We start from the raw sequence: 72089 nt of genomic DNA, 5'->3' as shown, positions 1-72089 counted from the left end.
ATCACATTTGAATTACTTCTAAATATTTAATTTTTGCTTCTTATATTTGTTAAAAGAGCTAAATTATATGCAGTATGTATTAAAATGCTAAACTCTCTACAACGCTATACTCAAAAAACAAAAACAAAAAATGCTGGGTTGCCTTTTTTTTAAATTACATTTTTAAACCCAATAGTATATAGGGTTTTTCCATATTTGCCCCAAATATGGGTTGAAAAAAACCCAGCCTTGTTTAGAGAGTATACTGTAAAATATGATTGAAAATAAAGGAATTATCATGCAAACCAGTGATTGTGTGGAGTATTTAAAAGAGTTTAGAGGGCTTATGTTAATACATAAACATTAATTTATGTATGAAGTAAAAATAGCTAGTATTATAGTAAAAAAATAACCAACCCATTAAGCTGGGTTAAATAAACAACCCAATTTTCTGGATAAAATTAACCCAAAATGTGTTTTGTCCTATATTTAAATATATTTATTTATATTTTACCTAGCACATTTTTCATTTACAAACAGCCAGTTGTATATATATGTTTGTATTAAAAAACATATATTTGTTTTATAACACAAATATTTTCATTTTTGTTATATTTTTGAAAGAAGTCGCTTATGTTCACTATTTATTTGATCAAAAATACAGTAAAAAAAATAATATTGTGAAATATTATTACAATTTAAATAGCTGTTTTCCATTTTAATACATTTAAAAATGTAAATTATTTGTGTGGTGAAAAAGCTGAACTTTCAGCATCATTACTCCAGTCTTCAGTGTCACATGATCCTTCAGAAATCAATCGGATATGCTGATTTGATACTCAAGAAACATTTTTTATTATTCTAAATGTTGAAAACTGTTACTGCTTAATGTTTATTTATTTATTTATTTATTTTGTGGAAAATGCAATATTAAAAATATCTTTTTTTTGTAACAATGTTAAAGTCTTTGCTGTCACTTTTGATCAATTTAATGTTTCGTTGCTGTAGAAAGTATTGATTTCTCTCAAATAAAACATGCATAAAAACAACAACAGTGACTGCATTAGTAAAAAAATATTATTAGTAAAATATTAAAAATGCATCTAGTAAGGATTACTGTAGTTGCCACAGCTATTAGTGTTTCAAAAAGAAGAAACACAATATCTTAAAAATAATTTGTAACCAGTTTTCCATTAAAAATATATATGGCTCATTAAAAAAAACGACATCGAAAAAGCTCTTGAGATTGGCTCAAAAAAATCCTATGGAGCTGATAGCCTCTCTCAAATTATTCTCAGTTGTCATTTGTGACTATTGAACCTGCTATATCTTTTTATGCCTCTCTCCATCTCGTTGTTGTTTATGGCATCCTAAACTGAGACAGGAAACTGTTTTTGTGAACAGGATGCCCCCTAAACACCACACTCAAGTTATCAGCAAATAACTTTAACACTTTGCCTTCCCGTAGCCAAACACAACCACCGCACACACTTCCCTTCACACGGGCCTTTCCTTTGCAGAAAAATAGAGCATAGGTAGGAAAAGCCTTCATGCGTGTAGACATAATTAACACAAACTCTATTGGTTCAGGTCCTGAATCACTTTTGGATTAGGTAAAAATAGAACGCAAACAACGACACTGAGGTCAGCTAGACTATATCATCATCACGTACGGTTGTGATGACTGATGCTACATCCCGCTTTGTCTTTGAACACAGACAGAAGGAAGTGTCTTGCAAAAAGAACTTAGTAGGAAGCCGGTGTAAACGTGCGGTAATGCCTAATTTTATTGCCACTAGGAAATAATGGTGCTCCTCTTTCACCTTTTGCCAGTTTTAGACAGCGGTTTTACAGCATGAAGCGTTTTTTCCACAAAAGGAAGGGCTTTGATTCCAGTAAAAAAGGCCACTTACTCAGACTATCATTAAGAGCAAAGGATATGCACACACACTCACTCACTCACTATTTATCTCTCTGATGGCTTTTTTCTTTTTCCCTCTTTCTCACACACACACACACAGACACAAACACACACTATTCATTGGTTTCCCCCTAAGGTAAAATTAACGAAATAAGAGGTGAATGGGAAAGAACTGATGAAATTCAATCTGAGAAGACAAGACCACCCACTTTCCTTTCACCATCGTCCACATTCACCCACCGTATCAGGTCATTCACACTTTTTTCCTCAGGAGGCATGAATTAGCAAACACGCAGATCCACACACACATACACGCACAAACAGCCTAAGGAGGGGGTGACGACAGGATGTTGTTTGAGCGCCATATCCTGTTTTTTTCCCATTTCCCAACAAGCAACGACACTGCAGGTGCAACGTGTTCACCCCACCGCTTTTGCCCCCCCTCCTTTTTTCCCTCTTCCGAACTCATCTCCCTCCGCATGTGAACGCTCTTTATCAACAAAACACATACATCTTCTGCTATTTCTAGCACAAACAAACACCGAATCTGTACACAAGGCCTTCATATGCACATGACAGTGACCATGAGTAGCCCTTGTTCCAGGAATATTTTTCACCAAACATTTTGTCAATGTCTGCGTTGTTACTGTGTTGTTACTGTACTAATAAAAAGTAATACAAATTAATAATTTAATTTAACTGAAATAAACGGTAACTCTTTACAATAAGGGTGCACTAATATGCATTAATTCATGCTTAATTAATGCACAGATAATCTTGAGTTAATGTGTTACTAAAGCCCCTTTCACACTGCGATTCCGGCAAATACACGGATAATGCGACCCGGCATTTGTTCCCGGGCCGCTAGATTTGGTCCATTCTCACTGCCAGCAAAATACCGTAATATGTGCGCTTTCACACACAACGCTTAACGGTCCCGAGTCGAGTTGACACGTGACATCCTGATGTGACGTATAATGGCGAGCGATCTCAGCTTCAGCGCGGATAGTAAGGAGCTCCGTGGTCTCGACTTGTGTCCAGTTTGTGCACATTTCTGCTTGTTTAATTTTAGTTTCTTTTCTATACGAACACTCTCTGCGTTCAAAACCCCGACTAGCTCTTCTGGCACTGCAGGGTTGTATTATTGAAAAAACAAGCTCTAGGAGTCGCACGATAACTATGTACACGTTGCGGCATTAGTTTCGGCTTTTGTTCACACAGCGCTCGTCCCGGGTCGAATCCCGCAATATTACTAGGTCCCCGACCCGGGTCGAATTCGGTAATCAATGCCGGGACGTGGTTGCTTTCACACAGAAGGCGACCCGGCAATGTTCCGGGAATATTGCGGGTCCGACGTGCAGGGTGAAAGGGGCTTTAGCACAGCGCTCGTGGCTCGATGAGTCGAGACTGTTTTCCAAGATGGCGCCTGTCCGTGAATGCGTAATGTACTATGTTTATAAAGTATCTTCTTATTAAACTGTTTGTACACTTACAAAGTTCTCAATGCTTCGGTTTGCATGTGAGGACCCTCATTATGCTACCGGGTTAGTGTGAGGCTATTTTTAGCATTGTTAGTGGTATTAACTAGCGATTTAATTTCATTACCCTGTGCCCCATAGACTAGTGTTATAAGCTAATCTGTTTTTAAAGATAAAACTCTTTACATTCGATTTCCATGAAAACGCATCCCAGAGAACGATCTACTCTGTAACCATCTGTTAATTACCCTAGGTTCATTTCTCACCGGAGTTGTCCTTTAATTGTGAACTAACCCATTTATTAATGATTACTGCATCAGCAACTAATGAACATTCAACATGATTAATAGAATACGTAATTATTAAATAGTTATTAGTTAAATTTGTCATATAGTTATTAGTTAATGATTATGTTATTAGTCTACAGTAAACTCAGTGAACAAAGCCACTATGCAATGATTATGTTCTTATCATCGAGCAGCTGCCAGACTCTGATTGTGTTATTGCTTGGCAAACATTAAAGCTATGTCAAGGAGTTTTCGTTTTAAAACGCTCTCTGTCCACACTAACGTTTTCTAAAATTTTCTCATTCACACTGAAACGTCAGTACACAACAAATTCAACTTACTGCGCATGCATAAAACCTCATAAAAGCTCACTAAGATGATACAGACATCATGGGAGGATCATTTTATTTAGCAAAGCATCTCACCATCACTGACACAGGTCGCACTCTGTCCATTTGTTCTAAAACACAACTTCACTCGTGTTTTGCTGCAGGACACCAAATGCAAGTACATTTTATGCCATTCTTGCAGGACTGTGATATGAAGTGTGCCAAGTAACATATTTTAGCAACTGTGTGAAAGTGAATAGCACATAACTCATGGCACAATCACAGTATAAACGTTGGTACAATATGCTTCACATGACTAAACACGTGTCATCGTTTTCAAATACCTCCATCTTCACAGTCCACACTATATGATGCAAAGACAGCATTTTTAAATTCATCCGCTTTGAAGAGCATTTTAAAAAAGCTACGTTTTAGTTGATTTAAAATGCCATCTCAGTGAGGATGGAAGGCCAAACCAGTGAGAAAAAGATTTTCAAATGAAAACTTATTAATGTGGACATGGTCTAAAAGACATCAAACTGTCCAACTAAAGAAAACACTCATCCCCATGATGGTGACATAAAAAAGAATAATAATAAATTCAACACAAAATTAAAAAATTAAAAAAAAGATAAAAACTCAATCAGCTGAACAAAAGATCTTAAATTGGGAGAAGTGACATTACTCAGTTAATTGAGTTAAGTGAACTACTTTGTTTAAAAGTTGAGTAAACTCAAGCAAGTTGCCTAACAATTTTAAGTTATGTCAACTTTTCTCTTTTTTTTACGGTATGTCATTTAAACTTGTACAACCTTCTATTGTTTTTTGTTGTTGTTGTTTTTAATTTTATTATACCATTTAGCACATTAGTTTTGCCAGCCCTTAAACTAAAATAACTAAATAAAAAGAAACGACTGAAAATCTGGACGGGGAAAAAATCTAACACTAAATTAACAAAGTGAAAACGTAAAATAAATTAAATGAAATGAAAGATAAACCCAAAATTAAAAATAGAACTAAAAAGACACAAAATCAAACCTTCTTCAGAAAATTCTACACCAGTTGTGAGATAAATCGCTTTGCAAACTTGGGGGGAAAAAAGATAAAAGTCTTTGTACCTAAATTATTTTACAAAGGAATGAACTACCAGTACTCATGGCGTGAATAAACATAATTTCACATTAAAACCTTTTTTTTTTTAGTCAATTACAAAATATTCAGAATTATATAAGTATTTTGAGTGCAATGCTTCTCAAAATAGAGTGATTGCTGCCGAGTTCCAGTTAAGTTCTTTACAATTATTTGCTATTAAAAAAATCATCCCTTAAACTCACAGCTCATGGTAGGTTTATTATAAAAGGTTCATGCATTATTGCTATAAATACATTTCTCTTTGGGGAAAATGAATGGGATGTTTAAATTCAGAGCCTGTTGCACTTATAGGTTGTACATGCTTCTACGTATGTCTAATATGTAAATTAGTCATGCAAGTTTTTCCATGACTGGCTGTTACCTTATGTAAGGACCTTATGTCATATATCTTTTGTGCAAATATTAAGAATAGCCGCTGAGTTTTTCTTTAACAATGTCCCATAAGCATAAGTCTCATAAGCCCCCTGGCCTCTCTCAACATGCTTTTCTGTTTGAGCGGTCTGGCATGAGAACCGGACAGTTTGATATAAAGGTCTGCTGAGACCTTGTGTCTCGGGTCGACGGGTCTTTTGTACTGCAATCAATTTACAGTGTCTTGCCTGAAAAGCAGCAACGGATGTAAAATGTGCATAAAAAAACGTCTTTTACTGGAGGCCCACTTTTAAAAATGTATATATAAATTTAAATTCAGCATGAACAGAGTCCCACAAAGCACCCTACTCTGGATTACGTAAACACATAAATATCTGAAAAAGTATGAGTTCAGCTCAGGTAGATGGCTTTAATGAACGCAAAAAAACTTAAAGAAGACCACCTCCCCCAACTTCCTCAAGAAAATGAGGGGAGGAAAAAAGCGAGAGAGAGAGCTGCACTTCATTACAAATCATTCTCCCGTTTTTAAGTGCAATCATAACAGTTTCCATGACATCATCAGCTGTCAGTATGGGAAGCCGGTCCTTTATATTGTGAAACCCAAACCAGGGCACAGAGAGGAAACCAGCCCCCTCACGCAACGAGAAGTCCCACTGAGAAACACACTCACAATGATGAATGTTACACATGTGTGTAAAGGTGTGAGTGTGTGCACAAAGCCGTGGAATAGCATTAATAATATGAAAATTCAAACACGGCCACTCACAGGTCACCATATACATTGCAACAACCGGCTATTAAACCTGGGGAGACCAAAATTTCCTGTCACTATAAAAATATATCGCACAAAATAGTTCTTTTTACAGGAAATTCAACACCAATATATATATATATATATATATATATATATATATATATATATATATATATATATATATATATATATATATATATATACAACTTTGTATATATGTAGTAATGTCTATATTTCCAAACATCAGTGACTTTAATACTTAAAAAATTTGACTTTTTATAAAATTTGAAGAAACATTTGGAACTTCATAAGCCAAAATGTAAGATTAATCATGACAAATAAATCATAAGTATTATATTAGTGCTTTGTATAGTCAGATAAGCCATAAAATAGCATATATAATACGCACATTATTTGTATATTAATACAACAAATAGTTTTTTTCTCTCCAACTGTAACCTACTGTACCATGTCCACTGCACTGTAAAACATCATATTTTGTTTCTTGTTTGCATTTGATTTTTTAAGTTATGTTTTTGTTTTTTAAAGCTGCTGTACGTAACTTTTTTTGTGTTCAAGATTTACAAAAATTATATAATGAGAATGTACCATATGAATCCATTTTCCAAACCGTGTTTTTGTCTTATCCTGAATCATTATGGTATAATGAAAGTGTTTATATTGAGACTATTTCAGGCCAGACTGGTAGGTACCACTGCGGAGGTGCACGGTCCTTGCATGACTTGTCATAGACATAAACAGAGAGAAGTAGCTCCGGCTGCAATGTTCGCTAGAGCACAAAAAGTTACGGACTGCAGCTTTAATTATTATTATTATTATTTTGTCAATTCAAATACATTGGAGAAATCAATTGGATAAACACAGTAATGCACAAAACATGGCGTATTGTGTCAAAACTAAAGCCTGACTTCTGCGACACAAGTATGTGAAACCATGCATTTATTGCTGCTTTCTGAAATGTGTCGAATGCAATTCATACCACAAATTACGCATTGTTGAAAAAGGGAACTACCGCAGACACTTGTGTAAGAATTCTGTCAAAATTATACCACAATATAAGCAGAATCTAATCTACACAGTATACATCACACCGCCCAGTCCTAATATTGAACTTTTTACAATTATTTTCAATTTTTTGTTGCCATAGATAGTTACGAGTGCCATAAAGCATTTTTCTGCAGCCTTGTTTCTTGAAGTATTTTTCCCATTATTCTTTCATATAAGAAGTCTTAATCAAAAAGTCATGAAACAAACTGGTGGCTCACAACATTACACATTACAATCAACTTTGTTGCCCTCCCCAAGTTGTTTTCACAAAGTTGGGGGCATGAAATGTTCAAAAATATCTTGGTATGTTGAAGCATTAAGAGTTTCCTTTCACTTGAAGGGGCCAAGCCCAACCCCTGAAAATGCCATGTAATACGTGGTATGACAGTACCTTATCCCTTAAATGTCCATCCAATTTGAATTTGCCACTCGCTAGCAATAGCTTTTTTTGCGGAAGCTTTGCATTTTTTTAAAAAAAAAGGCAAGAATTTGTGTCTAATTATTTACTTACGTGGCAAGTATACAGTGGCGCCACCAGGGGGTGGCCAGGGGTGGCCACGGCCACCCCTGGCAAACCCCTGGCCACCCCACTGGCCACCCCGCTGGCCATGGCGTAGGTTTAGGGGGGGACGCTAGGTACTAGTCCAATCAATATTTAGAATAAGCAAAATGACGCGTCCCGTATCAAACCAACACGGACGCGATGCACAAGATTGCGTTTTAGCGGCGCTTTGCTGCCATAGCGACGGAGTCTCGAGAACATGCGCTGGAAAATTGCGCGTTTTTTTAAAAACATGTCGAGCTCGCGTCCACAGTTTGAACGCAAGAGGATTTCCAGATATAGGGTTGAATAGAAAAAAAGGTATCATGAGTGGGTCTGTCCAGTAACTTAAGATGAACCTAAGACAAACTGCACCCTTTGCAGAGAAGCATTTCAGTGTCTCAGACTGTCTGACTTAAAGCATGCAATGACAGACACATCCGTGAACTAAAGGTAGGCCTATTGTTTTTTTAATGGATAATATAATATAATATTCCATACATTATCAGAGCTTGGCAGACTTATTTTTCTAGACATTAGAACGGTTAATTAGATTATAGCCTATTAATGTTATCAATTTATCATTTAGCAGTTTGATATTTAAAAAAATATTTAGATTAAAATGGGACAAATAATTACATAATAATATAGTCATAATAGTAAATTAATAAAGAGGATTAAGCATTTTTGAATTTCAGAATTGTTAGTAAAGTGGTTACTGGTTCAGAATGACTGCTTAAAGAGACAGTGCACCCAAAAATGAAAAATCTGTCATAATTTCCTCACCCTCAAGTTGTTCCAAACCTGTATGCATTTCTTTATGTAGATGTATTGAAGAAACATTCCTACCATGGAAGTCAATGTTGCCCCCAAAGCAAACATTTGGTTACAAACGTTCTTCAAAATATATTATTTTATGTTCAACAGAACGAAGAAACTCATACAGGTTTGGAACATCATGAGGGAGAGTAAATGATGACAGAAATTTCATTTTTGGGTGAACTATCCCTTTAAAGTACACCAATACAGGCTACTAAAGAGTTCTTCAGAAATAAATAAAATAATCAAAAGTAAAATAATTTAAAATGTGTTCTGTTGCAAGTTTACATACTGTTGCATTGATTCCATGTTTATCCATGTTTATTGTTGAGCTGCTGTCATTGTTTCATTGCCACTCTTATCACTCTTTAATTGCCAAGTTCATAAATTATTTTCAAAAACGGATTCAAAACTGATTTGGAAAAAAAAACACACACAAAATAACTTATTTTCAATATAAAAAGTGATTGTGGACTGGATATTTTTTGACCTTTTATCACAGTCTTGGACATGTCAAAGATTACTAACAACACTGGCTCTGATGCATTGTTAGTTTGTGTGCAGCATCAGATTTACATTTTTTTAATCCCTCATTTATATGCAGTTATTATACTCTATACAAATGCCAGAAACTAAGCTTCTTCTTTTTTTCTTCAGCACAGGCCTATCTAAAGGGTTAATAGTGTCTCCTGGTTATCAACTGTAAAAAATACACATTTACCTCCTCCCAAAAGGGAAAACCACCAACAATCAAGAATGCATGAGTATATGGTGTCATGGCTTTCCAATCAAAAAATGTGGCTATAATGGAAGTCAATGGGGCAAAAACAGCCACGAACAGTGAATGAGGGAGGAAAAATCTGATGCTGCACAAAAACTAACAATGCATCAAAGCTAAAGTTTTTACAAATCTTTGACATGCCCAAGACTTTTATATAAATATTTTATATTTAAAATAAGTCATTTTGTGTTTGTTTGTTTTTTTCCAAATCTGTTTTGAAAATCATTTATGAACTTGGAAAATAAAGAGTATTATTATTTTAGTACTGGATAATTTGAACTGAAGAGCCTCATAAATTAATAGACTTATTAATAAACTTTGCGCGCTAAGACAGCAACAGGTCAGCGCATGCCCGTCAGTCAACAATTTCAAAAGAAGTTAACGTTAGAAGACGAAGACTACTGGTAAGTAAATAAGTCAAAAAATATTTTTTAGTAAAAGACGACGTGGAATTATGTGTTGTGACGTGCTACAGGCCGGTTTACTACACCAGTAGAATACAATTCTGAAATTATGGTTTCTAGTTTTGGTGTGCCACCCCAAGATTTTAAGTGGCCCCATCTGGCCACCCCTATGAAAAATTTCTGGAGGCGCCACTGCAAGTATAGCCACGTGATAAGTGAGATAATGTACATCTAGCCAGTTTTTTTTGCAGAATTTACCCTTTACTTGCCCTTAAATAACAAACATCATAGCTAAACTCACAGCTAAACTCACAGTAGGCTGCCTTTACTACAAGTTCAAATCAATTGAAGAAAATATATGAAAATTAATGGGATTTTTACAGAACCCGACTGTTAAAATTGTTCTGAAAACTGTTCACAGAATTGAAATTTCTACATGCATATTCCCAAATGACACCTTTCAACCACAGAACTAATGGTGTGCAGAGCATACTTTAACACTTCCTCTGGACGTCTTGTGTTTATGACCCCTCAAATCCGTGAATTCTCATAAGTAAGAGGAAGCAAGTTGATGCTTAAGTGCCAAGAAACAGAAAAAAACATATGCTTGACTGATTTTGTTTCTCATTATCTTCAAACTCAAAGGTGTTTGATTGTTGCATCTTTGTTAATTTCTTTTTAACAAAAGTCTTCAAAGTCTTGCAATGGAAAGCTTCCATGGATGTTAGAGGTTTTTCATGGAACCATCAATGCCAATAAAGTTTAGTAGGCCTATTACCTGAAAACTATGCCAGAAATTGTATTTTTAAACACAAAACATACTTGAAACAGAGATAAATATCTCCACTGAAGGGTTCCTCTTTATACCTTTTAGCTGGATTTATATGTGAAAGAAACATCTGATGAGATTTTGAAGTATTATGTAGGCAATACCTCCATATCCAAATGGGACATTATTCAGCATAAGGTCATGGGGGGCGAGGGTGTGCGTCAAAACACACACAGTGCATCAAAGCAGGTGTCTGTAAATAGGATCCCGTTATATCATGTCGCACACACAAGGGCCACGGGAGTTCATCTTTTTTCACTCCACTGCTTTCCATCTGGGTTTGGACAGACAGCCTTTAATTTTGCCATGTTTTGTCTGTCGTCTCTGCTGTTTTTGGCTGTCTATATTATGTGTAATACGCTCAAGTTCAATGAGTTTATGTGGCCGCTTTACCGTATACACTAGCTCACAATGCTACGTGACTGCAGCCTAAACCCCATTTTGCTAAAAAAAAAAAAAAAAAAAAAGCCCTCTGTCAAAGCCCAAGCTTTTCATTAAACACTGGAGCACAGCCATGTGTCAAATGTCCCCTATTGAAGGCCACATCTCTTAAAATATTTTTCTTTATAGGATGTGAACAAGAAAAAAAAAAGCATTTAGCCTTTAAAGTGTAAAATCATTTTTTTTCATGAGCACTTTCAACAAGTTCACAAAATCAGTCACTGCTATCCAAAATATTCCAACAAATCCATTTATTACAAGCAAAAATACACATCTGTAATCTGTAATCACATCTTAAGAGATGTAAAACACTTATTAAGCTTGCATTGTATCTCATTTCTGCAGTCTTATTAAAATGTTAATGCTCCGATTTCATTCCCAGAACCTGTTGAATTAATGGCAACTGTCCTCAGTTGAAGAGTTAGCCTAGAAATCTAGACGCACCCTAGCGGCAGCAAATATAATTTAAGTATAAGAGTCTATAACTCTCAATTCACTTCTGAACTGTAAACGCCAAACTCTGGTCGCACCAATCACATCGTGTATAGAGTCGGTGGGCGGGGCTTAATATAATGACGGCCGAGTTGCGCTTGCGTGCTTCTAGTAAACACAGAAACTGGCGAACGGCGGTCTTTCAAATCAGCTTTGACTGCGACTTGGAGTTAAGCTATTCTCTGAGAAAATAAAGAACGGCACTGAAGTCCTTCTTAAGAAGGGAAGATGTGTTCTGAGTTTTGCCGACCGGATACTTCTAAAGTTTAATCTGTCAACAAGCTCTGCTCCACCTTCGTTGCTCTGGTTGGTTGTAGCGATATCCAATTGCGTGCACGCTATGCAGAGTGAGTTTGAAAAACTACCGTTTATCCCGCCCCTCGGATTGAGCCCTGCCAATGGTGAGTTTCCAGACCAAACATCTTGATGTGGGTCTGGCTTGTCAGGCTACTGAAGAGGAGCTCTACACAAATAAATAAACTGGGGTAAAATTAGGATAAAAAAGGCTGACGAAAAAGACCCCAAAGTCCTCAAGCAAAAAAATCACTTTGCTCTTTTTACAAAGAAAAGGCAGTTAAAAAAACACACTCACTGCGCATTTACTGCTGAGTTCAACACACCGTAAACACAGCAGCAAAGCTATTCATGTAAGGCGACAGTTCACCCAAAATGTCATCTTTTTTTTTTTAAACATTGGACTCCACTGACTTCCACTGCTTGGACAAAAAAAAAAAAGCCTGCCAGGTTCATGAAATACATGACGATGAGTAAAGGATGATAGAATTTTTTTTTGTTTGACTATCCCTTAAAAGGGTTACTTCAGCGATTAGCATATGGCTTTGTATCAGTAAAAACCCTGGAGTATATTCAAACGATTGTGCCCCCCGGCAACGGCAACAGCAGGATGTCCGTCTCTGTGGTATGTACTGTATTTAGTGGTCGTCAACATTTGTGTGTCTTTACTTGCAGTTTATGAGGACATGATTCGGTTTATGGACTATTGTATGTGATTAAACCTTAACAGTAGCAAGCAAAACGGTTTTGCACGTCAGACTAGTGTACATAGAACAACAATAGAGTCCGTTAGCGCATTTGAATGACGAAGCGATCGTGTCGTTTACTGATGTTTACTCACGCGACGAGCCAACAGCATAGACATTTGAAGCAGTTTTACTCACCGGCTGCTTCCAAAGCAGGACCGAACCTTTATCGCTGGGACCGCTCCGTCAAAAACACACTTCTTTGGTATGATTTGGTGAAGTCCTGTGACAGCAGTGGATGGTGGAGATCCACTTTTGCATCGCGACTGAAGCGATGTTGTGAAGCTTCCCGTCATTTCTGCGCTCAAATCGGTTCAAATGCAGCGCTGCCTTCCCGGAATGCTGTGCTGAAGCGTTGAAGTCGCTTGATGTCACCCATAGGAATAAAGTGGAGCGCGGCGCCTGGATCGACTGGATCTGCACCTGAGTGTTTACGGTCGTGCATTTCCTCTCTCTCGCTCTAGTCATGCGCGCACGCATACTCGAAAAAAACTCTCCGAAACTTTTGAGAAACCGGAAGGAGTATTTTTAACACAGAAAAACTCCATCAAACCCCCCCCCCCAATTCATTTCAGTGAATTTTTCTGTTCGGTTCATGTAAATCATGAATGATTCAGGCAGGCCCCACGTAAAACTTATAACTAATAAAAATATTTTAATGTAAAGCTAAAAATAAAAAATAAATATAAATACTGGCCTAGATGAAAACTTGAAAGCCTGGGAAACTAACTGAAGGACTTAAATTACTAGAACAGAAATAAAAATTATATATATATATATATATATATATATATATATATATATATATATATATATATATATATATATATATATATACACTTTTGTAATTTTACTTGAGATTAGCATCAGCTTAGATCAGTGGCTCTCCAAAACTGAACTCCAAAACTTGATTACATATTTGAACTTTAAAGGCCTGAAGCATTTTCAGAATTGGATTTTTTTTTAAAAACTACAAGACAAACCACCCACCAGCCCACGTTGTGATTTTCCCCATTAGGTTTTTAAGGCATCGGAACAGGAACAGACTTGTCCTCACACTTCCTTGAATTCTTTATCTGTGGAGATTCTTTGGATCAGTCACATCAACGTGCACACAAAGCTTTGTGATTAATTACCATATTCTCATATTCTAGTAAAAGGGGATGAAAATCTGATTCATTCTTTCTGAGAGTAGGCCTACTTGGTTAAAGCAAAAGCCAACAGAGTAAGACGTCAGCAACAGCTTCCAGGGCACGTTGTTCATTGTGTTGTACAGGTGACTTATTCATAAAACTTGAGTTTAGTCAGCATGTGGGTATCATGATAGAGCTGGCAAATAGAGGCACTCACATGGAAAGCAGTGACCCTTTAATTAACAATCAGACAAATACACACCTCCTTGAAATGCAATTTTTGACACCTACAGGGAGATATATACGTGGCACACCATTTTCCTATCATTGAACAGAGGAGAGAAAGAAAAGACAAACCACAACAAAAGGGTCAAACACAAAGCGTAACAAAATGACATCCTATAGTGGATATCTCATTAAAGAACTCTTTCTGCATCTCTTTTTATGATGCACTGATTAATAAAGTATATACTGTATACAACCAGCTCTTGAAAACAAAAGAATGAACAATAATACAACAGAAGAGGAGTGCATACGCTTTTAAAAATATAGGTTCTTTGTTGGCATTGGTTCCTTGAAGAACCTTTAACATCCATGGAGCCTTTCCATTCTACAAAAGACTTCTCATAGTGGAAAAAGAGTTTTTTTTTTTTTTTTTTGTTTAAATCACTACAAGGTCCTTCTGTGCTTATAGGGCATCCAGACCGAGCCAGTCGCTTTGGTCAGTCACCATTTTAACTTTTCTAGTAAACCACTTACATATTCACAATTGATTTAATTCCAGAAAACCACATATAATGTAATATTTAATAAAAATAGCAACAACAAAAAAACTCCAATACTATTAGTATTGAAATTAGGGCCGGGACTTTAACGCGTTAATTAAGATTAATTAATTACGTTACCTTAACGCGTTAATTAATTACGCAAAACAAAACAAAAAAATTAACTACACTTATTTTTGCACCGCGGAACGTTTTTCAATGAATGAGTTTCGACGGACCGATTATACTGGAACACCAACTAGCGCTCCGGAGTCACGACAACAACAAACCAATGAGTGAACATGATCAAAGAAGCTGATGAGACCGCTTTGCTTGGCCCCGTGGATGGGAAATTTTGTTTTAAAAAATGAAAGGATGAAAGCGTCGACAAGAGCATGGTTGTGTGCAAGCTATACAACAAGGAATGTGCGTATATCACCGCAGCACATCGAGCCTCAAATATCACAAATATGCTTTTGCTACACTTAATGGCAAACATTGCGCTGGTCTGCTGGACTGAAATAAATAAACAATATTTTGTTGATTAAGCTTATTATGTATTCAGTCATTATTCAATGGTATAACATACTAAAAATACATGCGAAAAATTACTTCTCATTGTTCTCAGGTCAAAAATGTATATGCAATTAAAATGCGATTAATTTCGATTAATTAATTACAAAGCCTCTAATTAATTAGATTATTTTTTTTAATCGAGTCCCGGCCCTTCAATAGCCTAGTGATTTCACAACTTTCAAAAAAATGGGCGAAAAATTGAGTGAGCTTGATAACGGCAGTGAAAATAGAAATACGTTCATTTTTACCATCACTCATATAGACACTGTATTAGAAACAAAGTGAAAAGGGTCTATGGGGTATTGTTGGTTCAAAATAACTTACATTTACTTTCGAAATTACAATATATTTTAGAACATTTCTTTTTAATAAACCAACCAACTACTAGAATGAAGCATTTTGCAGCAACAAACAAAACCTGCTTAGACCAGAAATCCAGCATAAATTTTCCATTAACTCCATAATGATACGTTTATGGACGTATCACCACAGAGCCTAAAATCTATTTTATAGTAGGCTACCAATCTCTGAATAAAGTTTGAATTAAAAAAAATGGCTGCATGCGATACAAAAGAAAAGAAACAGCCCTACCTACAGGACAAAACCAATCAGAAAAGATCCGTCAGTCGTTCAGGTCAAGGTTTGCCACATGGCTTTGAAGGGTGTGTGACAATGTTGACGGTTGAAACCGTTGAAAACGCTTGCTCCCTTAAGCGAATCTCAAACGCCATATATTTTGTATCCCCCAACATTAAAAAAAATAATAATATTGGATGGGATTGGACAACCTGTGAAGATGAGAATTGCCTGAAAATGAAAAATAGAGATTTTTTGCAGGACATCACGAGTTGGGTTCTCAATCCAACTTCTTGTCACATTAACTAACGTTAAGCCAATGGAAAATGACAACTGAGGGCATTCTGGGACAGCAAGACGAGCAAGTCACAAGAAAGCACTACATTTTTATCTGCGTGGGATAGACATGGTGAGATAATATTTTTGGTGTTTTAGCCTACTATTTATAAGAAATGTTTCTCGAGCAGCAACTGAGTAGGCTATATTACAATATCTGAAAGATCTAATTAATTATGCTGAAAATACAGCGGCATCACAGAATAGCCTACATAGATTACATTTTTAAATGTATTATATTAGAAAAAGTTAATTTAAATTGTAATATTTCCTAATATGACATTAAATGCAGCCTTGGAGAGGGTCTAACAGAAACAGTTGGCATCACAGTTGTGATATCTTTTTTAAACATATCTAAGAAGGACTAAACTGTTTAATAGAAGTACCATCAACCAAATAAAGAAGTTAATAAAGTGACAAGAAACTGATAAAATAGCGCTTGAAAGTAACAAATGAGAAATGAAGAGAATGGTGAGCTCTTATTCCACCCTGAAAAAAATTAATTCTTTTTAAAGGGTTTTTGCTGAATGTTATCTCTGTCATCTCATGGTCATGTCCAAACCTAATGTCAAATGTTATAACATGATGGCTGGGAACATTCATTTGGATAAATGAGGCAGACGGAGAGCAGAAATGTGGCCGGCGTCCAGTAGTCATCTTTCTGAGGAAGAACACTTGAGGACAGAAACTTCCAGAACTAGAGAAATCTGTAATCTGTAAAATCAGTTGTCACGTTTCAGGAGTTTCTTGTTTTTCGCATTTTTGATGTTAAGGAAACATGTCCACATTTTACTCCAGAGCAATACAATTATATTTCACAAACCAAATTCATTATGGATATTTTTTGCATTGTGATATTTTCATGACAATTAACCACACAATCAATAATAGAGACTAAGCTATTTATTTATTTGGTCATGCATTATGCTCAATATTCATTACTGAAATTGACATTTTCCTGAATTGTATAAAGTAAAAACGCTACTTAAATGAGAAATCATTTTGTTCGCATAAAAAAATATGCAAAAAACAAAACACCCCCACCCCAGAAAACATCACAATGCAAAATAAACAAATACACACAATGGTACACTGAATATGACGTCGTGACAGGTTTCACACACATATATGCATGTACATGAATATGTGGTTATGAAACCTCTCAAACCCTGTCATTTCACAACCCCACACTATATTCATACTAATACACACTACATACTATATTCTGTAGTAGTTTAGTATACGCGTGAGACCTGTAAATACCATGACCACATTGGCGACAATTCTGTACACAAATTGTGCATACAGAATATTACATTTATAAACCAAGGTGAAAGAAAATGGTTAATTTCTTCAGAAATTAAATCCTGACAATTTTAATGTATATTAAAAAGAAGCAGCGAAGATATAAGAGAACTTTTATGTCTGAATAAAACAATATAACGAATACAGGCAAATCAGCAGTGTTATCCATTCTGTATACAGTGGTCACAAGACAAAAAAAACAAACAAAAAAAACAACACACACACAAACACACACACACACATACAAACTTGCACACATTCATCATCATCATCATCATCATCATCTCCACCTTACAGAAATTATAAGAGAATAAAACCAGAAGCCCAGAAAGCAAAGCAACAGACTTCCTCCACTAACTGAAGTATGTGAAAAGCAAAGCATTTCTGACAGCGTGGATTTTGTAAGTTTGTCTAAATGTAGGTGTTTTTTTGTTTGTTTGTTTTTGCTTTTTATCTATAGAGGCACAAAATCAGGCTTCCGAGTCACAGTGAGGCTTTGAAAAAAGTGTCAGCTACGTGTGTTGACTTTTATAATGCTCACATACACACAAACACGCGCACACACAATTTAATGCACACAAATTACCACACGCTCATACCTGCACACCACCTTAAAATTAAAAAGAAATTGTCAAGTTTCCAATGAGAAAAACAGCAGTTACAACACATACAGAAACTGCAGAACACCTCATTACTGTTAATACATATGCACTGTGTATAATAATAATAATAAAATAATATAATTTCCAGTTGGATTGCAATTGAAAAGAGTGAGAATTATTTGATTGGCTCAGAACAGAGAGGTCTAGATGTAGCCAACAGACTTAGATACCTTTTACCCCAAATTACCTTGGTATAGATGAATGGCATATAAAGCGCTCACAAGCGTACACCCATTTAGTCTCACACGCATATACACACACACACACACACAGTTCATGGAGGGTATGTGAAAAGCAGTGTTTGCTACCAACCACTGTGGGCTTTTCACTTCTGGCCGTTAACGTCTGATTGAGACAGCATTGATGAACTGATAGGAGATTAGCCTTCAGTGACAGATGCACAGATAAGTCTTTGCAAATCCAGGAAAAAAAAAAAAGAAAGATGCTCCATTCATACACTTTAATAACCATCACTCCTTACAACCAACACAATATTATCCTCATATACTCATTTAACAAATTCAAGAAATATTTTTTGAGTATATATACATATCTAGATAATAGATAAATATATCTATACCACTCTCTCTTTTTTTCCTTTTTTCTTTTTTATATATTTTTTTGAAGAACCGGACGTCGTGGGGGTGGATAACATTGTGAAAACTTTGAGAATTACATTGAAGTGCCACTGGGGAAACTCAACAGACATTTATAACAGACTCACCTGATGCTAAAACTGCTTTTACTTTTTGGATTGAGAGGTAAAGCTGGAGGAGGACTGGGATTGAACAATAGATGAAGTTTGACTTGGGACTTTAAAACCTTTTAATGCACATGTATGCACATACATGCAGGCAAAGAATTCACACACACTCATACACACAAACGCTCTCGTTCTCACACACACCCCCACAAATGCATGCACACACACGCGCTGAGATTCCCGTCCCATGCCCTACTCTGTGTGTTACTAGGAAACGCTCGCCCACTCTCAGTTTTGGTGTCCCCCCTCCCCCAGATCCTCCTGAGTGCCTGTGCACTGCTGGCTGCTGAGGTGGGCGTGTCTTACAGGTGTTAGTCTCGCTATTGGTGCTTTTTCTGAAATAGTCCCATCTCCCCCCAGCGGCAACCCGTCAGTTTTGCCGAGAGGGACGTCTCAGTCCCCAAGGATGCTCTTCACAAAGCTAGCGACGTCGGTGTCTTTGGAGTCATGGAGGGTGAAAAAGGGATGTTCCTGGTTGTAGAAAAGATTTGAAATGTCAATATTGTGCTAAATGTTGTGCTCACAAAAAAAGCACAATTGCATTGTATATACTTTTATATATGAAAAAATAATAATAATACTTGCGTTTACAAAAATAACATGGACAATAATGTTGTTGTTTTTTCTATATATTCTAAAAATGCTGGAGTGCAAAAGTCTGAGTGTCTGTGAGAGGGAGAGAGAGTGAGAGAGTGAGTGAGTGAGAGTGTGAGTGAGTGCGAGTGAGTGAGTGTGAATAAGTGCAAGTGCGAGTGAGTAAGTGCGAGTGAGTAAGTGCGAGTGCGTGAGTGAGTGTATGTGCGAGTGAGTGTAAGTGCGAGTGAGTGAGTGTAAGTGCAAGTGCGAGTGCGAGTGAAAGTGCGAGTGAGTGAGTGTAAGTGCGAGTACGAGTGAGTGCAAGTGCTAGTGAGTGTAAGTGCGAGTGAGTGAGTGAGTGTAAGTGTGAGTGAGTGTAAGTGCGAGTGAGTGCAAGTGCGAGTGAGTGCAAGTGCGCGTGAGTGCAAGTGCGAGTGAGTGAGTGCGAGTGAGTGCGAGTGCGAGTGCGAGTGAGTGAGTGAGTGAGTGCGAGTGAGTGCGTGCGAGTGAGTGAGTGCGAGTGAGTGTGAGTGAGTGTAAGTGCGAGTGAGTGTAAGTGCAAGTGAGTGAGAGTGCGAGTGAGTGCGAGTGAGAGTGAGTGCGAGTGCGAGTGCGTGCAAGTGCGAGTGAGGGTGAGTGCGAGTGAAAGTGCGAGTGAGTGAGTGTAAGTGCGAGTGAGTGAGTGTAAGTGTGAGTGAGTGTAAGTGCGAGTGAGTGTCAGTGCGAGTGAGTGAGTGTAAGTGCGAGTGAGTGTCAGTGCGAGTGAGTGTCAGTGCGAGTGAGTGCGAGTGCGAGTGAGTGCAAGTGCGAGTGAGTGCGAGTGAGTGTGAGTGAGGGTGAGTGTAAGTGCGAGTGAGTGCGAGTGAGGGTGAGTGCGAGTGAGTGTAAGTGCGAGTTAGTGTAAGTGCGAGTGAGTGCAAGTGCGAGTGAGTGAGTGCGAGTGAGAGTGAGTGCGAGTGAGTGAGTGCGAGTGAGTGAGTGCTAGTGAGTGTAAGTGCGAGTGCGAGTGAGGGTGAGTGCGAGTGAGGGTGAGTGCGAGTGAGTGCGAGTGAGTGCGAGTGAGTGTAAGTGCGAGTGAGTGTAAGTGCGAGTGAGTGAAAGTGCGAGTGAGTGTAAGTGAAAGTGCGAGTGAGTGTAAGTGAAAGTGCGAGTGAGTGTAAGTGAAAGTGCGAGTGAGTGTAAGTGAAAGTGCGAGTGAGTGTAAGTGAAAGTGCGAGTGAGTGAGTGAGTGTAAGTGCGAGTGAGTGAGTGAGTGTAAGTGCGAGTGAGTGAGTGTAAGTGCGAGTGAGTGAGTGTAAGTGCGAGTGAGTGCTAGTGAGTGTAAGTGCGAGTGAGGGTGAGTGCGAGTGAGGGCGAGTGCGAGTGAGTGTAAGTGCGAGTGAGTGTGAGTGCGAGTGAGGGCGAGTGCAAGTGCGAGTGAGTGTAAGTGAAAGTGCGAGTGAGTGTAAGTGAAAGTGCAAGTGAGTGTAAGTGCAAGTGCAAGTGAGTGTAAGTGCAAGTGCAAGTGAGTGAGTGTGTGTAAGTGCGAGTGAGTGAGTGAGTGTAAGTGCGAGTGAGTGAGTGAGTGAGTGTAAGTGCGAGTGAGTGAGTGAGTGTAAGTGCGAGTGAGTGTAAGTGCGAGTGAGTGAGTGAGTGTAAGTGCGAGTGAGTGAGTGAGTGAGTGTAAGTGCGAGTGAGTGAGTGTAAGTGCGAGTGAGTGAGTGTAAGTGCGAGTGAGTGAGAGTGTAAGTGCGAGTGAGCGCGAGAGAGTGTGTGTCTGATTCCGTGTGTGTGTGTGCGAGAGTGAGTGAGAGAGAGAGTGTCTGTCTGTCTGTGAGAGTGAGTGAGTGTAAGTGAGTGTGTCTGTGAGAGTGTATAAATGTATGAGAGAGAGTGATTGCTTGAGTGTGTGAGTGAGTGAGAGTGAGTGAGTGAGTAAGTGAGTGTGTGCGAGTAAGTGTGTGAGTGAGTTTCTAATTAGGAAAATGCAAAACACACATTTCCAGAGATTTCAGACCTTTGGACCCCACTGTATGTTAAAAAGAAAATAAATATAGACCATACTTAATGTACTGCAACAGTTTTATTCATTTCCACCATTTTTGAGGTTTTGAAAAGTGATGATTTTAAACATGAATATTTCATTTAAATATACAAGGTATTCAAAAATGATTACAATAGATTTAGATAAATTACATTACGTTAAACTGCAGTCAACTACCAACCAGCATCATATAACTACTTCAAAATGAACATCACTACGAGCTAATAGGGAGAAGGTACAACTTTGAATTGAAAGCGCAAGTCTGACATCTAAAGGACAATCCAGGGAAGTGCTTGTTATAAAAAAAAAAAAGATTGAAAGAAAAACTGTCAGCATCATACTCACCATTAGTTCTGTGTAAGTTGGCCGCTCTTTGGAATTCTTCCTTAAGCTGAAACACAACCAGAGAAAAGCAAAGCACGTGCATGTTAGAAATGCGCAACAAATTATCACAAGTGCAGCAGGACAACGCAAAAACCGTAGCAGCATGCTGCATGCTGTGGCCTCCATGCATGCAGCATGCTGTGGCCTCCAGTACTTCCCCTCACAATGTGACAGAGAGGATGCAATCAGGGCTTCTACATCCTGTTCGCTTTCCTACTTCACAATGCAGTCAATGTATGTGTAGTGTGTGTGTGCGTGCGTAGGCTACAGGTTTACTGAGCGCGTTTTCACTTTCACGAAACTATGTGGTGTCAGCATTGTTCCAGAGAATTACTATTCTACAGTATCTCGAGTCATAGTCATCCTACAAACAAAAGCCATTGAGAAAACATCCTGTGCGAACGTATACACATCATTTACATATATTAATAGCCATCTAAGATTACCTAATCACAACAGTTCAGTGATTATATCACTTGATGAAACTATTGCATTTATAAGTTTAGTGCTTTGAAAATGTCAGGGTGATTATATACACTACAGTGCAAAGGTTTGGGTTTGGTAAGATAAAAAAGAAATTAGCATCTTGTACTTAAAAAGGCATTACTACAGTAATATTGTGAAATATTACTGCTAACTTTCTATTTGAATACATTTTAAAATGAAATTTTATGGCAAAGCTGAATTTTCACTATTACTCCAGTTTTCAATCTCACATGATTTTTCGGAAAATCACCATATTTTTCTTAAGAAACATTCATTTTTATTATCCACATTATTGAGATGCTGAACATTTTTGTGAAGAGAATACATTTTTTTTTTTAACAAAATCTCTCTTTTAAAGGTATAGTTTACCCAAAAATTTGCCCATGATTTACTCACCCTCAAGCTATCCCAGATGTATGACACTCTTCTTTTAGACGAATACAATTGAAGTTATACTAAAAATGTCCTGGTAAATCGAAGCATTATAATGGCAAGTGAATGGGAGTCGGAAATTTGAAGTCCAAAAATACATCCATCCATTATGCAAGGTTCCCACACTGGTTAACTTCTAATTCAAGGACCTTTCAAGGACTTTTCAGGTCCACTACCCTCAAATTCAAGGACTTAATGTGGGGACACATGTCAAGTGAAAGCAAGGTTACATCGCGTTACCTTGTAAGATACATTGTTACAGTTTTCATGTGTCAAACAACTATGCAATGAAGCATTTATTTATGCCCATATGACACAGATCTGATATTCTATTTGTCGTATTTCTGTTTTGCATAAAACTAAAGTATTCAGTACAAATATTTGGTACATCTTACACTGGATTAAAAAATTGGATTAAAAAATGGATTTTATTGAAAAGAGCTTAGGCTCATGCAAACAGAAGTTTTAAGTTATATGAATGCGCTTTTAAGTGTATCTTGCCTGATGGGTTTAAATTATCTTAAATAAACCTATTCAACATTAAATATTTCCGAAACAGATTATCAAAAATGTTTTATGTTTATTGAACCAAAATATGGAGTCACTGACTAAACATATTTGGGTTTGGTGTAAGCACTGAAAATGTTAAGGTACCATTGTAGCAGTTTCGTGCATGCGTGAACCACATGGCATCGTACAACACCGTACATCGTCCAAGTACCTCACGCGGGAAACACTTAACAGATCCACAAACTTGTAAGGATTTCAAGGACCTGTGAGAACCCTGATTATAAAAGTAATCCACATGGCTCCTACTAAAGTGAAGCGATGCATTTGTGTAAGGAAAATATTCAATTTAGAGAAAAAGCGAGAGCCATTACTGCGAGAGCCGTTACACTTACCTCAAAAGTTGAATACAGAAGGCGGTCCGCCAGTAGCTAGATATTTTACTTCATAAAGTTTGAAATATGGATATATTTTTCTTACACAAACCCATGAAATCATGAAATATTTGTCTTGATTTGAAAGAAGAATGTCATATACACCTAGGATGGGGCTTGAGGGGGAGTAAATCATGGGGTGATTTAAAAACATTTTTGGGTGAACTATCCCTTTAAATCTTTTGTAACATTTATAAATGTCTTTAAGGCACTTTTGGTCAAATTAAAGTGTCTTTGCTTTAAAAAAAAAAGGTTTAAAATGTGCACTACGCAACTTTTCCGTCTGCTAGAGGGCGCCTATTCAAAACTAAGGTGTAGTTTGATGACGGCAAGTTTGAGCGCAGCATCTTGGGACGTGTGGTCTTCACCTCACAGCCGGTGGAAAAGAATCGGGATAGGACTCGGGCAGAAATCATGTTGATGGATGCGATTATTAACATTAATTTTCTTACAATTTACAAATTAGGGATGAAATGGTATGGCAATTTTCACATCACGGTTATAGTGACCTAAGTTATCCCGGTTATCAATATCATCACGGTTTTGTTCAAATGAGATAGTGTTCAAAAAGAGCCAATGCACACTGAAAACATTTCAAACAACAAATAAATTAAGCAGCTCTATGCACTTTTTTAAAGCAAGATTCTATTTTTGGCTTTCCTTCCTTATATTGGCCGTCGTCCATAGCACCACATAATGCTTAAATAATAATTCAAGCAATATTCTTATTAGTGTCCTATCAGCTATGACGCATTTAAATCTAGCATATTTTGTGTACAAGCCCAATCAGTATCCCAGTAAAAAAATCATATCCATTTTTCATATGATTTGACAGTTTATTTGATTAAATATCAAATATCCAAAAGGTGTGCATTATACCCGACACCTAGATGAACACTTTACAGTCCGGTTTATACAAACGCGCATACCAATGTTGTAGGTAACTTTAGAGACGGTCTCTAATTTTGCGAATCTCAAACATCAAGCCAACTTTATGCCAGTCATATCAGATGCGCTATGGTTCTGCTGTGTTTGTTTTAAACTATTTTCGCTGCTGAAATAGAACAAAAACATTCAAGCGTATGCTGAATGAATCTCCTGCGTACATCACACGTTCATCTCTGCTTTGAGTGCAGATTTCAGTGAATGAGTGCGCGCTCTGAAAATAACTCCGGTAATCCGAACGCATCTAAATGATTAGACATTGCATTCAATAAACTCAATAGAAACACGTGTGTTATAATGCACAACGCGATTATAACAGATGGCTTTTGAGAAGCCTATAATAAGTAGATGACTATAGCAACAGCAACCTGGTGGGTGACTGTGTTACACACTTACACGCCACATCCGAAATACACCAAACAAACGGCGGTTATGTCATGTCAAGCTCTGATTATTATTCCTTAAATGTCACCCTAGTCGTGTCTGAATGTGTCCCCATTACAAATAGTTGGAAACATTTGGGATATTGTAATAACTCAATTGAACAAAATATATAACACTGGTCTTATGTTTTTTGTGTGGATATTTTACAGCAAAATACTGCATAGTGCACCTTTAATATCTTTTTTTTTTTTGTAATAAAAAGGAATTCATCCCAACTTCGCAAAGTTTTAACAACACTAAAAATTCACAACTAATGTTTACATGACAACGATGTACTAAAAAACAGGAACGCTTTTCTTTTGCGTACTCCTCAAACGCCGTTGTCATGTAAATGAACGGCCAAATTTCACAAAAAGGTTGCCATCTCCTAAATGATTATTTTTGAAATGCACATCTCAACAATAAGGATTGCCTGGAACCAGTCAATAATAGTAATATTCAAAAACAATATGTATTGGACAAGTGAAAGTTGGCATAGCTTAATGTTGAGCTCTGATGTGCAAGAGTGCAAATGTGTGTAACGGCTCGCCCACCATTGTGACGTGAAGTCCACAAACTCAGGTGAGAAGCGGTCTGCAGGCAGTTGGGGCGATGGCTCTTCCACCACCTGCTTGAGCTGCTGAAACGGCGTTCCCCATGAGTCATAGGGAAACCTCAGAATGGCCAGCTCGATCTGACGGGAGGAAAAACACACAGATCACAACAGAAACCTAGCAAACCACAACACGGCATGCTACACAGAGACAGCGGCAATGCTTTTTCATGGGTCATGTCTTTTTTTGTAAGGTGAAATTTCAAAAGTCAAGTCAGCATGTAACCAAAGTTCCTATATTCTTTTTTTCCACTGATGTGTATATTGAGTATAGTTAATGAGAGAAGAAAAGAGATGTTGCAAGAGGAGGGGAAGTTATTTAGATTAAAGATAACAGATTACGAAGACTCATGGAGGGGGAAAAAAAAAATATGCACAGATAAATCACTCATAACGAATACTGCAATATTCCACCGATTTCATAGTGATTTTAAAGCTCAAGCGAAACACTGACATTCATAGAAATATTAATAGATTTTACATGTGGAGTCTTAGGAAAGTTGTTTTATTACCTAATCATTAAACATGGGTCTATTATTATGATTATTTTTTATTAAAATGTAATAAATGAACAAGTCAACAATAAAAATAAAATATCTGAATTTTGACTAAATATTATGACAATCAAGTGACAGCTCTAATATTCAAACATAAAGTTTGAATACACATTAACAATCTGGTAAGCATTTATAAACATTATATAATGTCATTGATAAAAATAATAATAAAAAAATGACATGTTAATAATTAAGCAGCAAGTGTGAAAAGTATGAGGTCACTCTGACAGACATACCATTGTGATTCCTAAACTCCAGATATCAGACTTGACGTTGTAGCCTTTCTGATTGGTCTCCGGGTTGATTCTCTCAGGCTGTGAATGAAAAAGAAAAATGACTGATGATGCTGATTGTGGGCAAAAGAGGAAGAGGGATTTGATAAGAAGAGGCAGAGATAAGTATACTGTTTAACTCTTTCTCAGGCTTGCTCTATATTCTTGTATTTATGACACGTCTCTCTTTTTTTAGATGCATAGCATTCACACGTCTAGTGTCTACAGAGCCACATGAGCAGACTCGGAGAGCTGAAATCTGATGTGTGTGAAGAACTTTCTAGATCCATATCCTCTCTCATTCTCCGAGGACATCAGTGTCCCAATGTATGCTTTTTTTTTGAATGCCTAAGTTTTTGAAAATCTGACATTTAACAAGTTCCTATAAGGAAGCTTGTTTCCACCATACAGTAGTTCATAATTATGAATTCATAACTCACTATTTACATCTCACAAACAAGATTAAAAAATGAGATAAACTCGCAGTTAAAAAAGGTCACTGCGACATTCTCACACTGAGTGTACACCAAACAATTCTGAGAAAAGCAATCAGAATTGGCAGACAAACTCACAATTAATAATAACAACAATAATAATAATAGTGTCTTAAAAGTCTGAATTGTGAGATAAAAAGTAAATTATTGTACAACATATGTGCTTTTCACTACTTCCATATTGTATGATTGCAGAAAAAATATGTTTGAACCGAACATTTATGGAGCAACAGATTTTCTGTGTAAAATAAATCATAAAAGTGGTTGAGGTTATATATAAGGTGGCCACACACAGGGTAAAATCAGCATGGGGCAAAAAGTATTGATACAAATACTTTAGCTAAAATAATGTTTTTTATTAATGTCTAAGTTAGTACTTCTTCAAAACTATTTTTTGTTTATTTTGATTTTAAAAAAATCAGGTCATTAAAATTTTTTTAAAATATATAAACTAAATTATTTCAAAAAGTAAAGATTCTGAAAGCATTGAAGGAGATCCCATAATATTTTAATATAGATTTAGAGTAGTAACATTTTATTATATTATATTATTAATATTATATTTTTTTAATATGATTGTTTCATTATAAATATGTTGATTATCTCGAAGGTGGACACCCAACTTAATATATGATACTTACAATCTGAATCTAACCATGTCATGTCAACAAATGGAGATGTAAGCTGCTTATTATTAATATGTTAATTATTGTGCCTTTAGTCCCGAAAGCAGAAGTGCCTTTTACCCCAAATACCAAACTTACATATTCTTCCGTTATTAAAAACAATAGCTTTAATTACCATGAACAAAACTGAAAATCATTAAAAAGATTGTCTTAAATCATATTCAATAATTTATGTGATTCTCCTTTGCTACTTAAATCTAAAACAAACAAAAAAGCATAAAATATTTGATGAAATTAGCACAGATTCAACGAGATCACGTCAAAGATCAGTCACATTTCAATGCATCTTGAAGAGTGGATGTTTCGGAAAGTGCTATGGCCAGTTATTGTGCCACCTAGTGGTTCAGAGGAAAATAAAAACAAAGGTACCTTTTACCTCAGTGCACCTTTAGTCCTGTTGTACCCTATCTTTTTTTCAGTGTTATTTTTATTTTGAAACAGATTTTTTCAATAATTATGGTAAACAATTCAAACACTTTCCCGCGTTTTACTGACCATACACGTTCATATTTAAAAGACTTAAAATCAAAATTGGAAATTTAACTTTTTCAAAGCTTTTCTGTCAGATAGAGGGTGCCTACTCAAAACAAAGGTTTAAGTACAGAATCTTGGGACATGTGCTCTTCACCTTACAGCTAGTGGAAAAGAATCAGTCCATTTACCATTTAGCAGGACAGTGTTGTGGAGCTGGGCAAGGCCGCTGGAGCGATTGTTGAGCAACACAAGGCTCGTGAGTAGCGGGTCTTTTATTATGACGGGACAGTCATCGGCGCTATTTCAACGCTTCCGGTCATGAGTATGAGGTAACGGAGCTCTGTTATCATATTAGATACATTTAAGTGTTTAAAATGATGTTATGTAGTTACTCTGTACGTTAACTTGGTGGCTGCTGTGAAATGTTCACACTGCTAAGAGTAAAGTGCTTCTGCCAAATAAAACCGGAAACTGAGGGTAACGCAGATATGACACAATTGACAGGCGACTCCCTCAGACACTATGATCAGACGTCCTGGCTCATTGGTTGAAATAGCAATTTTCTCACAATTTACAAATAGTTGGAAAGATTTGGGATAGTGTAAGAATTCAACTGAACAAAATATATAACACTGGCCTAATGGTTTTTGTATATTGTACTGCAAAAATACTACTATAGTCCACCTTTAAATGATTTAAACATTAATATAATAAATATACAAAAAAAGGCATGGAATTTATATATTTCACACAGACAAAATAATAAAACATAATTATTACACACACACACACACACACACACACACACACACACACAAACATTCAATAATATAAACTTCAATAAAAAATTGATGTCACAAAATATGCATATCTTCTTTTGTTTTGCTTACCGCCATGTATGGCTTGCAGCCGGCATCCATTGTCTTCGCCACTGAATCCACAAGGTACCCACTGATGCCAAAATCACACATTTTCACCTGACCCTGCATGTTTATCAGGACGTTAGAGGGTTTCACATCTGCAGAAAGAGAGAAATCAGGAAAATCCGATGCTGACATCATTAAAAAGCAAATATACGATACTGTACTTTAGTCCCAGCATACCTCTGTGTATCACTGACAGGTTGCTGTGGAGATGCTCCAATGCTTTTACGATCTGAGACAGGAATAAAAAACATCAGGCTCATTACAGAACTGCAGGGGCTCGGGAATTACACGAAGTTAACATGAAAGAAAATGTTCAAGTGGGCATGCAAAAAAAATTTTTTTTAAATCTCTAAGCATTTAATTAGTATAAAATACATTTCATGGCATGTTTTTACTATCTCATTGATCACTTGTCCAGAAAACAAGTTACATAGGGCAAAATTGCAAGGTTGAGAATAAGTCTTGATATAAGATCATAAGCTTGCTTTTGAGAGATGCAGGAAATCAGGTGATGCTTACGGAGACGGTGATCTTGCCCAGGATGTCCTCTGGGATGATCATGCCCTTCTCATGCACCTGCTTATAGAACTTATCCAGAGAGGTGTCCATCAGCTCCATGCAGATCCACACATCACCCTGACAACACAACGAGCCAAATCAGGTTAGAGCTGGGTTGAGACAACAACAACCTTACAGAAAATTGAGACCGCAGGAAAAGACTAAATATGTTCCCATTGTAGGACTTCCTGTGGGACTTTTTTCATCGGTCAAGGTTTATACGGACACTGATTAACTGGGTTTGCTCTACCTCTCGTCTATACAATTACTATTTTGTGCTGTAGTATTAAAACTGTATAAAAATGACTGCTCAGTGTTCGGTCGTACCTCTCTGAACAGAGCTCCATAGAAGGTAACGGTGTAAAAGCAGTCGACTGTTCTCATTGAGATATCCAGATCCATCAGCAGCCGTTTCTGCTCCTGCGAGTTTACTGTGGCCCGGATCCGCTGCGTGAAACAAGTGTGTAATGTTAGTGTTTATTAAGTTTAAAAAAAAGATTACCATTTCAAATGAATGCTGTTCTTTTTAATATAATTTTTTGCTATTTTTTATCAAATAAATGCAACCTTAATGACCATATGACACTTCACAAAAATCATTAATACAATTTTTTTAAAACCTTTTGAATGGTAGTGTACATCTTCTAGCGGAAGTGTATTTAAGAAGTTGCTTAATGTTTAAATGAAAATAAAAATATTAAAAGGAATACCTTAAAAAATAAAAAATAAAAAATAAAGTGTTTAAGTTATCCGGTCAAAAGCTTGGAATTTTTAATGTTTTTGAGAAAAGATTAAGCTCATCAAGCCTGCATTTATTTGATCAAAAATATAGAAATATTATATAGAAATATAATAAAAATAAATAAATGAATAAATAAATAAAAACATGTTGTGAAATATGATTCATTTAAAATAATGGTTTTCTATTTTAAACGTACTTATTATTATTAATAATAATATTAATTCTGTCAAAGCTGTATTTTCAGCATCATTACTTCAGTCTTTAGTGTCACATGACCCTTTAGAAATCATTCAAATATGATTTATCCACGATGTTGGAAACAGGTAGTGCAGTTTTTTTATAACGTGATACTTTTTGTAAAAAAAAGTTTAAAAAAAATAGAATAAAAAGCATTTATTTAAAACAATTATTTTGTAAACATATGCACTACAACTGTATGTGGTCAGTAATTTAAGAAATTAATACTTTTATACAGCAAAGATGTGTTCAATTAATAAAACGTGTTAGTAAAGATTCATATTGTTAGAAAAGGTTTCTATTTTGAATAAATCTTTTTTTGTACTTTTTATTCATCAGTAAATCCTAAAAAAATATCAGATGTTAAAAACTAAATAAAATAAGCAGCATAACTGTTTCCAACATTGATGACCATCCAATCATCATATTAGAATGATTTCTAAAGAACCATCTGGCACTGAAGACTGGAGTTATGATGCTGAAAATTCCACTTGGCATCACAGAAATAAATTATTTTTAAGTATATTAAAATAGAAATCTATTATTTTAAATTGTAATATTTCATAATATTAAATTTTTTTCTGTATTTTTCAATCAAATAAATGGATGCTTAAGCATTCAAAAGCCAGTTCCAAAAAAAAAAAAAATTTGTAAAAGGCTGATAAAAGCATATCTAAATGGGACAAGTTTGTAAGCAAACTGTCAACAGCACCAGAAAATATCTTTACATTTATTTGTATTATTTAGGGGTGTTTTACACATTCGAATGAGAATTTTCGAATCTCTCTATGGTCGACCAATAGTCGAATCATCGGTGTTTGTGTAAACCATAGACCGGAAAAAAATAAACGGTATAAACAGGTTGGGAAGGGCAGGACACTAGTCAGCAGGAGGCTAAGGCTATTTTTATTTTACTTTACACACGGCACACAGCCACCACTTTTAATGAAGTGATCAAAACTAGGCTACACTACACATTCGTAAATTAACCGTTCTCTCATAACATTTAAAAGCCGTGTTTGAAACACAGAACATCACACAAATATATAAAATAACATCTTGATAAATAAACCTTTAAAAAAAACCTGCCTAGAGAGGAAAAGAACACTTTGAGTGCGTTTATATGCACGTTCTTAAGCCGATTGTGCCTAAAGGGGGTTGCACACCGGACTGAAGCTCAGCGCCGTGTCTCAGGGATCTCACACCAGGCAGACGTGAACATTATATACGCGCTGCGTGCGAGCTCTATTTTGAATTGACTTCTGACAGAAGAGCTGCACGATGAGTGTATCTTGTAGCACAGGGTGAAATCAGTATGTACATTCACGATTTGAGGGAAATATACATTAAATCGCTGCGGACAGGCATCGAATGCCGCCGTCGGTGTATACGCGTTCGAATTTTAAAAGTGCGGCATGTCCAGTGCGAAGCTCAGTGCCCTTAAAGGGGCGATCGCTCAGCGCCGCGACATGTCTTTATAACACTAATATTGAGCACCCCCATATTGCCAAAATGGTATGATCCTCGTTGCATAACACCTGCGAAGATTCGACCATGAGATCAGTGGTCGAATCCGGTCCTGCATATCGATGCATCGAATCTTCGACTATTAGGGGTCACCCCTAGTATTATTTGTTGAAATAATATAATTTTAGGCAATGCTAGAAACATGCACCTCGGACAGCTAAATCTTGCCCACAATGGAAATGACAAAAATATTCCTGACATGGGTTTAGCTAGCATGTGCCTTTATGAACTCACCTTTACTGCCATTATTACGCCACTGGGGACGTGTCTCATCTTGTCCACCACTCCATACGCCCCTCGCCCCAACTCTCCGATCTGCTCCAAATCATCTGCCTTCACCACAAAGTTCTGCTCAGAACACAAACACGCATGTTAAAGATAGTATACAAACTCTATTTCAGTGAATGCCGAAATTGAAGCACACAGAATGGCAGATAAAAGGAAACAAAGAGGGACAGATAGACAGTAACAGGAACAGACTGAAGCCTATACTCCAAACAGAAAGATATCTAAAAAGAAAATGGCACAAAATTAGAATAAGCTGATTGTTTCCTATGAGGTTTGAAGAATGGAGACATGCTATTCCTAAAGATAACATTTTCCTATCCCCGTTTCTGGTCTCTATCACTAGCAATCACAACAAATGCCTTAAACCTGGAGGCAACAATCTTGGCACCTCAGAAATTTTTCACAAAAGCTCATACATTCCAACCTGACTTTATCAAAAAACTGATGTTACTTACTCTTCGGTTACAAGACAAAAATCCTCAATCATGGCCAATGGAAAATTCCACTTATTTGATGAGTTTAAAATAAATATTTTTACAGCCTGAGAAGCAGTAAAGTGCATTCCAGGCTGCCCACAATCAGATGCATTCAAAAGGGCTGTAATGTGCACTGGGCCATTCTTTACAACCCGCCGGTCTTTCACCGTGCCAAGCTTTCGTATCGAGCCCGGGACAGGGAGTTACATCACCACAAAAGCGATGCAAAATATGACATTTGAAATGATAAGTCTATCACCTTCGCACAGGAACACAAACTACAAGTCACAATGCTTTGCATACAGATGACCCAAGGACAGTTCCTCTCATAGTGCTCTATAATATAGATGAGGAAGAGATGCAGGTGAAGTGAAACCTTGCAGCACTAAATATAAAAGCTTTTGTGTGTGTGTGCAATGCACAGATTGATGCATAACAGATAGTGCTTGCAGAAAATCCTGCAAATAAGTTTTCTGAAAATATTTACCAAAATGAAAAGGGGAAAAACATCAGAAATGAAAGACAGAAGACAAACAGGGTTAATTAAATTAAAAAGAAAAGATTAAGATAGTAAAAGTAACAAGATTATCCTTCTTAATTAAAGAAAGGATGATGAAACGCACCTTATCTCCAATAGTAACGCAGGCTTTGGAGTCCAGGTCTCTCGGGGGTCTGTGGAACAAAGAAATCCCATTGAGTGTCCTCGTCTGACACGCTAAATGACTCCCTAACTGAAGCCAGGCTTAATTAGAAAATCTATTCTACTTGCACACCCAGACTGAACCTCAAACACTGACTAAATAAAACAAAGGTTATAAATATAAATGTGACTATATCTTAAAATCAGTGCACTGAAATCTGCATAAAATCTTACGTGGGCGCAGGTGGGGTTTTCTCAAACACCTCTTTTGGAAGCTTGAGCGGTGGCTTCTTTTTACCTGCAGAGGGAAGAAAAAAAAAACATTATTATTATACCCAAGTCAGTAAAGACCTTATGAATTGCAGTGAAAAAAAGATCCTTTTTAAAAAAAAAAAAGAGAAAAAAGGCATTATGTGAGAAAAACTCGAAAGGCCTGTCTAAACAAAAGAGGCATTCTGAAACTGTCCTGAGGGATATAGAGCCCTTTCCTTTATTTCTGCTCCCCATGGAATTCCGAGATTCCCTATCGGATGAGCACTTACGGTCAGACAGCGCAAGCGGCTCCAGATCCTGGCTGAGTAAATGCGAAAGAGCGAGGGAGTGAGAGGAGAGAGAGTGCAAGTGTGAAAGAGGGAGGCGAGACGGCAGGGTCAGGTGCATTCTCTCCATCTGGAGCGGATCGGAGGCGCTGCCGCCACGGGTGTTACCCATCGTGAGTGACACCAGAGTGGGGCAATCCACATACCTGACTGCACGTGAACCGTCCACACCCACCTGACTAACTGATTCCAGTCAGCGAAATGCAAACAATATAACGTGCCCTGAAGGAGTTACTTCAATACATATCAACAGTTTGTCTAAAAGTCTAAATATTAATAATGCAGTACTAGACAATGCTAAAAAATGTCAGTTTCAGTCTCTGGTACTCTGACTGACACTCTGCTTTGCTTTCAAAAGCTCACATGCATGTGTCTGCAAAAAAACGTACATTTGGTTTATTATTGGTAAAAGTCATTAGTTAATGAAGTAATAATTCATTTAAAGACTACACTTCTACGGTTCCTTTTAATTTCTTCATTTACTAATACGGTCCCTATCAATGACATCATACATGTTTCAAATTCCATAAACACCAAAGACACTAATGTATTGTGTGTTTTATTAGACAAGTGAGCAACAGTTTGTACACGTTTATTAACCGAAAACTATTCATTGTTATATAACTCAACAATAGTCTTATTGTTTAAATCTCTTTTTCATGATTTTCATGTTTTACCATGACTAATATTGTTTAAACTTACTGCAGTGTGCAACAAGTGTCTCGTAGTAGCCAGTGAGCGAACGCACAGAGTAGGGCTGTGTATTGCCAAGAATCTAGGGATACGATACGTATCACGATACAGGGGTTCAGTTACAATATATTGCGATATTGTACAATTTTATTTTTTATTTTTTAGAAAGATTAATTTAAAAGAATAAAAACAACCATATGCATAAAACATGACAAGTCACTGTTTTATTTAATTAATACAGTATCATTCATGTCACTATTTTGTGCAATCTAAGTAAAGGGAAATGGTAAAGTGACTGCAGGATTCTTTTTGTGTACATGCTTTAAAGGTTCACAGTATAGCAGTTTTTCATTTCTAAACTATTTAGCAACAGAAAGTGCATAGTTCGTTCATTCCATGACTGAATGACTGTTTGTTTTATATTTAATACTGTAAAGCTGTTTTCTTTAACGCAGTCTATTGTATAAAGTGCCATTTCAAGTAGGTTACTGAACTGCAGAGCTGGTGTATCCATATCCACATCGCTATGATCATCAGATGCTTTCGTTCTGCTGCCACCGCTGTCAGTTTTGGTGTGTGTTTATTTTGTTACTGAGAGGAAAATGTGCTATATTCTACCAAAACGCTTCTCAGCAACGCGGATGAAGTCAGGATGTTAAGCGATTCAAGTTTCCCGTGGGCCTACGTCAGCTCTGTTAACCGCGGGAGCGGAATAATTATATCGTCTTGTGAGGTTTGCTAATGGTAATGAACGCGCACACACACACACACACACACACACACACACACACCCACACCCACACCCACACCCACACCCACACCCACACCCACACCCACACCCACACCCACACCCACACCTTGCGCTTCTCTGGCTCCGCGCGTCAGATACGTTGTATACAGTCTGTGATTTAATTCGAAAACAAAGCCACAAATCTTGGATGTAAATAAACAAATAAATAAATATCGATACAGTGTTTTTGAGAATCGATACAGTATCGCCAAACAAAATATCACGATTCTCATGTGTATCGATATTTTCTTACACCCCTAGCACAGAGTAGCATTATAAAAACTTTCAACACACTTAAATAATGTATCTGATATTATAAAACACAGTGTTACGCCCATAGACTGTAAATAAAATATGGACGTAGTGTCTGTGACGTCTCCCATAGGATTCTGAAGAGCAGTTTTGAAGCATAAAGTAGGGTCAAGCTGGAGGATTCCATCTTGGCAGCGGTAGGCCTGTCACGATAACAAATTTTGCTGGACGATAAATTGGCCAAGAAATTATTGCGCTAAACGATAATAGTGTTGTTCTGTGACCATTTTCATCTAAGATAATGATAATGGCATCATAATGCAGGTACACCTTTTTCAAAGATCAATCAACTTTTATTTCTAAAGACTATTTAACACTGAAAATGGAAAACATTTTAAATATCCACAATAAATGAACAAAACAACAAAAAACAATAAAAACAACAGACTCTCAGACCGTTTAAAAAAAATGCATTGAATGAATACCAAAAAGAATAAATAAAATGGATGAAAACTGCAATGGATGATTGTGTTTTAGGAGCATAATAGGGGTGGCACGGTTCACAAAACCCAAGGTTCAGCTCATATTACGCGCGGTTTTAGGGTCACTGTTTTCAGTTTTGTACGGTTCTTGTTGTTGTTTTTTAGCCTAGAAATTTAGACGCACCCTAGCGGCAGCAAATTTAATTTGCCCGCAAGTGTGGTCTAGCAACTCTCAATTCCTATCTGAGCTGTATTCCTCAGAATCTGGACGGCCCAATCACATCGTGTAGGCTATAGAGTCGGCGGGCGGGGCCATAATGACGACGGCCGAGTTGCGTTTGCGTGCTTCTAGTAGCACAGTCTTCTAGTAAACACAGAAACTGGCGAACGGCGGCGGGCTTTCGAATCAGCTTTGACCGCGACTCTGGAAGACTTGGAGTTAAGCTTTCCTCTGAGAAAAGAACAAAGAGCGGCACTGAAGTCATTCTTAAAAAGGGAAGATGTGTTCGGAGTTTAGCTGACCGGATACGGCGAATGTTTAATCAGCGAGCTCCCCTTCACCGTCGTTGCTCTGGTTTGTGTAGCGCTATCCTATCGCGTGCAGAGGGAGTTTGAAAGACAACCGTTTATCCCGCCCCTCGGATTGAGCCCTGTCTATGGTGAGTTTCCAGACCAAACATCTTGATGTGGGTCTGGCTTGTCAGGCTAGTTGTTTTTTCTTTTAATCGTTAAAACTCCAGGGCCCGTATTCACAAAGACTCTTAATGCAAATAGTAGCTCCTAGAGACAAAATTCTAAGAAATTTCTTAGAAATGTGGGCATTTACTCTTAAAATTAACTAAAAAATACTAGTAAAGAAAAAAGTAATTCAGAAAGCATCCTAACCCTTAAAAGAGGTCCTATGTCAAATTTGTTAGGAGCACGGACGAGTACTTTAAGGCTTAAGAGTTTCTTTAGCAGTGGAGAAGATGGCAGAAAGACAAAGAGGGAGAAGAAATATGTTGCAGACAATGGATGACTGAGTTAATAAGACGCTATAGATTAGATCGTGCAGGGATCATGTTTGACACGCTAACATCTCCAACACAGCACAGGAATGTCATAGTGCCAGAAATGAAAGTAATCGCTACATTGTGATATTTGGCAACTGGGAAAATGCAACAATGCAGCAGTGATGATTTAGGTCTGTCACAACCTTCTGTAAGCAGAGTGATCACACAAACAATAACAGCACTTTCAGAAACTCATATTGTGTCACAGTTTATTTCATTTCCACTGCACATTCCTACCTTGCAGGCTCAAAAAACTGCATTTATGAATATAGCAGGCTTCCCTGGTGTTGTCGGAGTAATCGATGGAACCCACATCCGAATTATTCCACCGTCGGAAGACGAGGAAGTTTATGTTAATAGAAAGAGGTACCACAGCATAAACGTTCCAAGTTGTTTTCAGTGCAATTGGAAAGAGTGGAACAATGTTTATAATTTTAAGCCAATCAAATACCTTATATTAAATTAACAACATGGTAAATAATAAAAGGATTTATATACATATATATATAATGTGTGTGTGCACGAGTGAGAGAGAACGGTAAAATAAAACAATTTGCGCTTATAATTTCTAAGTGAACACTTAGAATAGACCCTATAGGCTCATTAAAAGTGCTCCTTTTCCCCTTTTTGGACAATCAACCAATCACAGTCTTCAAAAGACTGGGTCATGCGTAGCAACGGGGTCAGCCACGCCTCTTCACTAAGACAAAAAGGTTTTGTATTTTCCTTGCTCAGACTTGCTCTCAGATTGTTACATCATGTAATAATCATGCACAAACTGAACTTTACTTGACCATCTCTAAGGAAAGCTAGGTGAGATTTTGTTACAGCAAGAGAGAAGACATTGATTTATTTGCATTTATTTGGCAAAAAAAGGAGAATGTGTATTGCTGTGTATTTACCCCACATACGCAAGAATAGAAGAAGTGGAAGTGGTTGTATGCGGCACAGTAAAAGATCTCGAGTCGTGGGTCGTGCTTATTTTTTTATTACCTTTATATTTTAATTAAAGGTACACCATGTAACTTTTGGTGCTCTCGAAGTTAATAAACGAAACTGCTTGAGTCTTGCAGAAGAGCATTGTAGCCGGAGTTTCTTCTCTCTGTTTACATATATGACGACTCGAGTCAAGCAGATACTGGACTACACAGCAGTTGGCGTCCCTCTCTGTCTAAAATAGTATGAACATAAACACTTATGATGGGAATTACCCTAGTGATTCAGGTTAAGACAAAACACGCAAGATGGATTCATGATGTACTTGCTCATTATATACATTGTGAACAAAAAAGTTAGTGTATAAATTCAAATTAATAAATGAAGGTACATGCCATTGGTTAAAATGTTTTAATATTTATATTAATACTTAGCTTTGTGAATCAAGTTCGCGAGGATAGAGAAAATGGCAGATCATGGACACGCATGTCATGTTCCAGGCGGTGCAGGGGAGGTGAGGACTTTTCACACCTTTCCCACAGATAAAAAATGTCAACAGTCATGGTTGATGTTTATTGTAAGCGTATACAGCAACAATTTAATTTGAAATTGTTCGTTTGCTCTGCCCATTTCACCGCAGACAGTTTTTCAAACCTGGGACAATATCAAGCACGCTTCGCTCAGTGTCTAAAACTGAAAAACAGGGGCAATTTCAACTATATTCCTGCAAGCAATAAGTAGTGATTTTATCCACTTATTGACTGTCTAAATTTCTGATTAAATTGAAAGTTTCTTAGAGAGAGAGCATTGTCTATAGAGAACGCAAGACACTAGTACAGTAACAGTAGGAAACTCCCAGTACCATACAAAACTAAATAGTGTGTCTAATGACAGGTTAATTATTTTGATACTTATGTAATACTATGTTAGTCTAGTTGCTTACAGATCAGTCACTCGATCCTTCTAGCTAACGTCACCTTCTCCACCATAAAAGTTAAAACTCTAGTCATTTGACAAGGCTTCTATTCATTTTGTTAAAAAATATATATATATTTATATTTTAGAGAACGGAAGTATGATGTTTTTGCATGCTTGTATTTCAGAGTAATCACAGTCACTGTGTAGCCTATATTTTGACTAACGTTATATAAACATGCAATAACGTTGATGAAAAAAACTGGATCAAAAAGCACTGGTTTTGGTCGGGGGGAGGAGCGTTCGCGTGTTGCGCTTGCCAGATTTCAATAATCAGAGCTTTCTGTGAAAGAACACATACTTTCAGGTTTTTTACCTAAACGTGCAATCTGGCAACCATATGCACACAAGCTCTCTCTCACACGTGCATCTAAAAAAACACCAATAAACAAGTAAGCTGCATTTTAGCAATCTCCATTTGAGATGTTCTGCTTAAAGTGTCATTCATTCGCTCTGTGTTCTGTCAGGACTCACGAGCAGCTTCGCTGAACAACTGCACTTGCGTGAGCTGCTGAAATAAACCAATCAGAGCAGAGCTCAACATTAATATTCATGACCCTTCCAAATAAGGCAAAAACAGAGCATTACATCCTAGGGACAATTTATAGGGTTGTAAATGGACCTGTAAAACTGCATTTGGACAATTTTTGTCCTTAAATAAGCCACATACCCTCTATGTAGATATCAGAGAACAAATTAACATTGTTTCAACTCATTCTAGGGCAACTTTAAAGCAGAAATAAAGTAAAAGTGGAAATATGCAAATACTATACCACGATTACCAAAAGGCATTGCTAAAATAATGAAAAATAGCATATAAAAAAATGAAATAAAATGCATAAAAATTTAAAATTAATATGTTTGAGTCAGTTGTTGCAGTGTCAGGCTACCTAAAAAACAATGCTTCGATAACATGACGAAGCAACAGTGCATTGACTACTGAAGTTGAAAAGCAGAAATGCCACTTTCTGTGCCACTAACCAGAAAAATGAATGACTAAAATAAAGATTTTTTTTTAATAATAGATCAAAAATAAATTAATAAATACAACACACAAAAACTAAACCAATAAAATAAAATGTAAATTTAAAAAAATAAAATAGTGCAGTTGGTCAGACAAGCAGATAGTCCAACCCCAAACTCTCACCATTGGTTGAGCCAATGTTTTTGTGTCAGGCTGCTCAAACAGCAAAGTTGACAGCCTTCTACGAACCAGCAACAACGTTTCTCGTTTTCAGGATAATCAATACACAAATGTCTTAATTATAGTTGAACTCAGCACATTAAGCAGTTTTACACTACACACAAATCCTAGCCTATAAATGGCTACATGAGAAAGGTGTGGCTTCAGAATAGTCCTAACCACACCAAAAGCCCACAGACAGGAAACAAATGCAGACACTTCCCATATTGTCACAATTACACACAAAATATGAGCAGCTATTTGCCACTGCAGCATGAGAAGGGGGTTGTGCATTGTCAACCTTTACCCATAGTCCCTCCTGTTGTATGCCGGCTACACTATTGTTAACGGCAGAAAAGTTGTTCCGAACCTCTCCCACCTGCTTTTACATGCACAACAATAGCAACAGAAAGCTGACACTTCAAAAAAAAAAAAAAACGTCACCAGGGACTCCGATACCTTTTAAAAGTGAGGGTACAAAACCACAAAATGATCGCGTGCACTGATCACGACTGCCAAAATAGCTATGCCCCAACTGGAAATCACTCCCTAGCAACCCACTCAAGCAATGTTCCATGTTGAAAGCCCTAATCCTTAAAAATCACACATGCTTGCTGACACATCATAGGCCGACACCCAATAGCTTTCTTCAGACGGATCACATCAGCAAAGTAGGGAAATGCGGCTCTCAGTTACTGGACCTCCGTGAAAACTGTTGCATAAGCACCAAAAACAGCCACTTCATGCAAAATATAACAAGCACCCTTCCATGTCACAACACTCACAGAGAAAGGTTCCCGGTTCTGGTATCATCTACTGCAATTAAAGCCATAAAGCAAGCAACCGGAAGTCATCCGTTTTTATCAAGAGTTGGCAATTAATGAGAGAGGCAGCATGAGCGAACGTTGGCGACGTGACAAATGTGTGTATTTTGGTACACAGTCCAGCACTATAGCCATTCGAACACCTACAGAAATGTTATGTGTCAATGTACAAAGCGAATGTAAAGAGAGATGCAGAGGCAGATGGAACATGTACCGACGTGTTCATCAGACTGCAGAAGCTCTTTCATCCATGCTAAAGCCACCATGAAAATTACCAGCCGCGTCATCAAGAACTAAACACATATTGCATGAATTTTGGTCACATAAGCAAACTATGTTTGTTAATAAATTCTGCTCTTGTAGTGGTTGTCAATTATTGCTTGCATAACAGATAAATAAGGTTTCTTATTCAACAAAACCACTGTACAAAGTGCACAACTAAAAGACCATGTGAAGTTCAAATTAGGGCTGTGCAACACACTGACTATTCACAATATATTTGCTATTAATATTGTTAGCAAAATCAATTAAGCTAGCAAATTGCCATTGTTATTGAGCAGAATTAATTTATATTTCATAGTTTTATATTTATGCATCTGTAATGAGTTTATTGCAGGTTTGTGTTAGGAAAACACCAATACCATTTTTCCAGAAGCGATCCGATCCGATATTAAAAATGTTGAATATCGGTCGATACCGATACTAAACCGATCTGATACCAATGCAGTTTTGTCTATGTAGAATTTCTAAGCCTTAGTGTGTAGAATTGAATAAATTAGATTAGTGAATAATACAGCAGCAAAAGTTATAAAATCACGAGTGCACAATAATTGTATAAAATCTAAACATTTAGTTGGGAAAAAATAAAGGAAACCACAAAAGTGAATAACTGTAGCTGTAAATCTGGTAAAATATGTTACACAAAATATATTCATGAAAAACAAGTAAATATATTTATAGAAATAGGGCCTATATACTAAGAAATTGCATTTATTTTAAATGTATAATGCATATTTTTAATGAGGCATTAAAAATATAGCAACATATAGATAGAGCAGAACAAGAAAGGCTATTAATAAGGCCCATAATACAGAGCGGCACAAAGCGCTTATGCGCATCCCGTGCGCAGGATGATGCGCTTGAAGCAACACAGAGTCACATGCTCACAGCCACAGTCATAGACGCTCACAGCGTGCCGCGCCCCGTCCGCATCGAGAAGTTTAAAACAAGATATAGATGCGTAGTATATCTATGCAGTATTCTTATAAGCCGTTTATTTTAACAGTTTAACATTTCAGTTACTGTGTGTGAAAAACAATATAATAACTAGTCCAGTGTTGTGATCTAACTGACACCCGGTAGAAAGTAACACGGTTTACAGCAGTTTAACCCTCTGGGGTTCTTCATTTATGGGTCACACTCAGGACCTTCGGGTCTAAAAGGACCCGGAGGTCGGGAATCAAAAAAAAAAAAATTGAGTAAAATCAATGAAATATATTTTTGTTCAATAATATTTTTTCTTTTCTTTTTTGGTGTTTTGAGATAATTTTATGATTTATAAATAATATTTATGCAATAATTATGACCCATTTTTTCCCATTGAATATAATAGAATTTTATTTTATTTATTTTTTCCTTTTTTTATTAAAGCTGTATTTCATTTTAGAGTCAAGCCTAGGCCTCATGAAAGCATTTTTTTTATTTGATTGGTGCCATCTGGTGGACACAGTGAGCATTTTTATCACGCAATAGCACATTTTTACCACTAGAGTGCATTACAGAACCTGTGTGTGTGTGTGTGTGTGTGTGAGTTTTTGTTTGTCTGTTTTGCACTCTTGATGTTTTAGAGATTCACCCCTTCACTGTTGAGTCCTTTTTTTCTGCATCCTGGCTGATTTGTAGATTATATGCACAAAAAACTCTGTATTTTCATATTTTTGCCAATTTCCCATTCATTTCCTATGGGGGTCTTTTTTGACCCGAAGGCCCCGAGTGTGACTATTTTTTTTACGACCACTTAGACTTTTCCAATCCTGTCCCCAATTTTTTTTTCTGTCCATATACCAAGTACCAATACCCTCACCAAGTTTCGTACCATTCAGATGAAGCTACGATTTTTAACATTTCTTTCAAAAAAAAAATCGGGTCAGAAATGACCGAAGAACCCCAGAGGGTTAAACAGTTTAAACGCCAGCAGATAGCCATTTTTTTGAGAAACCATAACGTTAGAGCGTTATCTACAGATCAAGCATAATAACAGAAACAATAAATAATCTTGGAAAGTTTCATCGTGTTGAGTGTCGTAACCGAACGCGACAGTTTAAATCTGAATGGAGAGTGACTGACAGCCGCAGTGGAGGGAAGCATTGACGTGAACTAATCTGTACTCGCATTAAACGATGGAATGGCTTCAGAACACTTATAATATAGGCTAGTGCACGAATCGTTGATGCTTTATAAGGTTTTTGTGCCTTTTGTGGGGCGCTGGGGCTTAACAATAACACAGAATATTATGCGCACAGTATCGAATTTGGATCGGTCCTGTCTGTCCGATACCCGATCCGGCAAATAATGGCAGATCCTGAGTATCGGATCGGTGCATCCCTAGTTTGTGTGTTATTGGTTGTCTCCCCACAGCATCATTTTGTGGGGCTTTGCAATGCAAACCTGTATTAACGCTAGTGTGGACTTTTTCTATAATATTCACTCATGACAATAAAATAGGGCATTCTAGTCAATCTACTGCAGTATTTCCTCTCTCAACCAGTAGAAAATGTGGTTAATACCTGGTCATCCATAGGGGGAAAAAATACCATCATATACTGTGAAACCAATATAATTTAGAAGAATACCATGAAATTTTTGGTCATACCGCCCAGCTAGTGGGCTCCAAACCAATGACAAAATTCACATTTAGAAGATAAAAGATTTCAAAACTTAATCTCTCAGTTCCGCCAATATGGATAAACGATTTTGATGAACTCACTCTGCACTTCAGCTAATCATCAGATTTATGTCCAATCAAATGCTCTCTAGAATCTACAGCATCCTGCCCCCCACACTATAAATACACCCTAAAGCTGCGGCTGAAATCGGTCACTTGTTCAAACATTTAGGCCTACTATTTTCTAAATGGTGAATGGCACTAATATGGGGATAGGGAACTATTCAGTGTAAATATGCTTTCCATTGGGGCAAATGAAGTCTGGTTTCTTGCATGTCACAGAAACTGCAGCAGCGAGCAGATTCTGCTCCGGTCCAGAGACACGATACCCTCATATGAACGGCTCATGTGCGAGTCGGACAGATCACAAACACGTATCAGGCTCATTTGAATGCTATATTTTAAAGCAATATGGAGGAGATTAGGAGGTGAAACTGTTAGATATAAGGAGGAAACTGTCTTTAAACTAAAAGCTATTGTAAAAAATGAGGAGCTGTTCAATATGTCTCACCCTGTCTTCCTGTTTCAATTGAAATGACGTCACACATTGAACAAAGCTGCGCGTTTCTTTGGTTATTAAATAGAATTAGTCTATTAGTTTTTAGCTACAAACAGACCTAATCCAATCCCAAGGTTGACCTAAACCACTGTACCCAAAGCAGTAAACAAGAAAACACACACACACACACACACACACACACACACACACACACACACACACACACACACACACACACACACACTGAGGAGCATACAATCAGTACATGAAGTGCTTGCATTGGGAAAACAAGATAGTGAAAAAAACGGAGGCAAAAAAGATCAATAGATTATACAGTATAATCATGCTGTATTGCAGCAAACAAAAGTATTGTAAAACAAGTACAGAACGTAAATGAATTAAAGTCCATTTTTGCACACCTAGTTTTGCTATTTTATACTGTTTAAATAAGACAACTAATGTTGACTTAACGTTATGTCCTAAACACAACCTTCTAATCTTTTACTAAGCCTTCTAATGTAATGAAAAGCACACGGTGTCCAGGTTAGTCTCGCATAACCAGACCTTCAGACTGACGGCAGAAGGTCTGGACTATCGCAGCCGTCATTGGTCAAGGACCGCCCAAGAGGATGCTTGACTGACATATCAACCCAAACCCGCAAACTTCACATACTTTTGAAAATCCAGCTATTTGATTTAGTTGATCCAGGTAAGTGATTTGTCACAGTTGTAAACACGATAGTGTTCTTATTCAATCCGGGAGTTTGGCATCATGGCATTTGTTAAAGAATGTGACCCATCTCCCGGACATCCTTTAGAACTTAATCAATCAGATGTCGACTACGAAACTCCTGAAGAACTTCCAGAAAGGTGTGCCATATGCGTCAGACGTTCTGCCAACTATCCGTCCATGGGCTTGACGTCTGAGGCTGAGACTATGTCCAGGTATGTCAGACATGCCTGTATAAAAACCTTCAAAACAAGTTTGAATATATCAAATGCATGATTCATTGTTTCATTTGCAATACAGAGGGTTTGGCATAAAACTGTCATTGCCAATTTCTGGCAAGTCATTTATGGTCTGTCCTCAGGTGACTGTTAGCAATGCGAATCAAGGACAATTGCTGCAGTGTTTCCCTACAATGGTGTAAAGTGAACTTGACTGACCTGAGACCCTCTTGATGTAGCTGGCTTGACTGGTTGTCTGCAGTCCATAAAACCCAGGTCAACCAGTTCTAGTCCTTTACTATCCCCCTCAGAGAGAATTCCGACAATCCCAAGGGTTTTTACTGGAATTTCAGGGACCCGGAGGAGGGCCGGTGAATTAGAAAGAGAGAGATGAAAATAACTTCTCTTGGGCTGCCGGCTGTTTGGCCCCTCTGACCGCACTGGCAGTTTGTAAGACACTCTATACTTCCAAAGATGGCAGACCCTTTGGGTTCCAGCAGCTGTGGACACTGCTTTAGAACGAATGTCGTCACTGCATCCTCTACTGCTGTCCTGACAGAGACAGTCCAGGAATGACATGCCATCTTCAGAGACAGATAATGGCCAGCGGCTTAAAAGATCTATGCTTGCTAAAGGGGCAATATGAAAAGGCCCCAATATATTTCAAGCGAAATTTAAGCACAAACTTAAATGACGGCAATCATTTGGAGCTTGTTTTAGGAGTTCATAACAGTTTTTCAAAGCAGACTTTCTGGCTGGTAAACACCTAGGCCTGTCACGATAACAAATTTTGCTGGACGATAAATTGGCCAAGAGATTATTGCGATAAACGATAATAGTGTTGTTCTGAGACCATTTTCATCTAAAATAATGATAATGGCATAAAAATTGCAGGTACACCTTTTCAAAGATCAATCAACTTTAATTTCTAAAGACTATTTAACACCAAAAACGTAAAACATTTTAAATAACCACAATAAACGAACAAAACAACCAAAAACAATAAAAGCATTGACTCTCAGTCTGTTTAAAATAATGCATTTAAATAAGTACCAAAAACAATAAATAAAATGGATTAAAACTGCAACGGATGATTGTGTTTTAGGTGCATATTAGGGGCAGCACGGTTCACAAAACCCACAGTTCGGTTCGTATCAAGGTTTTAGGGTCACGGTTTTCCGTTCTGTACGGTTCTTGGTGTTTTTTTTCTTTTAATCCAGAGATGTACTTCAGCATATGATATATTAATTATCCACAATTTGGTTGGTTGGTTGGTTACTTTATTGTCCCCGAGGGGAAATTCTGCTTGGGCACAGTGCATGGTTGCTTCTTAAAAGAACATCACAAACATCACAGACATCAATTTAGGATACAGTGTTTAAAAAACATGTTATATCATAGCCTAATCATGCAAATACTGAACTTGACCATCTCTGAGGAAAGTGATATTTTGATAGAGCAAGAGAGAAGACACTGACATGCTTTTCATTTATTTGACAAAAAAAGGAGAATGTGTATTGCTATCTCTACAGGAACTTATGTGCCTTTCTAGCATACAAAGATTGAACTGAAGAATTAACTTGCGTTTATCAAACTTCAGTGTAGCTTAAGCCTCGTTTATACACGACGCGTCCGCTAGAGCGCGAGGGTGCGCGCAGCAAAAAAGATATCGACGTGGAGTGCGCGAGACCCCATTTCGCTTGGCGTTGTGCACGTCAAATTTCGTAACTTTGCGTGTAGCTCCACAACTGAAGAGCCACTAGTTCCAGACGAATCTGCTGGCCGAGAATGACGTCTCGTCACGCCGCAGCCGGTCTGTTGTATTTGAAAAAAAACATTTAATTAATTAAGTTTATGATTTAGTATGATAATATTAATTAAAATATTTAAATAGCATGTAGCTATATGTACATTTTTCAGATGATCAAGTGAAAAACTAGTAGTAAAATTATGGAATACATCACCGTTATATCATGGTTATATCACCGTCAATCACTGCAGTTTCTGATTCTATCATGCACTTTAATGTGGCAGTACGGAAAAACACACAAGGTCTTTGATACTGCATGGTCGGATAGATTAGCGAAATAGATTAACTGTAAGTTAATTGCAAATCCACAAACTCTGCAGTGTAAGGAGCAGCATGAAAAACTAAACTTTGTATTCAAATCGTACTGTATATGGGTTACAATCAGACAGTGAGCAAAAAGCGCTCCCTTTTTTAATTACTGAAACTGTCAATCATTTGTGCTACATTCAGCACCTGCTCACTGAGATCCACACTCCTGCGAAAAGTCACGCTGAACAATTTTAATTTTAAATCATGTTTACACTTTTTGTTAATGTAAAAACTCCACTGTTTTGAGCAGTGTTGTGATTAACGGATTCTGATTAACTTATACACCTCTGATTGGCCACTGTGTTCACACGCTCAACAGTGTCTGTGTGTGAATTCTACAATGATCAATGCTTTAAAAACGTGTAAATAGACACCTTTGACCCTCTTCACAGTGCACTTACACAGACGAGAGCACTTTAAAGCAAGACATATCTAGTATCTGTATTACTGGTACTGCAGCAAAGTTGGTATCACATTAAAAAAAAAATTAAAACAAAACCTTGACAAAAGCTATGGGTCATTTCAAATTTGATTCAGTTTAGGTGCTTTAAACTGATCAAAAGTGACAAAAAAAATGTCTTATCATCATCATCATCCGCTTATCCGGGGCCGGGTCACGAGGGCAACAGTCTAAGTAGAGAGGCCCAGACTTCCCTCTCCCTAGACACTTCCTCCAGTTCTTCCGGGGGAATACCAAGGCATTCCCAGGCCAGCCGGAAGACATAATCCCTCCAGCGTGTCCAAGGTCTTCCCCGGGGTCTCCTACCAGTGGGACGTGCCCGGAACACCTCCCTGGAGAGTCTTCCAGGAGGCATCTGACAGTGATGCCCGAATCACCTCAGCTGGCTCCTCTCGTTGTGGAGGAGCAACGGCTCTACTCTGAGCTCTTTAAGAATGACCGAGCTTCTCTAAGGGAGCACCCAGCCACCCTGGGGAGAAAGATAATTTCGGCCGCCTGTATTGGGGAACCTGTCCTTGACTCACAACTCATGACCATAGGTGAGAGTAGGAATGTAGATCGACCGGTAAATCGAGAGCTTCGCCTTACAGCTCAGCTCCTTCACCACGACAGACCGGTACATCGACCGCTTTATTGCAGAAGCTGTACTGATCCGTAGGCGTCGGTCAATCTCCCGTTCCATCCTTCCCTCACACGTGAACAAGACCTCAAGATACTTGAACTCTCCTCCAACCTGAAACAGGCAAGCCCCTCTTTTCCGACTGCGATCCGTTTTATTTCTAATAAATGATCAAACATAAATCATATAATAAAATATATTTAAAATGAATGTTATTTTAAAATAAAAAATATAGTCCACGAATCTTTCTACAGCTTTGAGGGGAGGGCAGCCAGAGCGAATGTTGACTCTCTCGACGGCGGCGGTGTGAACACACACAGTAAGACTTTCAAAACTTTGAGCGGTAGTGTATACATTTCTATTCAGTAAACAATCAGATAGTAAAAAGTCAAAAAGAATTCAATAAATCAAAGAATTTCACTCAATCAATGTAATTTTATTTGAGGATGTGTGCTGTAGCACTGAAAAACCTCAACATTTAAAAACACATTCCCATGTAAAATATGCATTTGAATGGCAGGGACCACAGAGCGAGCTGGAGCGGAAAGTGAACAAGCTAAATTGGGAGCCGTGCTAAACGCTTTAACGTAGATCACACGGTGCGGTTGCAGTGAGCTCCGAGAGACTGCTTGAGAGATTTTTTCCACAGTGCATAACTTTTTACTGATATATTACTGTAATGTTACTGTATGTTACAAATTCAAAGTCAAGGAGGTAACTCCTTTAAACAAAACAGTTTGTCCTAACAGCAAACACATCGGCATTACGCTTGTGGACTACAAGACACTTGTCTGAATGGAAAGTGTGCATATGCAACAACCAGATACAGCTTGGGATAGAAGATCAGCTCAACAGGGCAATATTGGTCAACTTGATTGAAAAGTTATTTCTGCAGGCCCATTGGTTGATGTTAGTGCCATATAAATGAATCTTTCACTGCCATGTAATTATCATATTTTTTATATTTATATTTTTGTTTGCATACATATTCTGCCATTGCACAGATTTATGAAAAGCAAATGACAATTAACTGTTTCCATTTATTTAATTAATAAAAATAATATTTTGATCAATTTCACCAAAATTTCATGACCCCAGAATATTTTGTTGCATGAATATCTGAACATGCAAAATATCAAAAGCAAGAACAGAGCCTACCGTTTTATTCTGGATTCATGCATTCTTTTCTTTTGTTTCCTTTTCTTTTTTATTTCAACACTTAAATGTGGTTCAGTTTGCTCCAAAGCCTACCACATTTATAAGCAATGCTTTTATAATAGTTTTTCTCTACTTCTATTCGAATTAGGGCTGTGCTAAAAAAAAAAAATCGATTCACCAATTCTGAATCGATTTTCATATTCATTTCTAAAGATCGATCCGTAACTCAGAGGATCGATTTAATAACAGGCCAGTATTCACGCATGTGCGCGAGGTGGAAGGACATTAAAACAACGAACATGGCAGCTTCGAAAACTCCAGAAACGCCGCGGACAGAGAATGCTAGAGTAGATAAACAAACTCAAACCGAAGCTCTCGTAACTACACCGCCGCTCTTCCTCTTCTCGTTCCGCCGTGGACAGAGAATACTAGAGTAAGTTAGACGAGCGAACTCGGGCTGCTGGATATGTCGAGAACGCGGCTTACGTCACAGCCGTTCTCACTGCAGCGCGCTCTTACTGCCAAGGAAGTTGTAATGGCTGCCTTGTCATGACATCGCGCGTTCACTGACTAGAGCACTCAGGAAGGGGGATTGTTCTTTACAACATCAATACTCCATTAATTTGCAGTTGAATGTCTATAATAATAGTATCAATATGTTGCATAACGACAGTCCTGTAATTCAGGTAACAGCTGAAAAAAAAATGCTTTCTTCAAAAACACTTAATCTCGAAGATCGGATCAGATCGGATTGAATCGAATAATGATAATCGATTCAAGATCTTGAGAATTGGAATCGAATCGATTCTTGAAATTTGAATCGAAACCCAGCCCTAATTCGAATATTGTGTTCAAATGTGTTATGTGTATGTGAAACACTTTGGACACCTTGTGTGGCTGCTGTAAAGGGCTAAAGAAATAAAGTTTGATTGATTGTTTGATTGATTAATGCTCGTTTCTGCTTTTTCGCCTGTGTTTTGATCTGGAGATTCTGTACTCTTTAAGAAGTTGCGTAAAAGTGCCCCCCTACGGTATAATAGTAAAAACACTGAAAAATATGGTGGAATATTCCGTCAATGGTGGGGAACAAATTAAAGCTTATGCTTTTTAAATTTTTTAATTTTAACATTGACGTCCACTCAACGGGAGTTATAAGGGTGTTAAAACTGGTTGTAGCAAGGGGCATGACATTTCCCACATAAATTTCATAAAATCATAATCCAGTCAACCAATCAGAGAACAATGCACTTGCCGAAAGGAGGGTCTTTAGAGAGACAGGAACTAAACGGTGTTACTGACAGACAGGGAATAGAGTGTCTTTAAATATGTGGATATTGTGGGGGGATTTGAACATTCAAACAAAATCAAGACTGTAAAAAGGATAATAATAAGATGTCCTCTTTAAACTCTAAAATGAAACTGATAATTGTTTTTTAATGATATTCTTCTCCAAGCATAGGAAAATACTAGGAGGTGCCTCAATTCCAGGACGCATGATCTGGTTGGCAGAATTAGAGCAAAGAAAAGGGCTACCAGAGGGTGGAGTCCTTAGCCTGTTACTCAATATCTACCCTGACATCTTCCACGAAACACTGCCGCAGTCACACTAAGTGCTCTCTGTGATGCAAAATCTTTTCTTCAGCACTTAGCATAATTGATTGTGACATACATCATTTTGAAAACCAAACCGATGTGTTAACAACAAATGTGGACATTAGAAACCAGCACAAAAACTATACTAGGTCTTAATCTCACCATGGTTTTTAAAGATGCAACCATTATAAATTCAGTAAGTGGAGGCTGAAACTTACGGCAAACCATTCCACAATATAAAGAAATGCATATTGAATGTTACAAGCTTTATTATTAAATTTGAAAGATTTTAATAAAACCATCATTTTCACAAGAGTCCAGTTGCACAGAGACCTGCACCACAGAATTTCATTTGCAGAAAGAGATGATTATTTTCTGCATGCGAGTTTTCCACAGCTTGTGGGGTCAAGTAAGGGCTGCCTTAATATCTAGCACATTTTGGCTTCATTGGATGACAGCAGAAAGCAATGTACTGCCCCCTGCAGAGAACGGTCCTCCCTTGGGTGCTGTAAATACTAAATCTTTTTTAAATAAGGATACATGATGTAATTACTCTCTACAATAGAATAATCACCAGGACCTTCATTTCTTTGGGTATTGTCCAGACAATAGTCCTACAATAACAAACAGCAGGAATCAATTTTTAATAATAATGTCATATCATAGCAGAAAATAACGCTCTCATTTGTATGTTTTTTTCTATTGTATTTATTTGTGCTCTTGCTAATTCCAATAATTGTTCTTATTTCATTACAGACTGTCTTTAAATATATTTAAAATGTATAAGGCTTTTAAAGTTAACCTTATTTATTAAGGTTACTTGGATCAAAAACAACAAAAACAATAACTAGACCTATTGTATTTTATTTATTACAATGGACCCCTGATATGTATTAGGGCTGTCAATAAATTACATTCTTAATCGCGGTTAATCATAATATTGTGTGTATCTAATATTATTAAACTACTCCAGTCTTCAGTGTCACGTGATCCTTCAGAAATCACTAATATGGTGATTTCCTGCTCAAGAAAATGTATTATCCACGTTGAAAACAATTTACAACGATTTTTTAGGATTCTTTGATGAATAGAAATTTCAAAAGAACAGGATTTATCTGAAATAGAAAGCTTTTGTAACACTGTACTTCCATTCAAAAGTTTGGGTACATTTTTTTGGGGCGGAGGCAATGATGTATTAAATCGATCAAGTAACAGTAGACATTTATAATGTTGCAAAAGCTTTATATTTCAGATAATGTTGCAAAAGCTTTATATTTCAGATAAATGCTGTTCTTTTGAACTTTGTATTCATTAACTAATCCTTCAAAACATTGTACACAACTGTTTAACTTTGATGATAATAAATGTTTCTTGAGCAGCAAATCAGCTTTCTTCTTCAGCTTTTCCTTCTAATTAGAATTATTAGAAGGATCATGTGACACTGAAGACTGTAGTAATGCTGAAAATTCAGCTTTGCCATCACAGAAACAAATTGCATTTTAAAATATATTAAAATATCAAAAAGTTATTTTAAATTATAAAAAGATTTCACAATAATAATGTGTTTGCTGTATTTTGAATTAAAGAAATGCAGAAGAGTCACTGAAAATAGTAATGGTTCAAAATATTGTGTGTGTGTGTGTGTGTGTGTGTGTGTGTGTGTGTGTGTATATATATATATATATATATATATATATATATATATATATATATGATGCAGACTCAATGATAAACATTTGAAGAGCTATTGAGAATTAGATGCATCAGATGCTCAGTGAGTTTTGCATTGGAATTAATGATAACTGCATTTACAACAATTTTGATTACTTTGAAAAGAAACTAACATTGGAACAAAACTAATTAAAAAACAATAAGGGGGTAATTTATTATCATTTAAACATTTAAATTATCATTATCTGCCTTTAGAACAAGATGTATGCAGGGGTGAGGAGTGACTCCACTGTAAAAAATTAATCATGGGTCTTATAATTTTTACACACAAAAATTAAGGATAATTAGTGTGAATTTTTTTTTATATTATTTATAAGAAAATTGTGGTTCAGTGTTGTATAAAAATAAAACCAAGAGATACACTTTACTATTTCCTAAAATAAATTGAGGCTTGAATTTAAGAACTGATTAAGCTGATAAAATTAAGAAAAATAAGGTTAGTTTATTTTAATAGAATTAGCTCAATTGTGCAGTTTTATTTAGAGACACCATTGTAAGTTTTCCAGCATGGTTTGCATATGGCTGAAAAAAAAAATGGAGATTCATATTGAAATTAAGTGTTGTTTAATGTGTTTTGAGTGAAGGGAAACATCTGGTAATGTATAATGTTCGTTTATGTTTGACATTTGATAGAATTTCTGTTATGTTGAAGTTTTGACCGTTACCATTGTGTAGAAGAGTAGAGCTTATGGTTAGGTTGTGATGTAATTATTATTATTTTGAAAATGTTACTTTGTTCAATGAGCAATAACTTTGCTAATGCTAGTGCAATAACACGTTTGTTTCTGAAAGCACATTCCACTAATAATATTTAATCAATCATAAAAATACTTAAATGTGTAATATTGTTACCATATTTTTTTAGTAGTAGATTTTACAGTGTAGATAAATGTTTTATTAAATTACAAAATTAATATAATTGTTACATTACTGAGATAAAATGTGTGATTTAATTAGTTACTAATCATATTAAAAGGAAATTGCTTTGCATTGATAAAGTAATCCAAACCACATTTATAATGGGTAACTTATAACATTTATAATGGGTAAGCAATTACATTTCCAAAGTAACCTTCCTAACACTGAAAGTATGTGAGATTCAACACATTCTTTCTGTTGTGTGACTGTGTGGAATTTGTGTGAATTGTGTGGAGTCAAATCAATTCAAATTCCAATTCATGAATTGAATGGAGGCCTATATATTATATTATATTATATATAATAATAATATATATTATTAATAAAATTAACGCGTTAATAGTGTGTTAATGCAAATAAATGTTAACGGCACTAATTTTATTTATGCGCGATTAACGCAGCGCGCATTTTCTGAGATCAGCCATAGACGTAAAGGGCACATTCTCTGCAGTCCGAGCGTGATTCTCTGCAAGCTCACTCTCCCTCATGTCTGAGGTAAATCATTAACAACTTACAATCAGCTAAAACGAATAAGCAGGTTACTTTTCGTAACAAGAGTGCTCCCAAGTCCATGTTTTTCACTGTTTGCGTGAATTGGCACACATAAAAATGTGCGATTAAATTGTGATTAATCGCGAGTTAACTCACGACAATATGCGATTAATCGCAATTAAACATTTTAATTGATTGACAGTCCTAATATTATATATAATATTAGTATATAGTATATAATATATAGTGGTGGGCCGTTATCGGTGTTAACTTGCTGTGTAAAAAAAACCCGCCATTAATATATTCTCAAAGTTGGGTTGGGAGCTGGGTCTACACCAGTGTTTCCCAACCGGGGTGCCGTCTGACGAGAGCAGGGGTGCCGTGTAAAAAGGTGCACTTGCACCGCAGTTCATCTCACATCTGATGACGCATATTTAATATGGGTTGTAACTTGAAAATAATGCTGTATGTATGTTTCTGTCGATGGATACACGTGCTGGCTTCTCAGTGATGCATTACAACAGTGATAATAAAAGAAAAACGTGGGCAAAGCGGCCTCTCTTTGTAAACTGTTCAACTCATGTGAGTGCTGCCGTATGTCCGAATATGACCAGTGATTCCTCCATCATCACCCGCGTATAGAGCCAGAAGTCGCAAATTCAACACATTCTTTCAATGTGTACACCCCATAGTGTAACATATATGAGGGGGTAGTACACACATTCTAAAAACCTTCGGCAGAATTCAGATGAGCCATTTTAATCTAGATTAGTTCATTTCAATAATTTCAATCCCACCTCTAATATATATATATATATATGGTTTAAAACATAAGTATACTATTCTCCCCATACGAGGTAGAAGTTGTCTTTTTAGAAATGTATTTCACACCCTGATCACAAGCTAAATGCAATCCTTTCTTGGAAAGCAACACTGTTGGTAATGCTATGGTAAGAGACACCCTGGCTGCCTTCAAGAGAAAACCTTAAAAGTGGTCAATTATTCAGAAGTCTGCAATAAGATGGATCAATGTCAGAATGCAGTTCTTGCGACCCAGCATAGCTCAAATCCCAGAGAGAGAGAGAGAGAGAGAGAGAGAGAGAGAGAGAGAGAGAGAGAGAGAGAGAGAGAGAGAGAGAGAGAGAGAGAGAGAGAGAGAGAGAGAGAGAGAGAGAGAGAGAGAGAGAGAGAGAGAGAGAGAGAGAGAGAGAGAGAGAGAGAGAGAGAGAGAGAGAGAGAGAGAGAGAGAGAGAGAGAGAGAGAGAGAGAGAGAGAGAGAGAGAACGACAGACAGAGAGAGAGAGAACGACAGACAGAGAGGGGCCTCAAGACAGGGCCTCCCAGAGAGCCAATAGAGTCATCATACTGGTCACTCCCAAGCGATTCAGCAGTTGGACACTCCCAGGCTTGACATTACCCCTTTAAACACAGCTTAGCTGCGTATAAAACGCATGCAATGTATTGCTTTCATTTAGCTAGAGACAGGGATGCAAACCGGCCAACTTGCAGGCTGTTATTTGCATGCAACTCTTCTGTCTGGGTTCCATGCCCTGAATTGCAGCATGCATGGCCGAAGGGACGGGGCATGGCCACTCTCTCCACTCACACACACAGTCGTAAGGTGAAAGGTCTGGGGGGATCAGCTAAACATGCTTGAAACAATCCTCATACTTTTGCATCAAAACACAGCAAGGCTGGGCAGTCACCAACAATTGAGCTGTCGCAAATAGGGGATTTTAGTATCTCTGTGGTCTATTAGCATGACAAACGTGACAATTGCGCATGACGGCAACACGCTGCATAGCAGCAGGCCGGGTTGCATGGAGGGGACATCGATTCAATGTGTGCGCCAGTGCAAACTCAATGAACCAAGGTCCAACAAGCATAAGATAGACCCCCACTGACATATTCGGGACTGCTCTTCCAACAAATCGCTTCCACCCGTGTGCGTCTCCTTAAAAGCACTGTTTTGTTTCAAATCAGCTTTGCAATCAGACTTTCATTTTCCTTTTGAGCTATGCACTTTTAAGGGTATTTGCACACACAAAAAAACAGCAATATAATGTCACGTATTCGTACATAAAATTATAAAGCATGCATACATGCATGGAAGGAAATTGACATCAACTGAATTCCAGGGATAGTTCATTAAAAATAACTAAGGAAATAAAAATAAGGAAAACATTTTTGTCCATACAATGAAAGTCAACATTTCCATACAGGTTTGGAAGGGCAAATATCCCTTTAAAGAGTCCCCCATACAAAATATTTAAGTTTAAAGTAGTTACTCCTTATACATTGCCCTTCACAATCCACTATCTGAGCCCTTCCTGCTCCTCGTGCACATTTACAGCTGTGTTTGTTTGCATGACGAAGGGGATGGTTCATAAGGATTTAGTTCCTCAAATGCTCCTCAGGTGTGTCTGTTACACAACAACACAATTATTGCTCTTCAATGCTCCAAAATCACCTCATTAGGGCGGCAGAATCACATTCTTGAACCACGCCTACTAATACATGATGCATGAGTGTTCTGTTCTCAGAATTTAAACACTCCTGCACTGCAATCTGCCTCAACTGTGGTCATCGCATGGACCCAGTATAACAGCTGCCAACCATAGTTTTAATTTGGGCTTGTGCACTAACGTCAATTCAGCCCAAGGGAGCGAGAAACCTCACACACAGGCTTCTATACAGTGCTTCTGTGAAAGAGCAGGGACATTAGATATGTTCCAAAGACTCCATGGAGTGTAATTAAGGGGTCTGGGCAGGCAGTGCTGGGAAACCTGTGTTTTTGTCAGAATTATTATTATACTTTTTTCTGCCTTAAAACAAAGAGCGCATTTCAAAATGTCAATGGTACAAAAATGTCTAAAACACGCACCAGTATATTAGAGCTCTGTGCACTACAGATTTTTGTCGCACAATTGTTCATTTGGCTTGGGGGTATAGAAGCAACGTAAACACCACTTACTTACGCTTGGGAATTTTGAAAACATGTATTTGGTGCAATCGACTTTTGCACAGCATTTCCTTGACCATATGAGGACAACTGCATAATTCCATAAGCCAATCATTTTCAGAAGTTACTAGACAAGCTTAACAATAGATGACTGCCACAAAACTCGCTTGCAGTATAAGTGGAAAAACATGACAAATGCATGCAACAAATATTAGAATTGTGCATGAACTTGTTGTTTTAGAATATGTACGATTTTGCTGTCAAACAAGTAACCTTGCATATATGAGATAGGAAGCACACTTTTACCCGCAGCATTTTGCTTGAGATTATTTTTGCATGGAGACTTGTGTAGCACATCTGAACCCTGTTCCTTAAACTGATTGCAGCAACAAAACTATATTTAGCTCCTTATTTTTGCAGTCTCTACCTATGCATTACTGCTGGAACAAAGCTTGCATAACAGAGCGTCCGAATCATTTTTCCATTACGCGCAACTAATACAAATTGTTGCATGCTCAACATGGCATGCAAGCAGGCTGTCAGGTCCCTGTTTCCCCGTTGCACTTGTACACTCAACCGTCGGCCAAAGTTTCGTGTTACCTAATGCACCTCGCATGCATCAGCGACAGAAGTTGTACTAACGAATCTAATCTGCAGAACGAAGCTGAGGGCGCCGTGACGTCACAATCGAACATTGTTCGGGAGAAAATCGCCTCGTGCGCGTGAATAAGTCGGGTGCGGACAGCGTTGCCATTGCACAATCACTTTTGCATTGCTGGCTAGGCAGTTCCTCAACGCGGAAAGAAGGCGTTTCTTTTAACAATCGTGGTTGAACAAGAATGCAAATAGCGCCTGTGCGAGCGTCTAAGGGGAGCATCGCCTTACCAGAAAATCTGCAAAAGGGCAGATCATTAAAACATGCATTGCAACTGTCCCCCGCGAGCCATTAAACTTTTAATGCATTGGCTACGATGAAGCTGCAACCGTGCACTTTGCAAGCCATGCAACGCTGGCTGCATTTCCGAGGTTGTGCACGGATCGATTGAGTAAAAAAAAGTACCTACCTCCTCTTGGCCCGGACATCTCCCCTTTTGGGTTGGGGGAAGGGGAAGCACAAAAGACTTTGCCTTCCTTGTCGCTCCCTCCTTCCATCTATCCCTCGCAGTGAGGCTTCAAGCGGGCTTGCTTGCAACAAAGGTGCAAAATACAAGCCCCGATCTTCATGCACTCGGAGCCTTTGGGCGTCGGGTAACTTGTTCTCCGTGCAAAAGGTGGCCTTTCAATTGCACGCAACGAAAACGGGGAGATTTCTGCAACCGCTCTGCAAAGAAACCTCGGCAGGCACTTACATGATGGGCCAAGGCCAGCAGCTGAAAGCTCCTAACTTGGATCAGTGTGTGAGCCCCTGCTAACACACGTTCTTCCTGCCTGACGACGCCGGGGATCATGGGACTGGTAGTTTGCACGTAATTGCTGTGCGCCGGGGAAAAAGGAGGAGCGGGCCAGATGCTAATGTGACTCTTTCAGGCTAACAGACAGATCTTTCAGAGTCAGGCAGATAAGCAGAGTGTGAAGTGCTGAAGCAAACAAATAATGAAAGTGTAGGCTAAATCTTTTTTCATTTCTTTGTGGGAACATTGAAATTATTAATTAATTAGCCTACATATTTAGGCTATGTAAAATATGACTAATTACAACACAACTATAAACGGCTGTATGTTTGGCGTGATTTATTTTTTTTATTTTATGGATTTAACAGAAATATTGGTTCATTTCCAGTCGGACGTGACGTTCTGACAGTTTCATTTATAAAGGTTTTGTAAAGGTTTTGATTCGCTTACAAGAACCGACTCATTAGAGTTATTCTTTTGTGAAGCGAACTATTGATGTTGGTCCAGTAAAAAAGAACCAAACTCAGTTGTTACAAATTATAAATTAATTTATTAATTGTGGAAACATTTGAATTATTAATTCATTTCATCTTTATATAAAATATCACCGATTACAAAGAACACAACAACAAGTCAGTAATTATTTATAAGTGGTTCTAATGGTTTTGAATTACTTAAAAGAACCGGCTCATTAGAGTTATTCTTTTGTGCATCGAATCTAATCGTGGTTGATTCAGTCAAAAGAACCGAACTTGGATGTTACAAATTAGAAATCAATTTAATACAGTTATTTTGCCATCAAATGTGGTAGCCTAACATTTCAGTTATTGCTTTCATATTCATATAAAATATCACTGCTTACAACAAACACAATAAGCAGCCAGTAGCCAAAACTATTTAAGGTGGCATATTCATTTATAACCGCTCCTGATTTTTAGGTGGTTTTGATTCACATAAATTAACAGACTCATTCTTTTGTGTATTGAACTGCATTTATAATTATTTCGTTCAAAATAGGACTAGTGGTTGCTGCTACTTACGAATTTCCCTTTAGAAGCTGTTACATCTCTGCAGATAAGTGCACTTAAATAGAACTGAAGACCATCCTTGTGTTTCTGAAGTCTTTGTCTTTTTTCTTTTAGCCTATACCCTCATAATCAATGATGGACTCAAACTTTGTGTTAGCATAATTATTTTATTGTGTGATCTGCACAGGAGAGTGAATAGCCTAATAAACATACACATGATAACAACATGCAAGGAAACTGAGATATATATATATATATATATATATATATATATATATATATATATATATATATATATATATTAATTAGTGTGGGAATAAAGATAATACAGAAAAACAACTAAGAATTTTATATATTAAATAACCCGCACAAGTGTGTGACATTTCAAGACAATACAGGTTTGAAAGAGATGTGATATTTCTTATTATATTTACAGTAGCACCTTTAAATATTAACAATCATGTTGTTATTATGGCAAAATTATAATAATGCTATTTACAATATATGTAATGCTGAATAAAACGATCTGACTTAGATTTTGTTCACTTTGTCTTTCTTTGACCAATGAAGTAGATATTCATAAGAATTTACAAGCTGCTCTTCTCCATACAATGCCAATGCCACAGCTAGTAATCAAGATTTTCAACCTTCATTCCAATTTTTTCTTCACACAAGGCTCATATAAACAGCTTTTAATATGGTTTTATAGTGTTTTTGTCTTTTTAGAGCTTGACAGCTCCTGGTTCCCTTTCACTTTCATTGGGTGCGTTTACATGCACGTTCTTAAGCCGATAATGCCCAATAAGCCGACAATGAACATGGTCATGTAAACGTGGTAACCCGTTTTCTTTTATCGGAGTAATGTCATAAACGGTGTAGGAATAAACCGGTCGGAACAGGTCGTTTTTTTGCCTCTTACCTCGATTTCGCCCTGCATGTAAACGCATTAACCTGCTTTCTGTCGGCTTATTGAAGTGCGCATGTGTGATAGGTAACAAAAACGCAAACTTACGGCAGATTTAAACGCATCCAGACAGAGCGAGCTAGCGTTTTGCATGAAATAAGGACATATATCACAAACGCAGACTCGTTTAAGACCCAGAAAATTGTAAAGAGGTGTTCTCTTTTCTCATGCAGCAGAAGTAGCCTAGAAGAGGTTCAGTCAAAACGCTGCATAACTGTATAAGGGATAATATGAGCCCTAAATCTCCCGCTGACACGGTGCACACTTTATTTAACATCACAACTGACGTAACATTTAAAAAACTCATAGTCAGATACACGGACATTATTATTTTTGACGGCACTACAAGAAAATAACCCGGTTTATAGATAGTCATGTAAACGCGGTTTACTTCCGTTGTCCGTTTACTGGTTTGCATGTAAACGGGGAAAACTGGTTATTTCAATAAGCTGATTTTTTGGAGTTATCGGCTTACTGGTGTGCATGTAAACGCACCCATTGTCTAAAGCCACTATTCCACTGAAATTCCCGGAACAATTTGTCCCAGGAACTTTTCCCAGGGTTCTCAGTGTGTTTCGACCACAGGGACCAGGGTCTAAATGAAGTTCAGAGTAAAAATTGTACCTCAGAAAGTCCCTGCTCGCGAGGAACTTCCGGAGGTTGGACTTAGGTGTTGAACATGGTGATTGGTTGAGTCCACAAAGCATTTTATTTGAACCACCATTTTTAAAAGTCTGTTGCAGTGCATACAGCAACGCTGCATTCACACAGGGCATTGGTGGCAACGCTTCTCACTTCGTCACTGCTGTTGCTCGTGGCAGAAGTTAAAAAGTTTTCAACTTTTCAAGCACCAACCAAGCCTGCAGCACTCATTTCAAGTGTTCGTTTTTTTTTTTTTAAATAAGGTGAGATTGACGGCTTCTCTGAGTGAACTTGTCTCTGAGGCACCAACTGACTTTCTTCAGGATTCTCGGGAGGAGATTGGAGCATTAGCTTTTATATTTACATTTCCATAACTGTTTATTTTCACATCAACATGATGAATTGTTCTGCATCTGCGAGAGTGTGGGCGGGCTTTAGATATCGCGTCTCTAGTTCCTGCTCTCTACTGCGCAGACTTGGTCCCAAATCTGTGCAAGATGTCAGCGCCATATTCAGACGTCAAGGGGCTTCACGTTTCCTCAGCGGAAGCGATTGTAGTGGGGTTGTCCTTTTTTTTTTTATGGTCTATGGCATCAACGCATGATGTCAGCCAATCAGATCACCTATGCAAATACACTAGCACAGACACTAGCCAATTGCACTCATACAACACCGGAAAAGTAATTGCATGAGTGGCTGTTGTCACTATGACGGTTGTGTCAGCACCAAGCTTCAGACACGCCCTCCGTCAAGCATTGACGCTGACGCCCCCCTGTGAGTGCAACGTGGGAGTTTGTTTTAAATTCAAATCATTTAAAAAATACGACCGATGGACCGACTACGATGTTCATGCTTTATTAAGCTTATATGCGGAGGACGAAATCCAGCCGGAACTGCAGGTTGCACGGAGTCCTACGTCAGAGAACTAATTTAACTACTCTTCATGGTACTTTAAACCGTGATATAAACACAGACAGCAACAGGTCTGGGCGAAAAGTTCCTGGGAGAAATTTTCCCAGGTAATTTCGGTGGAAATGCTGCTTTTTTTCTCCCAGACCTGTGGCTGTCTGCGTTTTTATCGAGGTCTAAAGTACCATGAAGATTAGGCAATTTAGTCCGGTGAGCTTATAATAAAATATAAGCTTAATAAAGCCTGGACCTCGTCATCGGTCCATCGCTTGTATTTTTTAAACTCCATTGTTGATTCAACTCTTACTGCACCACAACATACTTTTTTTACTCTGAACTTCATTTAGACCCTGGTCGAAACACACAGAGTACCACCTCAAAGACCCTAGTTCCTGGGGAAAGTTCCTTCGGTGGAAACATGGCTCATGAGAGCAGCGTTAACATACTTCAAAGCCTTTCCTTTTGTATTACATGTGAGAAAGAAAGTCATACATTTGGAATGACATATGGGTGTGTGTGTACTATCCTTTAAATTTGTACATGTGGACTAGCACGTTTCATTAGTAAACCTTCCGGATTCTTTGCATCAAAAAAGTATAGACCTTTTAAATCATGCATGTTTATCCTACTTCCACGAGCCTGGTGCATTATTTCTTGCTTGCTATGAGAGTCTGGTAAATAGGCTTTACAATGATGTGCAAGTACAGCGATCCATCCACCAGGTACTCGGATGTGCGATACTGCAGGTCCACGTCAGCCAGAAAGTCCCCCACCTCCTCTGTGCTTTGGTGGAAACTGAAGATATGCTGCACCACAAGCTTGCCCTTCTGCTTTGTAAAGATGAGCACAGTCTTTTGGAAGTTCACCCCAGCAAAATCTGCACTAGAAGTAGCAGGTGTGATGATGATTCGAGGCCGGCCGATTCCACTTGCTCCATCGGGCCGGGGTGGCTGCATGGCGCCCTGATCGGTGTACATGGGCCGCATGCTGAGTGGGAGCCAGCGGGGCGAGAACAGGGCGTTCCACGTCACTCGCTTACTGGAGTCAAATCCGCTCGGACCCAACTGGGTCTGGAAACTGGTGCTGCGGTCGTCCCGTGCCGGGTTGCTTATGATCCACTGAGAGCCCCACATGGACGAGAGATAGTTGCGGGGCACGAATAGGCTGCAGTTGACGTCGAAGAACTTGGCCAGCTGAAGGGGTGAAGCCGAATGAAACTGGTACGACAGGTAGAGAAGATTACGCACCGACTCGTGGTAGCGTGTCATGATCGGCGACTGTCGCTGCAAGCGAAAGAGTTCGCGCGGAGGGATCATGGCGTAGCGCACCAGTCGAAGGGCGTTTTCCGCTGTCAGGCTTTCCGCGTCATTCTGGGTGATCCAGATTTCAAGCGCCTCAAACAGTTCCAGCTCGTTCTTCAATACTAAATCAGAGCGCTGCAGGAGGGTCATTAGCAATTCAACACTAACCGACGGCCATTCTGCACTCTGAAGCACAGATGACAGATTCCACGACAAAAACTGAAGGCAGCTGTCTCTCAGAGTCGTGTCGCCAACCGTCACGGCGTACTGGTACCAACCCACCACGTGACCGCCCAGAGAATCGCTGGCCAGGTTCTGGCTCATGTACTGGGTTAGTCCTTGCTGGAGGCTGGAGATGCCGTACTTGGTTGCCAGTCTGTGCAGTGGTGTGGCCTGGTCCAACTGCAATGAGAGTTCACCACAGTACAGATATCTGCAAAACAGAAGAATATTAGGTCATCAAACAGTATATCTCATAGGAATTATACATTTCAGTTCAGTGCCTGAGCTTGAATGTAAAGGGTTACATCAGTGATTTTAGCATTAAGCTTTGTATTTAAACTGGGTCATTAAAGGTGTCATGAACTTCTTTTTTTCTTTTTTATACTGTTGTCTGAGGTCAACTAATGACGTTTGTGTGGTTTTTACATTCAAAAACATCATAACTAATAAGTAATAGGCTACTGAATTACACGTTTTGTAGAGTTGTGTTTCGTACCGCTATGACGTAAGAATGAAGTGCACTATCGTTTTCTGGGCTTGGTGTCTGTAAAAGATTTTCTTTGACTAACAAGGGTGTTTTTAGCTCTGAAACTTACAGGATAATCTTATATTATCATGAGATTCATGACCTTTTATATATCAAAAGCTCAAGGGAATGTTGATTTCTCAATTCATCACCCCTTTAATGTAGTAGAAATGTGAAATTAATTTTGAATTTGGTGCATTCTGAGAAAAGAATGCACTTGCTTGCTTCGCTGCCCTACAAGGCCACTCCCAAAGCCACGCTACCGGAGGATCACTTGCCCACCTCGAGAACCCCTCTGCCGTTGTGTTCATTTTCATAAATTCATTTAGTTCAGTTAGAGAACAGACACAAAACTGAACGTGTCTGTTTAATAACGTGTGTGTGAGCCGGGTGTATGTCACGGCACAAACGCAGCAGGAGTCCAATTACATTGATTCATTTTGAGTTGCGCGGGTGCGGGATACGTTCACGGCACGTGTTCAGTCTGGCGCGTTTTCAGTTCATGCCTTTGGAAGCTTAACTTTCATAGGAATTAATTTGAGAAGTTGAAACACTCACTTTGCTCTGCCGGCCGCCGTTTACATGAATGCCCACAGCTGCCCGAGCTGAGCTGTGAGTGCGATCTCCCACCCCCCATCATGTGCAGGTTGAAGACCTCAATTTGCTATTTGTATATATTACATTCTTTTTAAAACATAATTTTATTTTATATTTAATAAGCAACTTAATATATATATATTATATATATTAATATATATATATATATATATAACCTGAACATTTTGGCTGTAGTTGATTTGCTATCATTATTTTTATTTATTTTTTACTTTTATTCGTGGAACACAGGAAGAGATATATAGTACATAGCAGAATATTTAGTAAATAAATGTTTAATAAGTTAACTTTATTAATTATTTATTTTTATAAGCTCAGCTGACAAAATTTTGACCGTATTATTTGTTTTGGCATTAGGTTTAAAAAATAGTTGTCATAATTTACAAAAAAAATTATTTCCTTTCATTCATAGAAAACAAAAGGAGATACGTTTAGCAGAATATTTAATACATTCATATTTTATAAATTAGCTTTATTTACCATTTATTTTGATAAAGTTATAGCATTTTGGTGAAATATTGTTTGAGAAAAAATAATAATAATAAAATAAATAATAATAATAATAATAATTATATATATATATATATATATATATATATATATATATATATATATATATATATATATATATATATATATATATATATATATATATATATATAATTATTTTTTATTTTTTTTATTTTTTTGCTAAACAATTGATGATGTCTATTATGCTCTCGGAGCCAAATTGGATTGATACCTGATAAAATATATATATATATTTTTTTTTTAAATAAATGAATCTATGAATTAGCCTATAAAAATAAATCTTTAATAATAATGTACTTGGTGGAGTGCAGTTTTTTGTTCACTATCATTGTAGTTTAATGCTGTCACTCTGTCTTCAACACAAATGTGCCTTGCTTTCTTCTTTTGCTTCTGATTGTATCTTTGTTGTCTTATCCTTTGAATCGCTATAAAGGAAATAATACCCCAAACAAAAAACTTCAGCTCATTCAAAATAAATGAGTAGGCGGCATCTGCTCTTGTAACCAAAACATCTTCTCACGCTAGCTTCACTTCACATTGTAACTTCGCCCTCCTCATTATAAAGGTGCCTTACATTAGAGCAGAGAGTTAATTTTGAAAAAAATGCTGTTGTGTTTCATTGACCTTATCTCCTGTTGGGTCTCAGCTGATGACAGCAGGAAGGCTGCAGTTCCACCATTGGCCATTAGAGAGAGTCTTGGACATGAGTGGGATGGGAATGTTCTCATAACTTGTCATGTCCAAACATGTTCTGGGATGATACAGCACTACAGACTTTTTCCTAAAATTTTAATTTTGCTGTTCTATAAACTCTTTTTAAAGGGGAAAAAATATGTTTTAGAATTCTGGTTTCGTTTTTACCTAAATAATAATAATTAAAAAATAGATTTATTTTATGTATTAGTATTATTATTTAATTCATATTATTATTTAATTCATATTTCTTTTTTATTTAATTACATATATTTTATCATCCATTTTTAAGCTTAGCAGTCATTAACTGTTGTATGGTTTCTAAACATTCTTTATGTATTTACAGTCAACGATTATTCAGAGGCCAGATATTATTTTTTACTGGTGGGTGCAGGACACAATAGTTCATTTATGGAAGTGAGGATAGCAAAAGAAAGTAAACTGTGACATATTATACCCAAACAGTCTTCATACCAGTAAAATTGAGGAAAATGTGTGACCAAAATTATTCAGACACTTTGACCTGACCATGTTTTGCTGAAGTGTTTTTTCTTCAATTGCTAATGCGACCTTTTGCTAGCCTAGAAATCTAGACACCCTGCGCTCATTTAATCTGCCCGCAAGTGTCGTCTAGCAACTCTCAATACCCTTCTGAGCTGTATTCGCCTAACTCTTGCCGGGCCAATCACATCGTGTATAGAGTTAGTGGGCGGGGCCATAATGACGGCCCGAGTTGCGTTTGCGTGCTTCTAGTAAACACAGAAACTGGCGAACGGCGGTCTTTCGAATCAGCTTTGACCGCGACTCTGGAAGACTTGGAGTTAAGCTTTTCTCTGAGAAAAGAACAAAGAACGGCACTGAAGTCATTCTTAAAAAGGGAAGATGTGTTCGGAGTTTTGCTGACCGAATACGGTGAATGTTTAATCTATCAACAAGCTGTTTCACCTTCGTTTCTCTTGTTGGTGTAGCGCTATCCTTTCGCGTGCAGAGGGAGTTTGAAAGACAACCGTTTATCCCGCCCCTCGGATTGAGCCCTGTCTATGGTGAGTTTCCAGACCAAACATCTTGATGTGGGTTGTCAGGCTAGTATTATCTAATTGTGTTCTCAGATTGAACAGCTGATTGGTTGATTAATGTGTTGCATACATTTCTATCAAAGTTATCTGGAATATATACAGTTTAACGTTGAGTTCTTGTCATATTTTATTACCATTTTTATAGTGAATAAACTGTGATGATGAGAAAATGTTGAATGTTGAAATGGTGTCTGAATACATTTTGATTCTGTCTATATGCTTTTGTTCTGCTATGCTATTTTTTATCCATTTTCAAGCTTGGCAGTCATGTTCTGTTGTTATATGGTACAAGCATTTTTTTTTATAAAAACCATTAAAAAGATAAATGTCACCCTTCCCCAACTCAATGCTTCTCACCTGATGAATTTATCGAACACAGCAGTGCATTCTGCCATTTCTCGCAGCACTAGCGTACTACTATTGCGGTTTCTCAGCATCTCTTCAAACACTCGGCTCTGCAGCGAAAGCACCAGCGTGTGGGCTTGGATGACCTTGATCTCATCCGCATTCACTGTTTCCACTCGCAGGGAAATGTCACTGTTGTTCCCCAGCAATAGAAGGCCCTCCAGCCGTGCCACCAGCCCCTGCGAGTGACTGATTACTTCCATGGTGCCTTCTTCCAGTCTCTCTGCCCTCAAACCTGCAGAGCGATGGGGAAGAAGCGTAATTATTCATGACTAGAGACTGGTGATGGGTCTCACAGTGCGCGTGTAGATAATCCAAGGGAGAGAGATGCAGGACACAGAACTGATGATCAAATAAAATCTAATAGACAACAGGAACACAGAAGCTTTACACTAGAACATCACAAGGCAAAGAAAAGAGGCAAAGAAAAGGCTTAAATACAAAATCATTAACAGAACAGAGAACAGGTGTAACTCATTTAACAATCATGAGACTAACTAGCAAAGGAAATGCAGGCAAACGGGAACAGAAATACATTTATACAACAATGTACAACGCTGTCTAAAAACGCTGCTCCACATGCTAGGCCAGTAGTTGGCGATGTCACTTTGTAAAGAAACACTACGTGCCTTCAGACACATATGCACGTTTATGTAGGCTACCATTTTCACAAATGTGCGTTTTTGTAGTTTAAACAGAGACAATGACTCAAAAACTTTCTCTTGAAACCTGCTGTTGTGTGAATGAACAGCCAAAACGCATAAAAAGGGTTGTGTAAATGGCCCCTTAGTGTCATTGTGTTTTAGAGGACACAATGAAACCATTTTCAACTAAAAACGGAACACTTCTTCAACTTTTTTGAAAAAGAGTTCATATACGTTTTTAAGTCACATTATGCATATCTGATGAAAATCTTGGAACATGTAATATTTGTAATGTTTCTGAAATAATTCTCTTATGCATGTATGCATTTTTAAAAAATTAAAAATACAGTAAAAAGAGTAATATTGTTAAAAATTATTACAATATAAAATAACTGTTTTTCATTTTAATATATTGTAAAATGTAATGTATTCCTGTGATCAAAGCGGAATTTTCAGCATCATTTCTCCAGTCTTCAGTGTCACATGATCCTTCAGAAATCATACTAATATGCTGATTTGCTGCTCAAGAAACATTATTATCATCAATGTTGAAAACAACAGTGATGCATTTTTTAAATATTCTCTCATGAATAAAAAGTTAATATACATGATAAAATGACATACTAAGTATATTGTATTATATATATGTATTTTATTGTCCATTACATACAATCTTATGATTATCATGAACATTTCTTAATTTATGTAATTTATGTTTTTTAATTATTTTTAAAAAACTTTTTTTTAATTATAAAATTTTTTTTTAAAATTTTTAATTATTATTAATTTATGAAGTATGTATATTTTAGATTTTTCAAACCTTTCTGCTTCCTTCCAGGTTTAAATTAGATTATTTCTACACATCAGAATTGAGTGGAAAAATTGCATGATGTGTTCATCTGCAGTGTTTCCTCTTTTCCATTGTTCATGTTACACATGCACTAGAACTGTCTTAACCTTCTTGTTTTTCCAGAAAGGAACTACTGTTTTTAAACTAAATATGTTTTCATAGCTCAGAATGATCATCCAACTTCCATTGAATGCTGGACCGGGTGTCATTGCAGAGTTCTCGGAAATGCCATCAGCTGTTTGTGTGCATGCATTTGTTTGCGTTGGTGTTGTCTGTTCGTGTGAGCGAACCACTTATAGCACCCTGGTTCCCTATTATAAAGTACAAGCTGTTATGAATCACAGAACAGGTTTGTAGTGAAATGCAACATAATAACAGAAATCAAAGTCTTATTCGCTAATGATGGCTTCATTTTTTTCCCATCAAATTAAAAAAATGAAATTGTATTTTACTAATCAGACACATCATTGTATTTGATAGAAAATAATTGGACATTTTGCTAAAACAAGCTTTTATCCTTAATCTTATCTTCAATAACTGATATGTTAAAATTTCTCTTAACATGCAACTTTGCTAAGTGCAGATTTCACAATCCAGACTATTTATTTTCTGTCATCCAGCAGATGAAACCCAGAGTTTGTATACCTCCATCCACAAATCCATGAGAGAGTGCAAGAGAAGTCACCTTACCTCCATGGGACCCGGTGGCCAACAGCAAGAAGAGCAGGTAAACATGGACAAACAGCCTGTTCCCCAACAAATAAGCCATCTTTTCTTGTCCGATAGTGGATTTGATCTCTTTCTCTCTTTTCTGTCTCTATTCTATATTTTCATCTGTTTTCTTTCTCTTTTCAACCCTCTACTCTTCCTTGATTTAATTGTCTTTCTTCGGTTTCCTCCTTCTCCTCCTCTTCAGTAGATGATGGATGGTCTGTCGGCCGCCTTTATGTGGCATATAGACTATGGTGCATAACTAGTATGTAGGTTACTGGTTCTTTTGGGTTAGTTCCACCCTCACAATATCCTATCGATCAGTGGAACCTGTGGGGGGTGGGGAGTTCGTTTTGGTGGGCAGGAACGGCAGTTGCCATGACAACGGCTTTGATTTTGACTTTTCTCTTTTTTAATGTTGTATGACATAGATTCAGAGGAGGCCTCAGCTGTTCGGGCAGAGCAAGCGTGGAATTCTAATCACAAACTGTAATTGTAACTGAGCGTTGCAAGTGTGTTTATGCAAATCTGCATGCATAAATGAATGCCTGCTTTTTTGTTTACAGGAATTAAGAAATAAAAAATTATTTTTTATTTTTTTATTTACTTGCCTGTAGATAATTCACCTGTTGCCAGAGAGTTGCTATGGTTCCTTAAAGAGCCACTGGCCTAGAGGTGAACATGATTTCACCAAATACAACATGTTTCTGGATCTACATCTTTGTTGATTCTGGAACAACATTCCAATCAACCAATCAGATTTGAGAGACCACTTTACAGTTTATGCCAAGTTGCAACCAGGGTTAGGTGCTTCTACATCAGTATGATTCACCTGTCATTTCCCTCTGATTTTAGGGATAAGTTATGGGGTTAGGTTTACCAAAAAAAAAAAAAAAAGAAAGTTTGATTTGTAGTTCTAACAAAATCCTTGAGCTGTCAAAAGTCCGCCAGGGATATCAGGCTGCACATAACATGGAGAATGAATACATATCGTTCATCACTACCATTGATGTGACTAAACAAACCCTTTAAAGAGATAGATCCCCCAAAAATTAAATCATTCACACTTACACAAACACTTAAAGGCCTTGTTCGTCCCAAAATGGAAATTGTTTCATTAATTACTCTCCCTCATGTCACTCCAAACCCGAAAGACTTTCGTTCACCTTGAGAACGCATTTTTGATGAAATCTGAGAGCTTTCTAACCTCCATTGACAGTCTAAGCAACTAACACTTTGACGGTTCAAAATGTTAATAAAGAGATTGTAAAACTAATCCATATGAATTGAGCGGTTTAGTCCAAATATGACTTTATATGATGAACAGATTAAATTTAGCCTTTTTTTAACATAGAAACATCACTCACATCAGTTGTGGTAAACTGAAGCTCAGTTTTGCTTGATGTGCGAGAACCAATGAGGTTCATTCTCGTGTTATGAAATGTGTTTGAGCTTCCACAAGAACCACCGAGGTTCATTCTCATGTTATGCATCATGTTGGAGCTTCAATATATAATCCACTTCACCAGCTAATTACTCTATTTTTATATTCATACTATTTTTAGTATGTGACACCCTTGTATGCTGTATTTTTCTGTTAAGCATTCAGCCAGTCGCTCAGCCAGACTGAACATGTTGTTTCTATTACATGCTGTCCACACTCAGGATCAAAAGAAGCATTGGAGTCTATTTCTCTCTCTGTATGTAAGGACATCCACCCCTTCTGCAGAGTCCTCTAGTTAGAGGTTATGTCACTTGTTTACTGCCAGTCAAAGGAGTGGGAGAAATGTGCTGAGAGAGCCTGAACCTTGGCTGTGTGACAAGGCAACAGCGGGAACAGATATGTGTGT

At 37.5% G+C, this 72089-nt stretch overlaps 2 protein-coding genes across 2 annotated transcripts; both read right to left on the bottom strand.

The window, feature by feature from the left end:
- Positions 1 to 17473: 17473 nt before the first annotated feature.
- Positions 17474 to 59337, bottom strand: map2k6 (mitogen-activated protein kinase kinase 6). Its single transcript, XM_067429403.1, has 12 exons — positions 58796 to 59337; positions 33737 to 33800; positions 33486 to 33534; positions 32333 to 32446; positions 29920 to 30039; positions 29554 to 29670; positions 29212 to 29263; positions 28999 to 29126; positions 26419 to 26496; positions 25567 to 25706; positions 21747 to 21792; positions 17474 to 19273 (listed from the first exon to the last, which is right to left on the bottom strand). Exons 1-12 carry the CDS (start codon positions 58881 to 58883, stop codon positions 19196 to 19198), a joined length of 1074 nt encoding a protein of 357 aa, XP_067285504.1. The 5' UTR covers positions 58884 to 59337; the 3' UTR covers positions 17474 to 19195.
- A 2348-nt stretch (positions 59338 to 61685) lies between these two features.
- On the bottom strand, positions 61686 to 70530 carry btbd17a (BTB (POZ) domain containing 17a). Its single transcript, XM_067430475.1, has 3 exons — positions 70219 to 70530; positions 67987 to 68269; positions 61686 to 64399 (listed from the first exon to the last, which is right to left on the bottom strand). The coding sequence occupies exons 1-3, from the start codon at positions 70295 to 70297 to the stop codon at positions 63313 to 63315; spliced, it is 1449 nt and encodes a 482-aa protein (XP_067286576.1). The 5' UTR covers positions 70298 to 70530; the 3' UTR covers positions 61686 to 63312.
- Between the last annotated feature and the right edge of the window lie 1559 nt (positions 70531 to 72089).

This window comes from Pseudorasbora parva, chromosome 21 (assembly GCF_024679245.1).
Source record: "Pseudorasbora parva isolate DD20220531a chromosome 21, ASM2467924v1, whole genome shotgun sequence".
Lineage (NCBI taxonomy): Eukaryota > Metazoa > Chordata > Actinopteri > Cypriniformes > Gobionidae > Pseudorasbora > Pseudorasbora parva.
Note: the sequence above shows the minus strand (reverse complement) of the source record. Positions and strands in the feature narration are given on the sequence as shown.

What these genes read in the sequence shown, in the direction of transcription:
- map2k6 (XM_067429403.1), bottom strand. Translation starts at nt 58,883, where the DNA reads ATGGAAGGAGGGAGCGACAAGGAAGGCAAAGTCTTTTGTGCTTCCCCT. An exon ending in ATGGAGCTCTGTTCAGAGAG is followed by an intron (nt 29,671 to 29,919) that starts GTACGACCGAAC and finishes TTGTGTTGTCAG; the next exon opens with GGTGATGTGTGGATCTGCAT. An exon ending in GTGGACTTCACGTCACAATG is followed by an intron (nt 21,793 to 25,566) that starts GTGGGCGAGCCG and finishes GTTGTGTTTCAG; the next exon opens with CTTAAGGAAGAATTCCAAAG.
- btbd17a (XM_067430475.1), bottom strand. Translation starts at nt 70,297, where the DNA reads ATGGCTTATTTGTTGGGGAACAGGCTGTTTGTCCATGTTTACCTGCTC. An exon ending in GGCCACCGGGTCCCATGGAG is followed by an intron (nt 68,270 to 70,218) that starts GTAAGGTGACTT and finishes ATCGCTCTGCAG; the next exon opens with GTTTGAGGGCAGAGAGACTG. An exon ending in GTGTTCGATAAATTCATCAG is followed by an intron (nt 64,400 to 67,986) that starts GTGAGAAGCATT and finishes TCTGTTTTGCAG; the next exon opens with ATATCTGTACTGTGGTGAAC.